Here is a 71,542-nt window from a genome sequence, read left to right on the forward strand (position 1 = left end):
GATTTGAATTAGACTTTGAACGAGATTTGGATCATCATGAGATTAGCAAAAGTAATCGTGGTGACGTGGCCTCATTAGCAAGGAATTACTGTAGCTTAATTATCCGGGCGTCACACCAATGTTCTTGGCATCCAGCTTGTGGTTGTTGGTGAACTCCGCGATCATCATCTGGTTGGCGTTGAGTCCACGCTCCACCATCCCTTGGCACTTGAAAACTTGTTGTTCCATGGCTTCGAGTTTTGTCTCCATGCTTCTGGTACGCCTTGGTCCCTCCACGTCGCGGATGTGCAGCACCCCCTCATGCATCTCAATGGTTTGAGGGTGTTGCAGCACCTCCGCAAGATAAGGGTTGATAACCTCTTGAAAAACTGGCCCTTGGGAGCACTTGGAGACGTCATGGTGCTCTAGATCTGTCAGAAAAATAGCTCGAAACAAAAACAGAAGATTTTTGCGTGATACGGTGGTCAAAACCTTTGAGAGATTATATAATGAAATTTTACCTACCAAGAGAAGTAACATGCAAGAAGACGGAGTCCGGGAGGCACACGAGGTGCCCACGAGACAGGGGGGCGCGCCCAGTAAGGGTGGGCGCGCCCTCCACCCTCGTGGAGGCCTCGTGTCCCTCCCGGATTACTTCTTGCTTTCCAAAATTCTTAAATATTCCAAAATGGAGAAAAATTGCTATTAGAATTGTTTTGGAGTCGGTTTACTTACCGTACCACATACCTATTCCTTTTCGGAGTCTGAAACGTTCTGGAAAGTGTCCCTTATGTATTCCTCCGGGGTTATGGTTTCAATAATATTAGTTTCAACATTGATAGGATTACCTGAGATATAATGTTTAATTATTTGACTGTTCACCACCCTCAGACTTGTGCCTTCGATGTTGTTCATTTTTATGGCACCGGAACGGTAGACATCCTCTATAATGTAAGGACCTTCCCATTTAGAGAGAAGTTTTCCTGCAAAAAATCTTAAACGAGAGTTGAATAGCAACACATAATCACCTACGTTAAACTCCCGCTTTTGTATTCTTTTGTCATGCCATCTTTTAACTTTTTCTTTGAACGGCTTGGCATTCTCATATGCCTAGGTTCTCCATTCATCAAGTGAGCTAATATCAAATAACCTCTTCTCACCAGTAAGTTTGAAGTCATAATTGAGCTCTTTAATAGCCCAATATGCTTTATGTTCAAGTTTGAGAGGTAAGTGACATGCTTTTCCATAAACCATCTTATACGGAGACATACCCATAGGATTTTTATATGCAGTTCTATAGGCCCATAATGCATCATCAAGTTTCTTGGACCAATTCTTCCTAGATCTGTTAAAAGTCTTTTGCAAAATTAATTGGGCTCTCTATTGCTCAATTCTACTTAACCACTAGACTGAGGGTGATAAGGAGATGCAATTCTATGATTAACATCATACTTAGCAAGCATTTTACGAAAGGCACCATGAATAAAATGTGAACCACCATCAGTCATGAGATATCTAGGGACTCCAAACCTTGGGAAAATAACTTCTTTAAGCATCTTAATAGAGGTGTTGTGATCAGCACTACTAGTTGGAATAGCTTCTACCCACTTAGTAACGTAATCAACAGCAATTAAAATATGTGTGTATCCATTAGAGGCAGGAAAAGGTCCCATATAATCAAAGCCCCAAACATCAAATGGTTCAATAACAAGAGAATAATTCATAGGCATTTCTTGACGTCTACTAATATTACCAATTCTTTGACATTCATCACAAGGCAAGACAAACTTACGAGCATCTTTGAAGAGAGTAGGCCAATAAAAATTGGATTGCAATACCTTATGTGCAGTTCTATCTCCAGCGTGGTGTCCTCCATATGGTTTGGAGTGACACTTGCATAGGATTTGTTCCTATTCATGCTCAGGTACACAACGTCTAATAACACCATCTACTCTTTCTTTATAAAGGTGTGGGTCATCCTAGAAGTAATGTCTTAAATCATAGAAGAACTTTTTCTTTTGCTGGCATGTGAAACTAGGTGGTATAAATTTAGCAACAATGTAATTAGCATAATCAGCATACCATGGAGCAGTACGAGAAGCATTAATGACCGCTAATTGTTCATCAGGAAAGCTATCACCAATAGGTAGTGGGTCATCAAGAACATTCTCTAACCTAGACAAGTTGTCTGCAACGGGGTTCTCAGCTCCCTTTCTATTAATAATATGCAAATCAAATTCTTGAAGCAGGAGAACCCATCTAATAAGTCTAGGCTTAGCATCTTTCTTTTCCATAAGATATTTAATAGTAGCATGATCAGTGTGAATAGTTACTTTAGAATCAACAATATAAGGTCTAAACTTATCACAAGCAAATACAACTGCTAAGAATTCTTTTTCAGTAGTAGCATAATTTCTCTGGGTAGTATCAAGAGTTTTACTAGCATATTGGATAACATTTAATTTCTTATCAACTCTGTGCCCTAGAACAGCACCTACAGCATAATCGCTAGCATCACACATAATTTCAAAGGGTAAATTCCAATCAGGTGGCTGAACAATAGGTGCAGTTATCAAAGCTTTCTTAAGTATTTCAAATGCTTCTACACAATCATCATCAAAGACAAAAGGAATATCTTTTTGCAATAAATTAGTCAGAGGCCTAGAGATTTTAGAAAAGTCCTTAATGAACCTCCTATAAAAACCGGCATGACCAAGGAAACTTCTTATACCTTTAATGTCCTTGGGACATGGCATCTTTTCAATAGCATCAACTTTAGCTTTATCAACTTCAATACCTCTTTCAGAAATTTTGTGCCCCAAAACAATGCCTTCATTAACCATGAAGTGGCACTTTTCCCAATTCAAGACGAGACTAGTGTCTTCACATCTCTGCAAAACTCGATCAAGGTTGCTCAAGCAATCATCAAAAGAGGATCCATAAACGGAGAAGTCATCCATGAATACCTCACAAATCTTTTCACAAAAGTCAGAGAATATAGCCATCATACATCTTTGATAGGTAGCAGGTGCATTACATAAACCAAAAGGCATACGTCTATAAGCAAAAGTACCAAAAGGGCAAGTAAAAGTAGTTTTTGATTGATCCTCCGCTGACACAGGTATTTGAGAGAAACCAGAATAACAATCTAGAAAGCAGAAATGTGTATGTTTGGATAGTCTTTCTAGTATTTGATCAATAAAAGGTAAAGGATAATGATCTTTCTTAGTAGCTTTATTTAATTTATGGAAATCAATTACCATCCTATAACCTGTAATAATTCTTTGCAGGATCAATTCATCTTTATCATCAGGAACGACAGTAATACCTCCCTTCTTAGGAACGCAATGGACAGGGCTTACCCAATCACTATTAGCAACGGGATAAATTATACCTGCCTCAAGGAGCTTTAGTATCTCCTTTCTTACCACTTCTTTCATCTTAGGATTTAACCGTCGTTGAGGATCTCTAACTGGTTTGGCATCTTTCTCCACTTTTATTTTGTGTTGGCATAGAGTGGGACTAATGCCCTTAAGATCATCTAGAGTATATCCAATAGCAGCACGGTGCTTCTTCAGAGTTTTCAATAATCTTTCCTCTTCTTGCTCTGAAAGGTTAGCACTAATAATAATAGGATATATCTTATTTTCATCAAGATAAGCATATTTAAGATTATCAGGTAAAGGTTTGAGCTCAAACACGGGATCACCCTTGGGTGGAGGAGGATCCCCTAGGATTTCAACAGGCAAGTTGTGTTTCAATAGGACCCTGTTGAAGGAATACTTCATCTATCTCCCTTCTTTCATTCATAAACATATCATTTTCATGGTCTAGCAAATATTGTTCTAACGGATCAGTAGGAGGTACGGCAATAGAAGAAAGACCAATAGTTTCATCCTTACTAGGCAATTCTTTATCACAGGGTTGTCTACAGAATTTAGCAAAATTAAACTCATGTTTCATATCCCCCAAGCCAATTGTAACAACGTCCTTTTCACAATCAATCTTAGCATTAACAGTATTCAAGAAGGGCCTACCAAATATAATGGGACAAAAGCTATCTTGTGGGGAACCTAGAACAAGAAAATCAGCAGCATATTTAGCTTTCCCACACAAGACTTCGACATCTCTAACAATCCCAAATGGCTTAATATTATCTCTATTGGCAAGCTTAATTGTAACATCAATATCTTCTAACTCAGCAGGTGCAATATCATGCATAATTTATTCATATGAGGAAAAAGGTATTGCACTAGCACTAGCACCCATATCACATAAGCCATGATAACAATGATCTCCTATTTTAACAGAAATAACAGGCATGCCTACAATAGGTCTATGTATCTTAGCATCTGGTCTGGCAATATTAGCAGTTTCACCACAGAAGTAAATAACATGCCTATCTATATTATCATCCAAGAGATCTTTAACCATAGCAATACTAGGTTCAACTTTAATTTTCTCAGGAGGTGTATATGTTCTAGTATTACTCTTACGGACCACAGTTGAAGCTTTAGTGTGATCCTTTATCCTAAGAGGAAAAGGTAGTTTCTCAACATAAGTAGTAGGAACAATAGGATCATTATAAGTGATAGTCTTTTCTTCAACTGTAATAGGTGCAACTACTTTTACTTCAGTGGGAGGATTATATTTGAACCACTTCTCCTTAGGGAGATCAACATGGGCAGCAAATGATTCACAAAAAGAAGCTACTATCTCAGAGTCAAGTCCATATTTAGTGCTAAATCCACGAAAAGCATCGGTATCCATAAAAGATTTAACACAATCAAACTTAGGTGTCATACCTGACTCCTTACCATCACCGGAACCCCAATCTTCAGAGTTGTGTTTAATTCTTTCCAACAAATCCCACTTGAATTCAGTAGTCTTCAGCATATAAGAACCAACACAGGAAGTATCAAGCATGGTGCGATCATTGAGAGAAAGCCGAGCATAAAATTTTTGAATAATCATTTCTCTCGAGAGAGATCATGATTGGGGCATGAATATAACATTGACTTAAGCCTCCCCCAAGCTTGAGCCATGCTTTCTCCTTCGCGAGGCCAGAAATTATATATGTAATTACGATCACGATGAACAAGATGCATAGGATAGAACTTTTGGTGAAATTCCAACTTCAATCGTTTATATTTCCAAGATCCCGTATTATCAAATAGCCTGTACCATGTCAATGCATCTCCCTTCAAAGATAAAGGGAAGACCTTCCTCTTAAAAACATCATCGGGAATACCTGCAAGCTTAAATAATCCACAAACTTCATTCACAAAGATAAGGTGTAAATCAGGATGCAATGTTCTATCTCCTGCAGAGGGATTAGCTAGCAGTTTCTCTATCATACCCGAAGGAATCTCAAAGTAAATATTTTCAGTAGGTTCAGTAAGTTGTGGAGCAACTCTTTGCTCTACTGGTCGGGGCGAAGATGCCCCGAACAAGCCCCTCAAAGGATTAGTTTCCATAGTAACAAGTGACAGAAAATTTCAGCACACTATATAAATGTTTCCTTACCAAGTTCCACTCACCAAAGGCGCTTCACTCGCTGGCAACAGCACCAGAAAAGAGTCTTGATGACCCACAAGTATAGGGGATCTATCGTAGTCCTTTCGATAAGTAAGAGTGTCGAACCCAACGAGGAGCAGAAGGAAATGACAAGCGGTTTTCAGTAAGGTATTATCTGCAAGCACTGAAATTGTAGGTAACAAATAGTTTTGTGATAAGATAATTTGTAACAGGTAACAAGCAATGAAAGTAAATAAGGTGCATCAAGGTGGCCCAATCCTTTTTGTAGCAAAGGACAAGCCTGGACAATTTCTTATAATGAGAAAAGCGCTCCCGATGACACATGGGAATTATCGTCAAGCTAGTTTTCATCACGCTCATATGATTTGCGTTCGGTACTTTGATAATTTGATATGTGGGTGGACCGGTGCTTGGGTACTGCCCTTTCTTGGACAAGTATCCCACTTATGATTAACCACTATTGCAAGCATCCGCAACTACAAAAGAAGCATAAGGTAAACCTAACCATAGCATGAAACTAGTGGATCCAAATCAGCCCCTTACGAAGCAACGCATAAACTAGGGTTTAAGCTTCTGTCACTCTAGCAACCCATAATCTACTTATTACTTCCCAATGCCTTCCTCTAGGCCCAAATAATGGTGAAGTGTCATGTAGTCAACGTTCACATAAACCACTAGAGGAGAGACAACATACATCTCATCAAAATATCGAACGAATACCAAATTCACATGACTACTAATAGCAAGACTTCACCCATGTCCTCAGGAACAAACGTAACTACTCACAAAGCATATTCATGTTCATGATCAGAGGAGTATTAATATGCATTAAGGATCTGAACATATGATCTTCCACCAAGTAAACCAATTAGCATCACTACAAGGAGTAATCAACACTACTAGCAACCCACAGGTACCAATTTGTGGTTTTGTATACAAGATTGGATACAAGAGATGAAATAGGGTTTTGAGAGGAGATGGTGCTGGTGAAGATGTTGATGGAGATTGACCCCCTCTCGATGAGAGGATCATTGGTGATGACGATGGTGATGAATTCCCCCTCCTGGAGGGAAGTTTCCCCGGCAGAACAGCTCCGTCGGAGCCCTAGATTGGTTCCGCCAAGGTTCCGCCTCGTGGCGGTGGAGTTTCGTCCCATAAGCTTGCTTCTGGTTTTTTAGGGTAAAAGCCTTCATATAGCAGAAGATGGGCACCGGAGGGCCACCAGGGAGCAGGAGGCAGGGGGCGCGCCTAGTAGGGGGGCGCCCCCACCCTCCTGGCCATGGTGTGGGCCCCCTCTGGTACTTTATTTGCTCATAAATTCTTATTAATTCCAAAAATGACTTCCATGGAGTTTCATGATTTTTGGATCTGTGCAGAATAGGTTTCCAATATTTGCTCCTTTTCCAGCTAGAATTCCCGCTGCCGACATTCTCCCTCTTCATGATAAACCTTGTAAAATAAGAGAGAATAGCCCTAAGTATTGTGACATAACGTGAAATAACAGCCCATAATGCAATAAATATCGATATAAAAGCATGATGCAAAATGGACGTATCACACAACACCGTCTCCACCATAGAGCACCCAAACACGAGCAGTTAGTAAGGCAACTACAGTGCCCAAGGCACGGGGACCACCACTCTAAACCCCAAGTCAATGCTTAAAACAGAAGAAGAATTGTTCTCAGGTTAGGTTCTGTATCTATGGTTCATACTCCTTTGCTCTTGCATCACTATATTTACTCATACCAACTAATTTCAAATTTGGAGGATGCAATTGAAACTCCAATGGTGCAACAGGTATGTTTTAAACCTGTTTCTTTAATGTGTTTGGTGTTGTAACTTGCTCTATGTTGATTTCAGTTTCAATTGAATAAACAGTTATGTTCTCATGCCATGCACATTACAAGTGTTGTTATTGTTGTGTAGTTTCCCACACTTATATTCCGTCTATGCTGTTTTATCTTAAATAGATATGATTTGAACTGTTTTTATCTTAATTTGGCAACATAAACTATAATGATATAGACCATACAGCGACCATACTACATAGATATATGTTTGTTTCATGTTGTTATCCTATCCACCTTACCACTGAACTGGTTTACCAAAATGAGTTTCATATACAACATGGTAAACCTGTGATGTGTCTGTTTGTTTCTCTTTTAGAATGCAGATAAAATATTGGAGAAGAGTACCCCGTTATGCAATGGTAAAGGAAGTAATGCAGATAAGGTTCAAGATAGTGAGACATCCCTATTGTTCTCCAAGAAAGCTGATAAAAACTATATTGAAGACACTGAGACAACCCCAAAGTCATGTCTTGATGTAGTGTTCAAGTTACTGGCTACTACTGCTGGCACCAGCTCCTCGAACTCGCTGACTGAATCAGTTCGTCTTCTTGAGTCTCAACTTCAAGTTGAAAGACATCGATCAGATGTTCTGCAACAGGAAGCTGAAGGACTGAGGAAGTCCCTGCAGAATTCAGATGCATTTTCTGGTGCATCAGCAAGCGCTCGAGGATTTAAGCGCCAAACAAGAGAAATTTAATAAGCTTGCTAAGCATCTTGCCAGCATTATGGGTACCCAGGATATTGTTTCTTGAGCTCTTTTGAAGTGGTTTCAGTTCTGGACTTGTTTTGCTGCGGCATTTATTTGCACTCGTCGCCAACTTTGACAACCAGTGTATGTGATATGCTGATTTGTTCCCTATATTTGCACTGGTGGCGAACTTTGATGCCTAGTGGATGTAATATGTGTAATAGTCGTGATAGCCTAGCGTAAGTTGCTTACTTATTTATTTCCTTGTTGTCTTGTTTATTTGTTTGCTTGTAGTCAGTGCACTTCTTTTTCCGCGGTTTGCTAGTGGCCGTAATAACCTATTTTTTTAAACTAGGCCACAATAACCATGGGCTACATATTTACTGTAGTGCCCCTGGGCCTCCTACGGGCCGTAGAAACAATGGGCCTTCTATGGGTCGTATCATCAATGGGCCTTCTACGGGCCGTATGATCGATTGGCCAAACATGGGCCAATAACAGACCACATTATGGGCCGTAAACGGGCTAGAGTTGGAATTGTCCGTTGATGTGTCGACCATAACGGGTCGTCGTTAATCGGTCGTATTTGACGACGCTATGAAAACAGCCCAACGAATTAACGTGCCACAAACCGGCCGACTGTAACCACCGGCTGAATTTGGCCCACAAGCAGAAAAGGACAGTAACGAGCCGTGAGTAACCGAATGCTGGAAATGAGCCCAAGAATAAATGGGCCCTGAAAAGGCCGAAAGATAACATGGGCTGGAAACGGCCCAATGGAATAATGGGTCATTAATGGGTATAAAGTGATACACTGTTCATTACGGGCCAGTTTCACCACGAGCCGTTAATGGGCCAAGAGTTACAAAGGGCCTCATATGGGCCGAAACACATCATGGGCCGGAAGTTAAAACGGGCTGGAATCAAATTGGACGTCCCAGATTATGCTACTGGGCCTAATTCGGATAGGCCGTAGCGGGCCTGGGTTAGCGGGCTATAAATGGGCTATATGCGAACATGCCATTAGCAGGCTTTCCATAGGCCGGCCCGCTACCTTTTGACCAAGTCAAACGGGTCGGCCTTTTCACAGGAATGGGCCTTTATTGGGGGTCGTGCCACGTGTCGACGTATCATAGGCGCCTTCGGTCCACTGAGTGGATGACATCTGTCCCAACGGTGAGCCGACACGTGTTTCCTCCAGCCAATGATGATTTTACACGTGGAAAATCCCCATTGGTCTGGGCTGTTAATGGGTTATCAGATCCAAACTGGAACCCGATAGCTTCACGGCGACCCGTTATGATGGATGCCACGTGTCGGTTACCCTTGACGAAAGCACTTCCATGACGCGCCATTTATCGTCATGGAAGTGGACACTTCCGTGATGATAATTTTGGTATTGTCATGGAACACTTCTACGATAGTACAGGTATGACTATCTTGATTCTGTCATAAAATCATCATGGATGTACATGCATGACAAAAAACATGACCTACTGTGACAAACAGGTATCATCACAGAAGTGTATTTTTTGTAGTGATCCAAGGCAATGATCATGTATATAGGCATCACATCTGAGACAAGTAGACTGACTTCTGTCTGCATCTACTACTGTTACTCCACACATCGACCGCTATCCAACATGCATCTCGAGTATTAAGTTCATAAAGAATGGAGTAACGCCTTAAGCAAGATGACATGATGTAGACAAAGTAAATCCAATCAATATGAATAAAACTCATCGTTTTATCCTTAATGGCAACGATACAAATATGTGTCATGTCCCCTTCTGTCATTGGGATTGAGCACCGCAAGATCGAACCCATCACAAAGCACCTCTCCCATTGCAAGATAAATCATTCTAGTTGGCCAAACCAAACGGATATATCGAAGAGAAATACAAAGCTATAACAATCATGCATAAAGGAGTTCAAAGAAGACTCAAATAATATTAATGGATAATCTGATCATAAACCCACAATTCATCGGATCCCAACAAACACACCACAAAAGAGGATTGCATAGAATAGATCTCTAAGAACATCGAGGAGAACATTGCATTGAAGATCAAAGAGAGAAGAAGGCATCTAGATACTAGCTATGGACCCATAGGTCTGTGGTAAACTACTCACACACTATCGGAGGGGCAGCAAGGTTGATGTAGAAGCCCTCCATGATCGATTCCCCCTCCAGCAGAGTACCAGAAAAGGCCTCTAGATGGGATCTTGCGAGAACAAAAGCTTGCGACAGTGGAAAAAGTGTTTTGGGTGGCTCTCTGTTGTTTTCACGATTTTAGAGAATTTATAGAGGTGCCATAAGGCACCAGGGCGCGCCTACCCCCTTGGGCGTACCCTGGTGGCTCATGGCCACCCCCTTTGTCTTCTCACTTCCTCCGAAGTTTCTAGTGTCTCTTATGTCCAAAAAAATTGTCAAAAAGTTTCGTGGCATTTGGACTTCATTTAGTACCGATTTCCTGGAAAACCAAAAACAGGCAAAAAAAACAGCAACTGACACTTGGCACTAAGTTAATAGGTTAGTACCAAAAATGATATATAATTGCATATAAAACATCCAAGATTGATACTATAATAGCATGGAACAACCAAAAATTATAGATACATTGGAGACGTATCATACGCATGACCCCATAGAAGATCATCCATCTTCGGTGCCCTCTTGTGTACGCGATGGTTCACTATTCTCAACTATGGTGAAGCCAAAGGAACTGTTAGCAGATCATCGACAGCTAGAGCCGATCGATTGTAGGAACATTGTTAAAAGCAACATGATGTCATCGATGAATTGAACTAAAGCAACGATGCATAATGGGTTGGGATCACAATCATTAGCGTCACCGAGTTGCAGTGGAAGAAGAATGTGTCGTTGTAGATCGTACTTGGAGTTCCTCGACCATCGATGCACGATCTCGCATACCACCCACGAACACTCCCTCGAACCGAAGACCGAAAAGCACGACCTCTCTACTTTGTTGCAAGCGTGCAACCTTCATGATCCGGCGGCGCTTCACCATCCAGAGCTCGTCATCGCTGGAGAATTAGAGGGAGAAGATTAGAACCACACCGGGCTTCTAATTATGAGGACTAAAGGACTAGTAAAGCTCTAGTTAGTCAACTAGGACCAACTAGGACTAGAACTAGAAGAAAACTAGAGGAGGCTTGTCGGTGTCAAAACCGGCGGATCTCGGGTAGGGGGTCTCGATCTGTGCGTCTAAGGCTAATGGTAACAGGAGGCAAGGGACACGATGTTTTACCCAGGTTTGGGCCCTCTTGATGGAGGTAAAACCCTATTTATTGCTTGATTGATCTTGATGATATGAGTATTACAAGAGTTGATCTACCACGAGATCGTAGAAGCTAAACCCTAGAAGCTAGCCTATGATGATTATGATTGTCCGTCTATGGACTAAACCTCTAGTTTATATAGACACTGGAGGGGGCTAGGGCTTACACAGAGTCGGTTACAAAGAAGGAGATCTAACATCCGGATCGCCAAGCTTGTCTTCCACGCAAAGGAGAGTCCCATCCGGACACGGGACGAAGTCTTGAGGCTTGTATCTTCACGGTCCAACAGTCCGGCTAAAGTATATAGACCGGCTATCCGAATACCCCCTAATTTAGGACTCCCTCAGTAGCCCCTGAACCAGGCTTCAATGACGACGAGTCTGGCGCGTAGATTGTCTTCGACATTGCAAGGCGGATTCCATCTCCGAATACTCCAAAATAAACCTCGAACACTCAAATCGTATCCGGCTCTGCAAGACGATTTTCTCATGCCATTGTAGAGAGAACGATTATTCCACAAATATAATCTGCTGATAACTTTAGATAATGTGCCATCACACCATGGTCGAGTCATTATTCGAACCGTTTTCCCACAACCAGCCACCGCACATATTGCGAGGTGGCTTCCTCAGCACGTCTTGTCAAAGTAGAGATCATGTCCCCTTATCACGGGATTCTCATCAATATGGGTACGGGTAACCCCACCACACCATCAATCATGGCGCTTGGGAAATAAGCAATTTTCAACAGGCAAGTGGGGAGGCGCACCATTTTCGTCGCCTCTATAAAGGGATAAGGATCCCCCATTTTTACCCATGCCTTCTTCCTCCTTTGCTTATCCATTCTCGCACCCTCGAGCTCCAGCGCCCTAGCTCACGCCTTCTCCGCATAGCCAAACATGTCCGGAGCGGGAGGCAAGTGGGTGGCCTCCACCGTCAAGGAGGAGAACATTGCGAAGCTCCGGGCAGCCGGATACTTGGTCGCAGACATTGCACACCGGCTCCCGGATGCAGGGCAGATCATTCCGACTCTAGGACCCCACGAGAGGGTCGTGTTCCTCGCCCATTTCGTTCACGGACTGGGATTTCCACTTCATCCCTTTGTCTGTGGGCTCATGTTTTACTATGGGATGGACTTCCATGATCTAGCCCCAAATTTCGTCCTCAATATCTCGGCGTTTATCGTCGTGTGCGAGGCCTTCCTCTGCATCAAGCCCCACTTCGGCTTGTGGCTACGAATCTTTTGCGTGAAGCCGAAGATCGTGAACGGTCAGTAAGCGGAGTGCGGAGGCGCCATGGTGGGTAGGATGCCCAATGTTACCTGGCCTGACGGCTCCTTCACGGAGACCGTGAAAGGGGGTGGTTCTACATCACTGAGCCGCGCGATGCCAACTGGGCGGTGGCCCCCGAATTCCGATCCGAAATTCCCATGCGGCTCACTTCCTGGGAAAAGAAGGGCCTAGCCTGGGGTGAACCTGCGGAGCTGATAGGACTTCAAAACTGCATTAAAAATATGATGGACAAGAAGATCAAACTTGTCAACATGGTCCAGGTCATGCTCTTCCGCCGAATCCTTCCGTGCCAAAGACGGGCATTCAATCTGTGGGAGTTCAATCCGGCCGAACACCAGACACTTCAAGAGCTTTACGGCATGATGCACAAGGACGCATGGAAAGTGCTATTCAAGGCCTCTGAAATACCTCCTCCCACATCCGAGGACCGCAGACTCCACGTCACGCGGCTCCCCCATCCGGTGAGTTTTCTGCTCATCACCAGATGTACCCTTCCCAGCGTATTCATGGGAGGATTTTAAGTCATCATGTGTATTTAATCAGGATTACGTGGTGACGGCGAAGCGGATTAACTGTCCGGCTCCACTATCGGAAGATCCAGCAACCGCTCTCCTGGCAGAGATGCTAGTCCCGGCGCCTTACAAGGCGCCGGAAAAGAGGGTCGAAAAGAAGGCCACAGGGACCAGGAAGGGTCTCCGGTGTAAGGTCACACCGGACGCCTCGTCCGAAGATGATGTGGCACGCTCCTCCCACGAAGGGGAGGAGGAGAAGAAAAGGGTCGCCCCATTTGGGGAGGCCGAAGGGTCTAAGAGGGCGGCCTTGGGGACCAGGAAGGGTCTCGAGCGCAAGGTCATCATAGACTCGTCGTCCGAGGACGACGAGGCAGATTCCTCCCGCGGAGGCGGGGGGAAACACGAAGAAATTCCGCCTCCCCACATCAGGGAGGAGAAGAAAAGGAAAGCCGCCCCGTAGGGGGAGGTTAGGACGCCAAAGAAGGGAAATGCATCCCTTCCGGATCACTCCACCACGGCCGCTTATAGCGAGGAGGAGAGCCTGCCCAGGGGCAAGCCCCTGGTGAGATCGTAAGTATCCGCACTCTATAGTACTTTAGTGCGACTTAGCTTTATAGTTTGTTATAACGCCGAACACGTATATGCAGTCCGGCCAGGGCCCATCCCGAGGTATCCTCTTCGGATGGGTCTTTGAGCGATTCGGCGATGAATTCGCTCTCGACGGCCACCTCCCCTCGACCTGCAGATGACACGAAGGTGTGGTCCCAAAGGGTACCAGAGCAGGGGGAGGCGGCTCTGGAGACGTCCCAAGGTGAAGTTCCAGACGTCGGGCACAAGGGGGGTAAGATCCCCGCAAATTATGCTGACGAGGGCCGCAGCAAGTCAGGCTCCCAGCCGGACACTATACCGGAACCTCCAAAGGTTCTGGATTCGGGTAGGCAACCCCTCGCTAAGGAGGGCGAGCTGGCCATACCAATGACTTCCGTTGCGCTAGAGGCGTCGGATAGTCTGCTGGAAGTGCTTCGCAGCGCTTCCATGGATGAAGAGCACCGTACTCTTATGAGTGCGGTGATTCAGAAGGTTCGGTCCGCCAGAAGTGGATTGACCGAAGCCTGCACCAGCCTCCTGACAGCCTTTGAGGTAAGCAATCAAAAGTGTGAGAAATTATCACCCAATAGACAGTAGCCCCTGATACTCTGTTTGGTGTTCGGAAAGATAAGCCAAACGGAGTGTCAACTCTAAACTGCAAGAGTCTAACAGTATGCGTCTATGTGAATAAGCAGGCGGTGCTGCTTGCTGCTGCTGCCCGCACAGTAGAGGTCACCGGACTCAACCTGGAGCAGGCCGAAGAGGAGCTTAGCCTCACGAAGAGGCAGCTCGAAGAGAACAAAGGTGAGTGATACCCTGTTCACATATCATATAGAGGAGAAAAAATTGGTGACGCTAACAAAAAGCATCATGATATTGTGATAGGGGCCACGACCGAAGTGGCGGCCCTGAAGAAAGTGCTATCCGAGGCCGAAGACAAGGCGGCCGCGGAGCGCATTAAGCGTGAAAAGCAAGATGCTAGGGTGGGTGAGGTACAGCAAGAGCTCCAGGAGCTCGGCAAGAAGTTTGAGTCCTTGGAGCGTGACTTCAAGACGAAAGAGTCTGAGCTTGCGAAGGCCCTTGTGAGCACAAAAGATGCCAAGGCCGAACCCAAAAAGGCCCAGCAGGAAATCCAGGTGGCCAAGAATATAGCAGCGGGTAAGGCATTCATTATGCAAAGCAAGCATGTGGAGGAGACATTTCTTTTACTTACCCGAATTCAGAGCTCTCCAGGGGCATTCACAGATCTGCCACGCAACATATCGGATGCCGTGGAGTTCTACCGTGCCGAAGAGGGGAGCTCAATGGAGAAGTTGTTCTGGTCCCAGTATGCTGGAGCCGAACACCCAATGCCTCTGAGTGACCAACTGAAGCAATTAGTTAAACTCCACAGGGCGGCCGAAGTGGCCATGAAGGATTTTATAGTCCGGATGTGGCCTGGTGAGCCCCTGCCAGCCAGTTACTTTGGCCTTATAAAGCGGATGGTAAATGCCTGTCCGCGACTTGAGGTTATCAAGCGATCTATTTGCATTGAGGGTGCCCATCGGGCCTTTGCCCGTGCGAAGATGCATTGGGCCAAGCTGGATGCAGAGAAGCTGGTGAAGGACGGACCGCCGGAGGGCAAGGCGCATCGCTACCCTGAAAAATATTATGATGGCATTATGAAAGGTGCTCGCCTTGTGGCCGATGGATGTACCAAGGACACAATCTTTGAGTGAATGTACTCATGTCATCTTTGTAATATTAAAACGAATTTGTTTGCGCTATATGGCGCTTTGTTGATTTAAAATATTATCTTCTATGCGGTTGTTTATAAAATTCTGAAAGTAGGCCAGTCGTTGGCTTCCGCCCCCACGTAACTAGTACCGGGGTGTTCGTGGAAAACCCAGACACTCTTTATCCAAATTTTGGTCCTTGAAGGAGGTGTTTGGTGCAGCGAACAAGGCAATCGGACTATGCCGCTTTATAACTCTCACTTAGCCATAGAAGTCTAGAATTTTAAATTTCGATGAAGCCCCTAGAATTTGGAAAGCTGAATTGGGGCGCTATACACGCCTAAATTGGACAAGGCCGATCCCTCGCCTAAAGCAGAAAAAATCTTTAAGGATTTAAAACCTCTCGAACAGCGACCAGCTCTCGCTGCATCATGACAGTCAGTTTTCGGCTTTCTCTACTAAGGTGCTCGTCCGGAAGAACCGGGACACGATCGCAGTAGTTCTCCCTGCGCTACCTTAGCCGATATAATGGAACATAAGGTACCAAAACAAGGGAGCCGGGCAAACCCAACTATTGACCCAAGACACAATTTGGAGCTGATGCATATAATGATATAAGTTCGGGATGCTGCACTGTTGAAAGTGTTCGGACTTATCTTGCCGTATTATGGGGCACCGTAAGAAGCCCCTGGCAAACTAAACGTACCAAAGTGTGCGGATTCAGTATAAAATAAACATTTTTAGGGAAAATTTGAAGATAGGTATAATAAGCTGACGTTGTATATTATTTCCCATTGATAAATAATACGTCCAAGCATATGTGTACAATTAATGCATTAAGCAGAAGCAAATAGGACTATTTGACATGTCCTATCCAAGGGCGGGTCGCATGAGGGTATGTAAAACAGGTATAACGATTATTGACAGATACCACCTGGGTATTCCCTATGTGCGCAAAGCCTTTTGCCTCCTTGGTTTTCTCTCCTATGATAAGCCCGATGATCTGGTCTGCTGAGGGGGCTGCCCGAAAGTAGGGTCCTGAAAGAGAAAGAAAGTTTATTTAAAGTATGTGGCGGTCGAACCGCACTGTGGACCGCGTCACCGTTGCGCCTCCGCCTATGCCCATGGTATTTTGAGTGCGTAATTGTGTACGCGCGGCACAAATGCTGCCTGAATGGAGCTAGGGCGGAGGCCGGGCTGCTAGTCGCGCTCTTGGCGTGCCTGGCGATCCTGTTGCAGGGTACTCCAGACTCACTTGACGATGTTCGGGGTTGTGGTCACCGGATTGGTTGTTTGCCGGAGAAGGCTGCTTTGTACTTCTGCCGCGAGGGCCGCAGTGTGCTCTTCTGTACGGAGAGAGCGGTCTGTGTTTCCATTGACTGTTATAACCCCGTGAGGTCCTGGCATCTTGAGCTTGAGGTATGCGTAGTGTGGTACCGCATTAAATCGAGCGAATGCGGTTCGTCCAAGCAGTGCATGATAGCCACTACGGAAAGGGACGATGTCAAAGATTAACTCCTCGCTTCGGAAGTTATCCGGGGATCCAAAGACCACTTCCAGTGTTATGGAGCCCGTACAACGGGCCTCTACTCCTGGAATTACACCTTTGAAGGTGGTTTGGGTGGGCTTGATCCTTGAAGGATCGATGCCCATTTTACACACTGTGTCCTGATAAAGCAGGTTCAGGCTACTGCCACCGTCCATAAGGACTCGCGTGAGGTGGAATCCATCAATGATTGGGTCTAGGACCAATGCGGCTGAACCACCGTGACGGATGCTGGTAGGGTGATCCAATGATCGAAAGTGATCGGACAGGCTGACCATGGGCTGAACTTTGGGGCGACTGGCTCCATCGCATAGACGTTCCTTAGTGCTCGCTTTCGTTCCCATTTGGGAATGTGGGTGTCATGGATCATATTGACCGTTTTCACCTGGGGAGGAAATTTCTTCTGTCCCCCCGTGTTCGGACGCCGGGGCTCCTCATCATCGTTGCTGTGCAGCCCCTTGTCCTTGTTCTCAGCATTTATTTTGTCGGACTGTTTGAACACCCAGCAATCTTTGTTAGTGTGGTTTGCTGGCTTATCAGGGGTGCCGTGAATTTGGCACGAGCGATCAAGTATGCGGTCCAGACTGGACGATCCTTGATTGTTTCTTTTGAACGGCTTTTTCCGCTGACCGGATTTTGAGCCACTGAATCCAGCGTTGACTGCCATGTCTTTGGTGTTGTCGCCATTGTTCCGACGCTTGTGTCTGTTGCGTTGTGGCTTGCCGTTACTATCACGGACGTCTGAAGTGCCGGAGGATCTAGGCGTGGTGCGACTGTGAGCCAACCAGCTGTCCTCGCCCGCGCAGAAGCGGGTCATGAGTGTCGTGAGGGCTGCCATCGACTTTGGTTTTTTACTTGGCCGAGGTGTCTGGCAAGCCACTCGTCGCGGATATTATGCTTAAAGGCCGCAAGGCTTCGGCGTCTGGACAGTCGACAATTTGGTTCTTTTTAGTTAGGAACCGAGTCCAGAATTTCCTGACTGACTCTCCGGGCTGTTGGGTAATGTGACTCAAGTCGTCAGCATCCGGTGGTCGCACGTAGGTGCCTTGGAAGTTGTCGAAGAACGCGTCCTCCAGGTTTTCCCAACTGCCAATGGAATTTGCCGGTAGGCTATTCAGCCAGTGTCGCGCCGGTCCTTTGAGTTTAAGGGGAAGATACTTGACGGCATGTAGATCGTCACCGTGGGCCATGTGAATGTGGAGAAGGAAATCTTCAATCCATACTGCGAGGTATGTTGTGTCATCGTATGATTCTATGTTTACAGGTTTAAACCCTTCCGGGAATTCGTGATCCATTACTTCGTTTGTGAAGCAGAGGGGGTGTGCGGCGCCTCTATGCCGGGCTATGTTGTTATGCAGTTCGAATAAGTCTGGTCGGCTATGTTCGACCCGGCCAGACTTGTTGATAGTGTGTCCAGCATGATGATCATCGTCACGTATTGGGGTGCGCGCCTGCGATCCGTAGATCGATCTTGGCTGTCCTGCCTTGTTTTCGGGTATGTCTTGCAGGTCATGCCTATTGCCATGGGTCGTAGTGTATTGGGGTGCGGGCTGGTATTCGGGCTGATACGATGTTTTATCCCGGCCACGAGGTGGCCGGTCAGCCTTGTCCTGTGCTGGTAGTATAGGCTCCTCCTCGAGCTAAGGTAGCAACTTGTGCTTTGGGTAACCTTTGGTGTGGCGCTTGAGTCCATATTCCTCGGCTGCCAGGACTTCTGTCCATATGTCTGTGAGCAGATCTTGATCATCTTGGAGCTGCTGCTGCTTCTTTTTCAGGCTCCTCGCAGTGGCCATAAGCCGGCGCTTGAAGCGCTCCTGCTCTGCGGGATCCTCAGGCACGCCGAATTCTTCGTCGCCAAGGCTCACCTCGTCTTCGGAGGGGGGCATGTAGTTGTCCTCCTCCGGGCATCCGTCCATTGCCTGTTCGTCTGGGCTGACCTACCCGTCTTCCTATTCGGCCTGCTCGAAGGCAGGTTGATCGGGGTTGTATTCATCTTTAGAACCATCCGGATTGTTTTCTTCTCCTGTGCCGGTATTGCTATGGCGGGGCTTGGCGTGGCGTCGATGACACCCATGCTTTGCTTTCTTCCTTGAGGGGTTATCCTCCATTGCCTCATCGCCATTGGTTTCTTTTGGAGTGTCCACCATATATATATCATACGAGGAGGTGGATGTCCAGTGCCCCGTGGGTGGTGGTTCCTGTTCTTCTCCTACATCGTCGTCCACACCGTCGATGTCTTCGGAGTCGAAGTCAAGCATGTCGGTCAAATCATTGACAGTGGCAATGAAGTGGGTGGTGGGTGGGCAGCGAATCTTCTTGTCGCCTGCTTCCCACTCGAGCCGGACATAGTTCGGCCAAGAGTCTCCTGACAAAGAGAGAGACTTTAATGAGCTCAGCATGTCGCCAAAGGGCGAGTGCTGGAAGATATCCGCAGTGGTGAACTCCATTACCGGAGCCCAGCCAGATTCCGCGGGCTCGGGAGCGCGCGGTCCGGCACCTACAGCCGAACATGAGTCCGGGGGCCCGGTAACACGGGCTTCCTTGGGGGTGGAGTCTGTGTTCGGCTCTAGCACCGATGAGTGTGCGGCCTCCGGGCGGGGCCCATCCACCCGTCCTCGGACGACGCGATTTGCCCCGGATTTAGGTCCGGAGCTCCTGCAGGAGCGATATCCCAAATATTGTCCGACAGCAGGTCTAAGCCATGCTCGTCGTGACTGTTCGGCGCTCCTGGTGTAGGACCGAATCCATCGAAGATCAAGTCTCCGCGGATATCGGTCGTGTGGTTCAAGTTTCCGAACCTGACCTGATAGCCAGGGGCGTAGCTGTCGATCTGCTCCAGATGGCCAAGTGAATTGGCCCGCAGTGCGAAGCCGCCGAACACGAAGATCTGTCCAGGGCGAAAAGTCTCACCCTGGACCGTGTTGTTGTTGATGATTGAAGGAGCCATCAAGCCTTGTAGCAACGACATAGAGGAACTCTCAATGAAAGCACCAATGTCGGTGTCAAAACCGGCGGATCTCGGGTAGGGGGTCCCGATCTGTGCGTCTAAGGCTAATGGTAACAGGAGGCAAGGTACATGATGTTTTACCCAGGTTCGGGCCCTCTCAATGGAGGTAAAACCCTACTTCCTGCTTGATTGATCTTGATGATATGAGTATTACAAGAGTTGATCTACCACGAGATCGTAGAGGCTAAACCCTAGAAGCTAGCCTATGATGATTATGATTGTTCTTCCTACGGACTAAACCCTCCGGTTTATATAGACACCGGAGGGGGCTAGGGTTTACACAAAGTCGTTACAAAGAAGGAGATCTAACATCCGGTTCGCCAAGCTTGTCTTCCACGCAAAGGAGAGTCCCATCCGGACACGGGACGAAGTCTTGAGTCTTGTATCTTCACGGTCCAACAGTCCGGCCAAAGTATATAGTCCGGCTGTCCGGATACCCCCTAATCCAGGACTCCCTCAAGGCTCCAAAACTTGTATGTCCAAAAGAGAAAAATCCATATGTATATGTAGGTTGGATGGGTAGGAGAGGGCAGCCCACAAGGGGGGAGTTTCCCCATGGGGCGCCATCCTAGGAGGGGGAGGAGGATTCCTCCCCCTTGTCCAATTCGACCTCCTTCCTTCTGGAAGGAGGCACTTTTCCTACTTGGGCCTTTTTGTCCCAAGTTGCCTTCCACCTCTTGGCCTTTTTAGGACCATTGATATTTAAATTAAATATAAATATTCTAAACATCTTTGGAAACCTTTCCTGCTTGTAGATAATTTATCAGTAATACTCGGTATTACCCGATACTCACCGAAACCCTTCCGGTGACTCCGAAACGCTTCTGAATCCTCTCAGAACTATTCCGAATATTCATGAAATAACTGCACAAATGTATTCTCATGACTCCTTAAGCTTGTGACCCTATAGGTTCGATAACTCACAGACATGAACGAAACCGTTCGTTCAATGACCGACAGTGGGACCGTGGACATCCATATTGGTCCCTGTGAGTACACGAATGATATTAGAGTGAACCTTTGGTTATTATGTGATGTTTTCTTTGCTTCGCAATACTTCACAAAACTCGGGATGCATAGTATCCTCCTTATTCATCACCATGCTCACTATACCGAAATCCTTGTTACCGATTTTGTTCTTCTTTCTCGTTATTGTGTTCTGGTATCCCCGTGACAAAGTCACTTGTGTCTGGCCAGACAATGATTGATGCCTTCACACCAAGGGCCCTAAGAATATCTCTCCATCATCGGAGGAGCAAATCCCCACTCTTGAGCTATCTGACCACTTGTCAAACTTTTTGGTGAACCTATAATTTGTCACTATGATCACAGTGTTACAGGTGACGTCTGAGCAACCCCAAATCCCACCATACAGAAAGAAGTGACCAGGATACTCTCATGGTCTAAGGAGAAAAATCACACATTAATACTCCATGTTATTACAATTGATTACAAACGATGTTATTTCAATTCATAACAAACAAACAAGTTTGGGTCTATTCAATATGATCATTCTTCCAACGTCATTATCTCAATGTTGTTTTAGGACTATCGTTACACTTAACAATATCATAAGATCTGAAAAACGTGATCACCAACAACACCTGAGCTAGTCTTAGAGGCGAGACTAGGAACATTTATTTTATCCGTTTTATCATTTCACACGTGCATATGAGTTTTTCACTAAATCACATATTTTAGGATCATAGCAGTTATAACATGAAATATAAACACTTAATTGTGAATATGGAAATATAATAATACAATATTATTGCCTCTAGGGCATATTTCTGCGTTATAATGATTGGATTTGGGGACCCTATAAAAGAGGTGGTTCTTCCATCTCTCCACTTACCTCTAGGGCTGCAAATGAGTCGAGTTTGAGCGAGTTGAAGTTGGCTCAGCTCAACTCATATTAAAATTCGAGCGAGCTAAAACTGAGTGAAGCTCAAGGTCGAGTTGTAGAACATGACTTGTGCTCAGCTTGTAATGATCTCGAGTCGATCTCGAGCAAGTTTCGAGCTAAATGAGATGGTAAAAAATCTAAGGTGATTATTCCAACTTGATAAGGCACAACGTGACATAAGAAAGCACTGCAACTCGAATGTAGAAAAGGAACAACCAACATATTGAGTGACCATTCATTTATTTATATACTATAGTACCAACTAGGTGATGTGAAAATGTAAAAGGGCTGACTTCAATCAAAGGTATGACCATCTCGTCATGCTCGGGAGAGCTCATCTTGCTCTCTTGGGGGAACTAGCAATAGATGGTGGTCTTCGTGGACCGAAAACAAGAAAATGAAGGTGCATATGCTGGGAACTTTTGCCGAAAACAATAGGATATTTAACACATAGCCAACCATGTACAATAATTAGGCCTAAATCTTCTATGCACTTAAATTAAACTTCCATCTTTGCTCGTAAATAAAATGGAGAAAAATCATGGACAATATATATAGTAACATATTATCTTATGATTCCATTCAATATATGCTATCATAACTTAACGTAATGATATTATGACCGAGCCTTCGAGCTAAAATCGAGCGAGCTAATATTGACTCAAGATCGGCTTGTTTCTTGGTCGAGCTACATAAATTGTTCAAACTCGACTTATTTCTTTTCGAGTTGATCTCGAGTCGAGCCAAAATACATGTCAATCTTGAGCGGCTCATGAGCCTTGAGCTTTTCTTGCCCGATCTCCCCCTCTAGCCAACCAAACTTGTTGATTTGCTAGGGACTTAGGGAGGAGATCTAGATCTACACTTCCACCAAATAAAATATGATTCCCCATACATTCACTTGTGGATCTTGTTACTTTTGGGTGTTCGGGCACCCTAGACGGAAAGGCCACCTGGAGCCACATTCCATTGTGGTGAAACTTCAGGGTGGTGTTGGGAGCCTCCAATTAAGTTGTGGAGAGAGCCCCAACCTTGTTTGTAAAGGTTTCGGTCACCTTCAAGGGCACCGCTAGTTGAATCACGACATCTTGCATTGTGCAATGGCGTGAGGAGAATAAGGTGGTCCTAGTGACTTCTTGGGGAGCATTATGCCTCCACACCTCTCCAGCAGAGACGTACCTCCCCCAAAGGGGGGAACTTCAACAACACATCCTTGTCTTCATTGACTCCACTTGCGGTTACTTCGTGCCTTTACTTTGTGCAAGTTTTCATTGTGCTTACTTTGTGCTGCACTCGTTTTGTGTTGCTTGTCATATAGGCTGTCTACCTAGTTTCATATCCAGATAACCTGTCTTCTTGTTGAACCTAAATTTTGATAAACAGGATTAAAATAGTCGCCTACTCACCCCCTCTAGTCGACCATACCGATCCTTTCACCTTAGCATGATGATCCAAGGAGAACTCGGTCAGAATGGTAGCATGTGTTTGTAGAGACAGAGGGAGAGAGATGTAGGATGGTGTAGGATCTTGAAGTATGTTTAGAGGGGGGGTGATTAGACTACTTGACCAATTAAAGACTTAACCTTTTCCCAATTTTAGTCTTTGGCAGATTTTAGCTATCTTAGCACAAGTCAAGCAATCTTCACACAATTCAAGCAAGCATGCAAAGAGTATATGAGCAGCGAAAAGTAAAGCATGCAACTTGCAAGAATGTAAAGGGGAAGGGTTTGGAGGATTCAAACGCAATTGGAGACACAGATGTTTTTGTCGTGGTTCCGATAGGTGGTGCTATCGTACATCCACGTTAATGGAGACTTCAACCCATGAAGGGTAACGGTTGCGTGAGTCCATGGAGGGCTCCACCCACGAAGGGTCCACGAAGAAGCAACCTTGTCTATCCCACCATGGCCGTCGCCCACGAAGGACTTTCCTCACTAGCGGTAGATCTTCACGAAGTAGGCGATCTCCTTGCCCTTACAAACTCCTTGGTTCAACTCCACAATCTTGTCGGAGGCTCCCAAGTGACACCTAGCCAATCTAGGAGACACCACTCTCCAAGAAGTAACAAATGGTGTGTTGATGATGAACTCCTTGCTCTTGTGCTTCAAATGATAGTCTCCCCAACACTCAACTCTCTCTCACAGGATTTGGATTTGGTGGAAAGAAGATTTGAGTGGAAAGCAAATTGGGAAGGCTAGAGATCAAGATTCATATGGTAGGAATGGAATATCTTGGCCTCAACACATGAGTAGGTAGTTCTCTCTCAGAAATGGTAAGTTGGAAGTGTAGGTTTGTTCTGATGGCTCTCTCCATGAATTAAGAGGAGGTGGAGGGGTATATATAGCCTCCACACAAAATCTAATCGTTACACACAATTTACCAATCTCGGTGGGACCGAATCAACAAACTCGGTCAGACCGATTTAGTAAACCTAGTGACCGTTAGGGTTTTCGGTGGGACCGACATGCAACTCAGTAGGACCGATATGGTTAGGGTTAGGGCATAACGTAATCTCGGTGAGACCAATTACACAAACTCGGTGAGACCAATTTTGGTAATAAGCAAACCAGAGAGTTGGTCAGGTAAACTCGGTGGGACCGGTTCGCTCATTTCGGTGGGACCGAAATGTTACGAAAAGGAAATAGAGAGTTTACATTGCAATCTCGGTGGGACCGATCACTCACTTAGGTTAGACTGAAACGTTACGAAGGGATACAGAGAAATTACAATCCCATCTCGGTGAAACTAAGATCCCTATCGGTCAGACCGATTTGCCTAGGGTTTGTGGCAGTGGCTATGACATCTGAACTCGGTGGCGCCGGATAGAAAGAATCGGTGGGGCTGAGTTTGACTTTTGGTTTGGGTCATATGTGGATATGAGAAAGTAGTTGAGGGTTTTTGGAGCATATCACTAAGCACCATGGATCAAGAAACTCATTAAGCAACACCTCATCCCTCCTTGATAGTATTGGCTTTTCCTATAGACTCAATGTGATCTTGGATCACTAAAATATAAAATGTAGAGTCTTGAGCTTTTGAGCTTGAGCCAATCCTTTTATCCTTAGTATTTTGAGGGATCCACTTTCCTCATCCATGTCATGCCATTCATTGAGCTTTCCTGAAATATTTGTCTTGGAATAGTATTAGCCCAATGAGCTATATGTTGTTAGGAATTACCAAAACCACCTAGGGATAGTTGCACTTTCAATCTCCCCCTTTTTGGTAATTGATGACAACATATAGATCAAAGCTTCGTCAAATGATAATAAGATTGAAAAACATCGTCGTTTTGAGAAGTATGTGATAAGCAAGAGCTCCCCCTAAATTTGTGCATAGTTTTAAGATTTGCTTTGGACTGCAAATGCACAAGGAGTTAAGCTCATGGGTTACTCTTCCATGTCACATACATCTTGGTGGAGTGCTCAAAATAATAAAGATTGAATACATGCACTCATCACCAAAACAAAGTGAATGATCATCTAGAGATAAATGGGATAATGTCATCCAACAAGCATAAATGTAGCATAAGATCAAACACATGATCATCATTGTATCACACAGACAATAAAGTAGTATATCAAGCAAGCAAAAGCAAATAAAGTTCAACCACCAAAGCAAGAGAGAACAAAAGCAAACTCTCTCTCTCGAAGCCTATGATCTATACATTTTTCTCCCCCTTTGGCAACAAGTTACCAAAAAGTTCATAGAAAATGCATAGTGCTAGATCGACTCTCAGGCTTGATCTTCAGGTGGTGGTGTAGAGATGGCTCCTTGGACTAATAGTTCAGTTGATGTAGATGGAGCTGGAGGAGTAGGTGCTAGAGCTGGTTACACTGGAGCTGTAGCTGGTGCAGATGAAGTGGCTCTGATGTCTGTCACTGGCACTGCAGCTGATCTTTGAGCTCTAGGCACTCTGGCAAATGCATCTATGGTTGTCTTGCCCTTCCTCTCCTGCATATCATCCTGAAGCTGCTCAACAACAGACTGGATCTCAGTTACCTTCACATCCAAGTCATAGAACTTCTGCTCCATGATCCTCTCCAGGCTCTCCTGGTTTCGAGTCAAGGTGGCCAGCCCTTTCTCAATCCTCAGAGTTGATGCAATCAAGTAGCCTAGTTGATCTTGTTTGCTCTTCAAAAAGTACTGAGATGCCTCTTCCATTGTTGGCATCTTGGTAGCCTTCTTTGTCCTTGCCTTCTCCTTCTTCTTGCCTTCTCCTTCTTCTCTTGTGCTTGCACTGAAGATGGTTCATCTTCATTCATCACCACTTGGTTGTCCTCAAAGTCTGGATAGATAGCAAAATGTTCCTTATCCAACAAGTATGTGCATGTGCCCATCTTGAGGTTAATCAGCTCCTGGATTTGTGGGGCATACCCACAGCTTCTCTTCTAGTCTGCTACTGTCCTCTTGATAGTCTCAACTATGAGGCTCATGACCTTGAACTTCTGAGGCACATCAAATATGTGTAGCAAGTTTATTGCATGGCCTCTGATCATGTTGTGGTCACCTGGCTTGGGCAAGAGAGTGTGCCTTAGGATCCAGTTGATGGTTGGCAGTCCTGACATAAGGAAATGTACAGATCCAAACTTATGAGTTTCAAGAGCTTTATCTGGGATCTCCTTGTACATGTGTGCCATAGAATTGTGATCCTTCTTCTTCTTGGCATAGACATCCAAGTCATCTTCACTCTCCTTTGGTGCATTGATCAGATTTGCCCATTCCTCAATAGTTGATTGGTACCTTCTACCTTCAGACATCCATACTATCCTGCCATCAAGATAAATGTGCGTTGTGGAGTAGAATTGCATTATGAGCTCATCATTCCACTTTGTGAACTTCTGTCCAACAAAGTCTGCAACTTCACAAGCACTGAAACTTTCAAACACACCTGGATATTGTTCCTCATTCTCCTTTATGTATTTCCAGTCCACCCACCTCATGTCACAAACTATAGGCTTCTTGTCCAACAACACAGTCTCATAGAAATCATGTTGTTCCTTAGTGTGGAACCTGTAGTCAACAGCAGTCCTTCTCCTGATTGCATAAGGATCAGACAATCTCCACTGTCTGAGCCCTGCATCCTTCCTCAGCTTCATGTTCTCAGCCATAGGATGAGCATCATTGTGGTCTGGAATCTTAGGTTTCAGCTTTCTCAGAACTTGTCCTTCATCTTCTTCTTCCTCAGCAACTTCAAGCACTGGGGCCTTGTTCTTCTCAGCAGCTGGTATGCTCCTGGTATTCCTTTTAGGTGCAGTCTTGAGCTTGGAGGCAACTTTGGGTGCTTCTTTGGGCTTTGATGATGCAGCCCCTAACCTAATAGCATCACCCATAAGCTTTTGAGCCTTGGGTGCTGGAGCAGCAGCTTCTTCTTCATCTTCATCTTCCATCATGGAAGGCTGTCCAACAACCCTGGCCATGGTCTTCTTGACCCTTTTCTTCCTCTTCTTCCCTTCTGCAGCAGCCTCTTTGGGATCAGATGTCTCTGGTACATGAGTAGAGGCTCTGGTTTTAGACATGGGAGTTCTCTTTGTAGGCACTTTGATCTTCATAGCAGGCTTAGTGGTTGCAGCTGTGCCATATTCCTTTTTGAGCACTTTCTTCTTGGAAGTGGCCATCCTCTTCTGCCACATAGTCTTCATCCTTAGAGTCTGAGGTTTTCTTCTTTCTGGCACTGGTGGCAGCTTTGGGCAAGTTGCTTGGGGTGCTCCTGCTGCCATCATCTGAGGTGCTAGAGGGACTAGTGCCCTCACTCATGTGAATCTGCTCTTCTGACTGGTTCTGGCTGTCACTTTGGTCTGACATACTGCAAACACTAACTGCTGACCCTGTGAATAGTTATAGAAGAGATAGAATGGATGAGCATCACAAAATACAGAGGTTTTTGCAAAAGAATGATTCAAAAACTTAGGTTTAGTTTTCCACAGAAAGCATTTCGGATCAACCGATTTGCAAACTCGGTGATACCGAAGCAGATTTTGGAACCTAAACTAGTGAACTCGGTCACACCGAGTCACAGTTCGGTGGCACCGAGACTGCTAGGGTTTCACAGAGTCCTGAACTCGGTCACATCGATTTGCAATTCTCGGTCAGACCGAGAATCACTTGTGCAATGGCCTTAGCCGAATCGGTGGAACCGAGTTTTACAACTCGGTGGGTCCAAGATGGTTTCAGCAGAAACCTAACCCTAAATTTCCAAATCACTTCTAATCTAAGGATTGTTTTGAGTGGATAGAATCGTTTCAATCGTGGCAAGAATCATGATGAACACAATGTGCTAGGAATCGGACGGGGATAGCACTGTGATCGAGTCCATACCCTAGCTTGGCGATGAACTCGCTACGGCAGCAACGACGGGGTTGAATTTCGTTGACGGCGGTGGAGACCAGCGACAGGAGGCGGCTGGCGACGAAGTCGACGATCCGGAGACCTTGGAGGCAGACAGAGCTATGCGCGGGCGAAGGGGTTTGGAGAAAGTTTTCCAAATTTTTGACCATGAGTATATATAGCCCGACCCCGTTGGTGTGACCGAGTGGAACAACTCGGTGGCACCGAGATGCATAACTGTTGATAGTTACAGCAACTCGGTGAGACCGAAAAGTTCAAATCGGTTGCACCGAGATTGAAAACCTAGATCGACTTAGTGATCTCGGTATGACCGAAATGCACAAAGAAGTTTTGGAAGTTTAAGTCTATGACGAATCGGGGACTCCGAGTGCTCCTCACATAGAGTGGTTCGAATCTCACTTGATCAAATTTTGTGATGTAGCATGAATAGAGTTTGAGACAAGAAAAGCATAGATAGCTAGAGAAGGTTCTTAGGCATTCTTGTTCATCCACTTGGCAAAAGAAAAAGAAGTCAATCAATCAAAGCAACAAGTGGATGTCCTCAAATGAGTTAAACATGCAACCAACATGCTCAAACAATAAAATGGCAAATGAAATATGTGGCAAAGCATGCACAAGCAATTCTAGCATCTATCAAACAATTGGCGATGACTAGGTCATCTATATATGAGTATATTGACTTAGGAGTCAAATGAGAACATTTGATCATAGGTCATACTCATCATTTAAGCTCAATTGGGGTTACCACTTTTACATACTGCATTGATGTGTTCACACCATTAGAGTTGCTTTGACTCAATTCTTAGAGTTAAGCTCCCCCTAGATGTGAGATCCCCCCTTAGAGGGATGAACTAACCTTGGGTTTTGTCGATGATGACTTCATGTAGGTGTTGAAGATGTGGATGCTCAATGTTGATGAAGATCATTTGAAGCAATCCTTTGGAGTGAGTTGCACTTTCAATACCTACACGGGTTAGTCCCACAAGGAACAAACAAGTATATCCATAGACATAGAGTGATGCACACACAAGATGATGTCCATGAAAGCATTAGGTTACCTTGTCCCTTGTCTTACCAACAAGAGGGTTTGTGACTCCTTGAACTTGTGCAAGATGTGGAAGTTGATTGCACTTGTCCTTGCCATAATGATATGAGTGAAGAATGTTGGCGGAGTCACCCTCAAGAACTCTCTAGTTCTTCTTCTTCGGGATCCACATCATCTTGATGGGAATCCTTGGAGTTGTAGTCGTACTTGATGAAGTAGAACTTGACGTAGTCTTGGGAACCCACTTGACCAAGGCCTTAGGAGCTTCTTCAAATGCATCAATCTCCTCTTGAAGCTTGTCCTTGCCTTTTTGCTTGTGGTCTTGTGGTGGAAGATCATCTCGAGCTTGTGTTCCCTTGAAGGAAGTAGGATCGTACTTCTCTTGTTGAGGAACAAACTTCGTCTTGGGATATTGATCTTCTTCCCACTCAACTCCATTGGCATTGAACTTTCGTTCAAAACCAACACCTTGGTTCTTCCGGTGCCTTTCTTGCTTGCGTACAATTTCCTCGAATTGCTTACTCCCAGCAAGGCTCTTGTAAACACCTTTCTCTATAATTCCCTTCAATAAGCTATTTTCTTGCTCAAGTGTAACTTGGCTAAGAGAATCATTAGTGGAATCAAGAGAACTACTAGAAGTAACAATATTGGATTTAACATGATGATTGTTACTACTATAGGAAGAATCCTTCTTGTTTTTGTTACTAGACGTGACTTGAGGCATGTAAGTAGATAGGAGTAAATGCTTGGCAATGTAAGAAGAACTTTTCTTGCGAAGATCATCATTGATTGCCTTTAAGAACTCATGCTCTTGCTCAAGGTTGAGCTTTTCAAAGCGTAACTTCTCATGAGCCCTTAAAAGTTCTCGATGATCTTCTAAGATAGTTTCATGAGCTAACTTAAGAGTGTTTAGTTCTTTAGTTAGAAGCTCAATCTTCTCCTTATCATTGTCATTCGTTTTATCTTGATTAGCATGATTAATTGACGTTTCATCACTAGAGTTGTCAACAAGTAAATCATCATCACCTAACAAGTCATCTTCATCACTATTGAAATCAATGTACTCGGGGTGTGTTACCTTAGGGCCTTTAGCCATGAAGCATCTTCCAAGTCCTTCATTTGGTGAATGAAATATGTCGTAGGAGTTGGTTGACACAAGTGCTAGACCGGCAACACCTTCATCTTGAGTATGTTCGGAGTCGGGGTGATAGCTTCTCTCGAAGTGATGTTCAGAGTCGGAACCGGATACCCATTCACCAACATGAGCTTGATGTCTTTGTTTTGTGTAGATCCTTGATGACTTGTCCTTCCTTTCCGAATCCTTTCTTCTCCGCGATGTTCTTTGTTCATAACGATCATCTCTACTCCTTCTCTCTCTTAGCGGTGATTCTTCTCTTCTACTTCTTCTCTTGGGAGAATCTTCTCTTCTTTTGTAGGGTGCCGTACACTCATTGGAATAGTGTCCGGGTCTCCCACAATTGTAGCAATTGCGCTCTCGACTGGAAGATCTTTTGTCATTGTAGGACATTGACTCAGAGCTTCTCTCTTTGCTTCTACTCTTGTAGAATTTGTTGAAGTTCTTCACCATCAAGCTCAATTCTTCATTGAAGGTTTGTTTCTCACTTGATGATGTAGGAGCTTCACATGAGGCTTTGTAAGCACCGCTTGACTTGTTGTGAAGTTCCTCCTTATCCTTGAGTGACATCTCATGAGCAACAATTCTTCCAATGACTTCCGTTGGCTTGAGATTCTTGTAATTTGGCATCATTTGGATCAATGTGCACACGGTATCATATTTTCCATCCAATGCTCTTAGGATCTTCTTGATGATGAATCTGTCGGTCATCTCTTCACTTCCTAAGCCCGTAATCTCATTTGTGATAAGAGCAAGCCTAGAGTACATTTCAGCGGCACCTTCACCATCCTTCATTTTGAACTTGTCAAGTTGACTTTGGAGCACATCCAATTTGTATTCCTTGATGGAGTCGGTACCTTCGCGCATATCAATCAAAGTATCCCAAATTTCCTTTGCATTCTCAAGACGGCTGATTTTGTTGAATTCTTCGGGGCACAATCCATTGAAGAGGATATCACAAGCTTGAGCGTTGTATTGCAGCATCTTCAACTCATCCGCGCTAGCTTCACGGTTTGGTTCTCTCCCATCAAAGAATTCACCTTGCAAGCCAATACACACAATAGCCCAAACGGCGGGGTTATGTCCGAGAATATGCATTTTCATCTTATGCTTCCAACTAGCAAAATTAGTATCATCAAAGTAAGGACATCTACGGTGATAATTTCCCTCGCTAGACGCCATACTCTCCTAGGTTGTGAAACCAAGGCTATGACCACCAAAAGCTATGGAAATCAAAGCAAATGGAGACCAAAGCTCTGATACCACTTGTAGGATCTTGAAGTATGTCTAGAGGGGGGTTATTAGACTACTTGACCAATTAAAAACTTAACCTTTTCCCAATTTTAGTCTTTGGCAGATTTTAGCTATCTTAGCACAAGTCAAGCAATCTTCACACAATTCAAGCAAGCATGCAAAGAGTATATGAGCAGCGGAAAGTAAAGCATGCAACTTGCAAGAATGTAAAGGGGAAGGGTTTGTAGGATTCAAACGCAATTGGAGACACGGATGTTTTTGTTGTGGTTCCGATAGGTGGTGCTATCGTACATCCACGTTGATGGAGACTTCAACCCATGAAGGGTAATGGTTGCGTGAATCCACGAAGGGCTCCACCCACGAAGGGTCCACGAAGAAGCAACCTTGTCTATCCCACCATGGCCGTCGCCCACGAAGGACTTACCTCACTAGCGATAGATCTTCACCAAGTAGGCGATCTCCTTGCCCTTACAAACTCCTTGGTTCAACTCCACAATCTTGTCGGAGGCTTCCAAGTGACACCTAGCCAATCTAGGAGGCACCACTCTCCAAGAAGTAACAAATGGTGTGTTGATGATGAACTCCTTGCTCTTGTGCTTCAAATGATAGTCTCCCCAACACTCAACTCTCTCTCACAAGATTTGAATTTGGTGGAAAGAAGATTTGAGTGGGAAGCAACTTGGGAAGGCTAGAGATCAAGATTCATATGGTAGGAATGGAATATCTTGGCCTCAACACATGAGTAGGTAGTTCTCTCTCAGAAATGGTAAGTTGGAAGTATAGGTTTGTTCTCATGGCTCTCTCCACGAATGAAGAGGAGGTGGAGGGGTATATATAGCCTCCACACAAAATCTAACCGTCACACACAATTTACCAATCTCGGTGGGACCGGATCAACAAACTCAGTCAGACCGATTTAGTAAACCTAGTGACCGTTAGGGTTTTTGGTGGGACCGACATGCAACTCGGTAGGACCGATATGGTTAGGGTTAGGGCATAACGTAATCTCGATGAGACCGATTACACAAACTCAGTGAGGCCGATTTTGGTAATAAGCTAACCAGAAAGTTGGTCAGGTAAACTCGGTGGGACCGGTTCGCTCATTTCGGTGGGACCGAAATGTTACGAAAAGGAAAGAGAGAGTTTACATTGCAATCTCGGTGGGACTGATCGCTCACTTCGGTTAGACCAAAACATTACGAAGGGAAACAGAGAGATTACAATTCCATCTCGGTGAGACCGAGATCCCTATCGGTGAGACCGATTTACCTAGGGTTTGTGGCAGTGGTTATGACATCTGAACTCGGTGGCGCCAGATAGAAAGAATCGGTGGGGCCGAGTTTGACTTTTAGTTTGGGTCATATGTGGATATGAGAAAGTAGTTGAGGGTTTTTGGAGCATATCACTAAGCACCATGGAGTAAGAAACTCATTAAGCAACACCTCATCCCTCCTTGATAGTATTGGCTTTTTCTATAGACTCAATGTGATCTTGGATCACTAAAATATAAAATGTAGAGTCTTGAGCTTTTGAGCTTGAGGCAATCCTTTTATCCTTAGTATTTTGAGGGATCCACTTTCCTCATCCATGCCATGCCATTCATTGAGCTTTCGTGAAATATTCGTCTTGGAGTAGTATTAGCCCAATGAGCTATATGTTGTTAGGAATTACCAAAACCACCTAGGGATAATTGCCCTTTCAGATGGAGGGAGACCCACAAGCACATAAATAGAGCCACACGCGCGTGCGCATGGTGCGCGCACACACATAGTTTGCACGTACGTGTACACAAATGGAAATCAACTAATACATCATCGTAAATTATGCACATATGTGCATGTCGAGAAGCTTGTGGCAGTTTGGCTGGCAGAAACTGTAGAGGCTCGAAAGGACAAACTCATGTGTGTATGAGGGGGGGCGAGATAGTGGATATTTTTGGCAGGTATGGAGATATGAACATGTTCCTTTGCCGAGCAATACAACAAAGTGGAGAATCGGTAGAATAATACAAGATATATTCGTGACATTATCGGGAATCAAGACTTTCACGCGCATGTTTGATTGTGTAAGACGGAGGCCACCTACAAATTAGCAGCACGAGTGCACATAATGAGTCTAAACAAATTGAGCTTGTTTTGCAACCATCTCCTTAAGGATTGATCCCATAAAAAATTACACGGGCCCATTCATTTTTCACTTTAGAAAATCTGAGAGGTTCATGCAATTACACTTCAAGAGAATTGTCCTCATACTGAACATCACCCTAATATATTCTATCTAGTCATACAATATGTTTGAAAGGAGTGGAAAGCTAGGGTTTCAATAATAAACCCGATTGACCACCAATCCTTTTTTGCAAAGATCCCGAAGTTAAACACTCAATGTAAATCATGACTTAATGTAAACCATGCCTTCGGTTTTGACCCTCGCGTTTAAATCTTTTCATATACTTTGAGTCATGATAAATGGGTAGACTATAAGGTAGAGACTCAGAGCGAGCAATGTTAATAATAGAGCCAACAATTGACTATAACTTATTGCCATGTCATCTATAGCCAACTTATAGCCTAATAGTTAGCTATAAACATGTACCACTTGTCCCACGTCACAATCTCACGGGGTTTCTTCGAGGTCATGCTACATGTAGCTCTTAATCGATGATCAGCTTCTCTTCTCTCTCATTTTCTCTCTAATCTAACTCAACATAGATATAGTATTTAAAATCTTATAGCATGCATACGTCGCCTTATATAGTTGCTCTAACAAGCACAACCATTCGACGTCTTCGTAATGAACTTCCCCTTCATCCACTCAATGTTCGCCTATGATTTATCTCAACTGATATTCACATAGGAACAAGTTTCCCATGGTTCCCATCATTGAGGGCCTCCAATATGTAGCCCACAATGATGATAGCCATCACATGACAAAGTATGGATTATACCCCCCGGGTTAATATAATACAAGGAAAACTCAATCGGAATGGCCAAACACGTCGACAAACTTGGAAATCAACAACCGAAATGGCTAAGAGGTTGCTGCATATGCGGATTTCATGTGGAAGCAAAGGGCACCGCAACAGTGTAGTTTCTTCTAGTGTCTTGTAGTGAGGAACCGTTGATGGACTTCCGACTGACTCGCGGGAGAGGCCTACCGCACCAATATTTATGCCCACTATGCAATGAACATGATGAGACTATCGATCACCCGTTGTTGAGTTGTGCCTTTGTGAGACAGTTGTGGTTCTGGATTTGGAGTGCTTTGGGCTGCTCGAATCAAATACCGACCGTTGATGATACTCTTGTGGAATGGTGCGGCACGAGGACCTCTCATAGTTGTCAATTGCTTTGGCAAATCTGCCCCCTTTAAGTGACATGAGGCACATCTATCCCCTAGGGAAAAACTAATTTGGAATCTAGCCCCTGGGGTCAGTGACACATAGCATGGCGCCGAAGTTGTACATGTGGGCGCCACACTAAACGACGCCGAGATGTATATGTGGGCGCCACACTAAACGACACCGAGATGTACATGTGGGCGCCACACTAAACGACACCGAGATGTACATGTTCGGTGCCATGCTATATGGAGCCAAGCAAATCTGGCTCCTAGGGTTTCCATGGGCCCATCTGGTGTCGGCGCCACATAGCATGGCGGTGAACATGGGGCTAGATTCCAAATTAGTTTTACGCATGGGTCAGATGTGCTTGAAGTCGCTCAGAAGGGCCAGATTTGTCAAAAAATACTCCATTGCGAGAGCTCATGACGATCATCACGCTCACCATGTGAGAGATTTGAAAACACCGAAATACGGTGGTTTTTGATGGGGCCACTCCTTCAGTTGAAAATGCCATCTCAAATGTGACCAAGAAAGGTAGAACTTGGAATTTGGATGACCCATTTAAAGGAGATCTATCTCTCTTTTTTGAAGTGCTTGATATGTGAGGTAGGGGTGAGTAGTTGTGTACGGCTCTAGGGCATACGGTGTTTTTTGCGTTTCGGGCACGTAAAATTCATTGTTGTAACGCTATGATGGTGGGCTCGCCCCCCCTTTCTTCTATTAATTTATGACACACCTTTATGTGTATTTTAGAAAAGAAATACTCCCTCCGGCCCATAATGTAAGACATTTTTTGACACTAACGTCTTACATTATGGGACTGAGGGAGTATCATAGAAGACGAAGAAGAAGCAACACTTTGAATTCGAAGCAGTTCATGCGCCCAAGGCAACTAGAGCTCAGCATAGTCAACTATACTGACTCGATTAAGGTCTTATTGACCAACCAATTGTGTGAAAACTGCACCTCCAACGACGACGAGCTATAAGAAAATGACTCGAACATGTATATGCTGCCACTTAGAGTCGCGAGTAAATTAAGGGTTAGCCTTTTCAAACGAGCTTCGTTTTCTCTTGTATATGGCTGCCGATGACTGGGACAGAAATAGATAGGTTCGTGAAACACGCAGTGCAATTCCGATGTACCCAACCCAAGCCAAAGAAAATCAAATCGGAGGCCAACACGAAGTTCCATCCGGAGCACGTCACCCCGTACTACAGATGAACGAACCCCAATAATGGACGCAACCGGTCCGGACGTCAAAAAAACTAGTGCCCGACGGCGAATATCTGGCAACACGGACGGACGGACGGCTGCGGGCGGGGCAGAGAACGTTGACCGCCGGTGTGAACCGTCCGATTGTTAGATGTCGGCATCACGGCGTCCCCATTTTGCTTACAGCCCAAGAAAAATCGTTCCGGCCACGCAACTTGGCATCCAAGTTTAGCGCACCCCGCCCCACCGCCAGGCGGGCCCGACCCGCGCCGGGACCCCGCGTGTCGGCCGCGGAGGCGGTGGGTGGAGCACAATAAGGTCGCAAGTGGGCACGACAAAGGCGTGGACCCGCGTTATTTCTCCGCCCAATAATATTTCCCCCACCGCCGCACGGCTCCTCTACCCCGACCTTCCTCTCGCCTTCGCCCCCGCCCCCGCCCCTCTGCCGCCGCCGCAGCGATTCTCCGAGCCGAGTCCTTGCTTTGACCAGCCACGTCTCGCCGCCGGCCGAGGGGAGCATCTTCGGCGGGGTAGCTCCGGCAATCGTAGCCGGGGGATAAAGTGGGCTCCGTAGGGGAGTCCTAGGGGGGGTGACAGGGGGTTAGATCGGGCAAGATGAACCGCTCAATATCCTCCGCCGTGACCCCTGCTGATGCTGCCGCTAACCCTAGGTAAGCGTCGGTCGGTGAATCGATCGATTCGGCTCGCCCCTTGTATGGATCTACGCGACCCGCCCGATTGTTAGGCCGTGTGTGATAATTTTATATCTCTATGTTCGATCTGGTGAATTTTCTCTTGTGAGAATCAGATAGGTTTTCTTGTTCGGTTTCGATCATCTGTGGCACCGGGAAGCTTCTTGTTGACTGCTAAAGTTGTAGATTTAGGATTTACCAAGTGGATTCCGTATACCCTTGACTCACTAAATATTAAAAATTTGATCTTTGTTGTCAGTTCTGCGTTAGCTTATCTCTGTCTTGTTTGTGTGGGGAGTACCTAGTTATTTTCATCATAACTTTGCTAGATTCAACTTGAGTCATCCTTTGCCTTTTGCTTCATGTGATTTCCTGATTAGGCTAGCTGTTTCAAATAATGTTTGGCTTAAGAAGCATATTTTCGCGCGCAGGCGAATAGATGATAGTTCTGCGTCATAATCGTAATTTCTGAGCCCAGTTAACGCACTAGGTTTTTTTCAAACCATATATCATGTGATTTTCTCATTAGGCCAGCTGTTCAAATATTTGGTCGACGAAGCATTTTTCGCGCGCAGATGAATATATGTTTGTTTGGGGTGATAATTATAAATTTTGAGCCCAATTAATGCAGTAGGTTTTTTAAAGCCCTGTATCACGTGTTCTTCTGATTAGGCAAGCTGCTTCAAATATTGGGTTTACGAAGCTTAATTTTCGCGCGCAAAATGAATACATGATAGTTCCGGGTGATAATTGTAATTTCTGAGCCCAATTAATGCAATAGCTGTCTCAAGCGCGCTAAATATGACTGAACTCAAGCGCGCTAAATGGTGGTTTCTGCATATGAGGACTTTATGGGTGCAAATCAATGGATAATCCCATATTGAAGTATTTTGCTTTTTATTTTATTTTATCTAGTTCATCGTTCGTCGTGCTAATGTAACATGATAGTTTTGGGGAATTTACTCGTAGGTTTAGCTGCCGACAGAGTACTGAGATCTTTGATTTGCATATATTCTGTTTGCTTGCTTTAAGATATTCTAGTTTTTTTTTGTCCTTTTTCTGTTCGTCGCTTATAAGACCGGTTAACTTCCCTTTTCAGGTTTCCTACTCTTTTGCCCTTATCTCACCCGACCGATATTCTTTTTCTGCTCGTCGATATTGAAGTAGTCTATGCTCAGAGGTTCCTCCATTAGCTTAGTGTAAATATTAGACTTGTTGGGGTTCAGTTTGCTAGAAGGAATTAGTCTCTGCTTGGTGTTCATTTCTGCTTGCTACAATGGCTGCGATGAACGAAAAGGTGTTGGCTAAATGTGGACAGAATATAGTTAGCCTCAAGAGGAAGCGGGACAGCCCCGCTGCATATCATGCTGATGCCTGCCACACCTCTCAATCGCATCAGCATCCTACTGGAAACTCTGATATCAGGCTGTATGTTGGTGAAGATCGCAAGGCGAACATCGCGTGCCACTTTAACAGGCAGATTTTACAGAGCTATCAGAACTACATGACCAGTGCATCACCTAAGCGTATTCTGCTCCGCCAAAGTGGCAACTGGAAAGAATTTCCAGAAAAAATTGTCAAGCTGGCTCAAGTTGATTTCCGGACAAAGAAGACCATCACAGAAGTAGGATACCAGAACCAGCTATTTTTGCTGGACTTTGTCCACATGACATTCATTGACTCAAAGTCAGGTCTTCAGAGGCCAATCGCCTGGATTGATGACAATGGAAGGCGTTACTTCCCAGAAGTTCTTATTGAAGATCAGATAGTATATAGGAGGAAAGATCTCGGCAATGGAGATCATGTCTATGTTAGAGCTGAGCCTAATGGGGCACGTGAAATAAATGACCAGTATGGAGCATCAGAGAGTTCCGCAGAAAGCTCAAACTTTGAGTCCAGTACTGAAGAGGTTTCCAGTGATAAGAGAGTTAGAGCCGAGAAGGGTATCATCAGGAAAATAAATTGTGATCATAGAGAAACTGTGGGAGAGAATGAACCACACACTTCGCTGCCTGCAGTCTTTAGTTGTCAACCACAGCAAGATAAGCTGGGCGGGCAATCACGTGCTCAAGGAACTACCTCTGTTGTGCAGAAGATGTTGCTGCAGGGAATGGGTACTGCTATTGGTTCCAAGGATATTATTGGAATCCACCGAACGCCATTCTTGAATAATTATAGAGAAGACCGCTATAATCTCTTCCAAAAGCAGGCAGAGATTACTAAATCTCAGCATGGTAATGCAAATGTGCGTTATGCTTGGCTTCCTTGCTCGAAAGCTGCTGTGGATGAAATGATGCTGAATGGCACCTTGCAAATTAAAAAGCCCACTAGGTGTCCACCCTATGGAACTGGCGTACTCCTTGCACCAGCTAACTGCTCCATTAACTGGTATGTGCTCCTGTCTCGTATCATTTGCTGGCAAAAAACTTACTCTGAATGTTCTGAGCATCTACTCCCCTCCATCATCTTTGTGAAGTATATATTCACATCTGTCTTATCTTGCCATATGTGTTCCCTTATTTGTAGATAAATAGTTTCTGGCACTATTTATTTACTTCCACTTGCATGTTCGCATGTTTTTAGTTGTCAACTTACCACTGCACTTTTTGTCTATTTGTTTCTATTCCTTGACATATTTCTTCCCTAACCATTGCAAAAATTCAACATTTTGTACTACTTTCTGCAGTGTGAATTACTCTGATGTTGATGAAAATGGCATCATCTATATGATGCTGTGCCGGGTTGTAATGGGGAACGTAGAAATAGTTCACCATGGATCTAAGCAGCACCAGCCTAGTAACGAGTATTTTGATAGCGGTGTAGATGAACTTAAAAACCCGCAGCATTACATCGTATGGGATATGAATCTGAATAGTCACATCTATTCTGAATTTGTAGTCACCATCAAATTGCCATCTAAAGCCAAAGGTAATTAATCGCAACTGCTGTGCCATCATTTTAGAATTTTAATTTAATTTAGCTTTGTTCCGTTCATAACAAATGTCAATCTAAATTTTCTTACAAGTCAGCTTTCTCACTTTGTTTCAGATTCCCTCTTCACACAAGAAGATTGTCAGGATTCATCTGATGCCTCACTGGTCTTGAGTCCAAGTTCGGCCGACAGTGTATCACAGGTGAGGTTCTTTACATTGGGAGTTGATAAAGATGGTACTGTCATACTAGAGTCAACTTCTGTTCTCATACAGACAAGTTCCACTGTTGGAGCAGCAGGAGCATGCAGTTATTCAGATTGCGTGTCTGACTCAACAATTGACCTGTGCTTCCATTATGAGATTATAACTTCGAGCTGATTGTAGTCTTAATGTTTGATAGAAATCTCCAAATATGATAAGTTTCCTGTTATTAACCATGTCATGTCAGTTATGTTGGGTGAGTCACAAAACACCAGTTGACACCGCTCTTTTGTGTGGAAACAGGACATGAATCTTGAGGCATCTCCAGCATTGGGTGGTCAGTATGAAGCCCCCATGTTAGGAGGATCAATGGCAAAAGCTCCAAGTACACCTTGGATGCCTTTTTCCATGTTATTTGCAGCTATTTCAACCAAACTTCCTCGCGAGAAAATGGACATGATCAATAACTGTTATGAAGAATTCAAGGTCTGCCATTCATCAGTTCTTGGTTGTTGTGTTCTTGATTGAAAACTGGCCTTCCCCTTCTTGTTGGAGCCTGAGTTGACTTGTGTTTGTGTTCATACCAGGCCAAGAAAATAAGCAGAATTGACCTAGTGAAGAGGCTGCGGCTCATAGTTGGTGACAGAATGCTGGTATCCACAATAATTCGGCTCCAAGATAAGGTGTGGACCTTCTTTCTTCTGAGGCGCTGTTAGCTCCTGATTCATTGTCTGCCCGTTTAACACACAAGATTGTGCTCCTGTGGCACTATAGGATAGCAACATTTAGTTAATCTAAGTATAAGCTTGTGTTTTACTTTTAACAGTTGCCTCCGATGGTGAAGCGAGAAGCAGCAGATGCTCCAGCCAAGGCATGAGGTCAGTGACCATGGTGGATTGGAGGAAGGAACTGGTCGACTTGTTATCATGAGTTGGAAAGGAATGTAGTCTTCTGAGTTTATTTGCGTCTGTATGAATCTGCCGCTCTGTCTGTCTGTTTTAGTAGTTGCAAAGAGGAAACTGTTATACTTGTGAACCTAAGATGGTTTCAAGGGAGAAGAATCCTTGTTTACCCTCCTAGTTTGGTTTTTGTCCAATCAACATTGAGTTTTAGTTATAAATAATCATCATTTTCTGTCAATTTTCTTAATTCTGTGTTTATTCTCGCGTGCGTCCGTTGGTGGATCGGTTGTCATTTCATACTCTTGGTCCTGAATAAGAGTATGGCTGTCTGAGGCTTGAATGTTTTGCACGGGCATGTGTACATCCATAAGCAACGAATAATGTCTCGAAAAAGGAAAAAAAAAGGCTCTTGAAGCTGGACTAGATGTTGGTGATGTTGGTGGGCGGGGCATCTGATTGAGGATCCCAGCCGGGTGGCTCGATGTTTGGCCAGTCCCCTCGACAGCCTAGCCTGATGTAAAGGCTCTTCTTCCCTGCCATTCCAACACTGATGTCAATTTTCTTGCAGATATGCACCTAATGAAAGGGAATCTAAGGCGCTGTTCGCTCCACAACTCCGCAAGCGGAGTTGGCGGAGCTGCAGTTCAAAACGGTGGAGTTGCAGTTTCCCCGCTCCGCAGACTCCGGGAGTGCGGTGATTACCAAACAGGGCCCAAATGTAGCATGAGGCGGCTGGTGTTTTACCTGCTAGCTTCTTGTCTGCCAAGGTGAGCTGCTTCAAGGCAACAAGGCAGCCCTGTGCCACAGCCCGCGTGTACTCCGGGTCCCATCCACCCAGCTTCACCACCACATCCGCCTTTGCATAAGCCACGCTCCCAGTGCTAACGCTTCTCCGGGCTTCCTCTTTGGCAGAGGCTTCATCTGCACGCATAGCAGCAGGTCAGCACGGAAGAACCAAACAATCATCAACCAAGCGAAAGGCTTCCTTCCTCACCACCGGCCTCCGACACCGACAACCACACTGTGAACCCGGAGTGAAGATACTGCCATTTGTCGAACCTGCTCGCTGCTCCTTGCTTGCCACCCAGAGTCGCTACCACGGTACGGACATGGCTGCAACACACACATTTTTAGCATGGCAAGTGATCAACCAAAGCAAGCCAAGAAGCTCCCAAAAATAGAGAAAACTCGACCTGCTAAGGCTTTCTAGGACAACACACTCCGCTTCAGCTACAGAGTCCACTCCTTCCGAGGCCGCCCCTACAGGTAATACATGTAGTTAACTCACTGCAGCGGCAATGATCTACTCCCTCCGCCCATAATGTAAGACGTTTTTTTACACTAATATAGTGTTAAAAAACGTCTTATATTATGAGACGGAGTAGTATGTTCTATTTTAGCACCGAAATGAATACGTATTTTAGCACCAAAATGACGTACAGGTATCAACAGACTTTTGAGTGGCACTCTCTAGCAGCTCACTTGTGCAAACTGGAAGATACCTGCAAACACGCAGCTAAACACATTTCAGGGGCCTCATCTGCTGTAGAACCAACAATTGTGGTAGTATCTGTGGCAGCGAATCTAAGAGTAGGACATATATCTATATATTGGTAAAAAAAAGGCGCAGCAGAAACAAGGATGCAATTGGTCAAGTAGTTTCTGTAATAGCACAGCGATGCACGCACCCGATGCCCTCAGCGATCTCTTTGGCGACCGCCTCATTGATATCCGTGGAGTCGCCAACTATGTGAACGCTAATACCTGCCAATAACTGTGTGATCCCAGCAGTGAGAGATTTCCAGGATTCATCAATGTCGGGCCATTTCAGCTCTTGCTCGACTTTCTTCAGATTCACCACCAACTGATCCTCATCGATGAACCTGTAACAGTGTAACGAGTCAACAGATGAATCCTCACAGGCAAGAGCCCGCTACTGAGCTAGCAGTACATACCATATCGTCTCAGAAGACTTAACCCTGTCGAATAGCGTGCCGACATTCATCAAAGTCCTCAGTGTTCCATCAGACTTGGCTCTGATGAGCAGGGACATGTCATCGACGTCAACAAAAACATCTCTTGAACTCTCGATGCCAAGCTTTCCAATGTCCAGTCTCAGCTCCACCTCTCCGTTTGTATCGGTGAACTATAGGGACACAGATAACCTCAGCTGATTATTTTCAACGACATGACAAGCTCCAGATTTTCCAACATTATGTCGTGTCTAAAAGATGGAGTGGATTCACAAAGGGGGAGTTTGCAGTACATTAATGAACAAATATCCAACTCCGATATGCTCATAGGAGCTTTCAGAGACTAGTTAGACATGTGGTTCAGGGCTATTTAATTTAACTAGTGAACTACGCTATATGAAGCGTGAAAGACATCCCATAGAATCATAGCATGTCATCTCCCGAACAAGAAACATGCGGTACCATACTCCCGCAATGGAAGTATTATATGGTGGGTGTTTTGTTCATGATTAACATCTCAGCACAGACAGAGAATGCAAAAAATGTGTCGCCTGTTTATTTTGATTTGCTTTGTGTAGACGCGTTTCATGGGGTATGCAGGACTGTATAATGGGGGAGCCAGCAAACTGGAAGATGGTACAATCGCAGATCGAAGAAGAGATTAAGCATATGCTTTGGGTTCTCTGAATAATCCCCTCGTGTTCTTCTTTTATACCGGAGTATAACAATAATAGGGTTGATTATAAAATCATGTGCTGCACACTAAGTGCTCCTTTGTACGCTCTTATTTTTCTTTACAGAGTAGTAAGTTATCGCCAAGGTAGTAATTTCAAGATCTCTATCATGTGTCAGTAATGGCACCGTGAGGTGACAGAATTGGGAAAAGAGATAGGTGGCTCCAGCAGCAGGAGTGCCCGCGCAGAAGCAGATAAGGTACACAGCTGCTAAGCAAAAGAAAACACTTGCAGAATGGAGAGGCCCAGTTCCGTCACAGGCAATACAGGCATCAAAGAGCAGCCAGCAAGCGGTGACTCAGAGGAAGCCTCTAAACAACGTGATGAACAATCGTCTTGTCTTCTAATAACCGTGTGCCTACCTAGGCCGGCCTCAAATTGGAGGCCCTGCTGCACAAAGAATGGATTAACCAAGCAATCAGCCCTATCCTCCTCTCCTTTCTAAACACAGTCAGTCAGCATCTGTGCTAACCAAAATGCAAGAGAATTGAGTCCTATCTGTCGAGGTTGTTAGCACCTGAGAGTCGGCTACCCTAAATCGTATGCCAAAACCCAGGTGGCTTGTCATCCACTGCAAATCTCTGGCCTGAACTGCCCTGCTGCTGCTGCTGCTGCTGCTCGACCAGCCTGTTGGCGCTACGAGGCAACCGGATCTTCACCCGCTTTGGCCGGACCTCTGAGGAGGCTGCGTCTTTAGTTGCCTCCGCGAACTGCTGCTGGGAACAGCTGCTGGCAGATGGATACACCTTCGACTGCTGCTGGGAACAGCTGCTGGTAGATGGATACACCTTGGACTGCTGCGCGGCATAACTGGCGTCGCCTTGTTGAGCTTCCAGCTGCCGCAGCTTCATCCTCCAGGCAATGGGAACCATGTCCTCTCTATCTTCCTCAGAAGAGGCAGAATTTGACTTATTGTGCCTCATACTAACTGAGGGAACTGAAGTACGCGCAGAGTATTCTTCAGGTCGCTTATTGTCATGTTGTGTTTCTGGGGATGCCTTCTTCAGCCGCTTCAGAACCTGAGTAAACAGTATTTATATATATCAGAAACAAAATATGCAGTGTAACAAACCTACACAAAATCCATGGATTCTCAGTTGCTTCTCAATTACCAATCACGCGTTCAGTAACCTATAATATGATACACGCCTAAGCCTAACAATTTATCAGCACATGAGGTAGGCAAGGAAGCAGCAGTTCACCAGGCTGGCAGTGACAAAAATAATCAAAATTGTGGCTACAGGGTCAGATGCGCGAGTAAAAATAGATTGGCTTCCTCTCTTTGAGAATCTGTTCCAAATTTCGTGGATCAAACTGGAGCATACCTTCTGTTCAGAGAAGTTTGTTGTCTCTGTGTCAGGAGCAGGTCTTCCTAATATGCTGGATCTGCGCTTGACTCGGAAGATTTCAGAATCAGAATCAGAATTGCCACTATATTCCATGGGTGAAGCATTGCAGGAACTAATTTCATTGCAAACATCAGCCATGCAGGATGAATTGCCACCATTTCCATCCACTGACGATGTTTTTACGGACAGCTTAGTAATTGACCAAATTTGGTCGGTTCGAGCTGCATGGACCTGAAAAACAACAGTATCGTTACCTCAAACTGAAAGACAACAGTTGGAAACAAGATTTGATACGAGTGCGGTAAACTGACCTTTGGTTCTGCAGGCAGAGACCCATCACGATGTGCAAAAGATGTCAACGTTGAAGTTGCAGGAGAGCTCTTTCCACCGTCAGCAGCATTTGCTTCTAGCAAGTTTGCTTCACTGTTGCTTATGTCCTGGTTAGTCCCAACTGATGGACCATGATAGACACCAATATCAGAAATCGCAGCTTGCTTATACGAGACATTAGCACTTGTTTCCTTATCCAGGCGAATATCCTGCTCGAATTTTCTATATAGAGCCTCTAACTCCAGTATGTCCTCTCTGACGTAGACAATCCGGTCAGATTTACAAGAGCAGCTCCGCAGTTCTTGTTCTGTACTCCAACAAACAAACAGTCAGATAAAATACAAACTTCAGGGGAAGGCTAGAGAAACAGCAATGTCAGGATTTCCTACCATGATGAAGGCAGATAGGATCAAAGGTGCATCCGCATGACACATGTGTAACATAGCAATCACGCCGGCACATGCTACAGGATAGGTTCGAATACATTTTTGGCTTGTAGTATATCTGAGAACCCATTTTAGCGAGTAAGCTGCGTGTGCGCCGCTGCAGTCGCATCAACCTCACAAAGGAAGACTTCACACAATATTGAGTGTATGGATGTTCAGAATTAATTGTTTCTGGATCACTCAGTTTGTGAGACAGAAGCATTGCAGAACGACAAAGTAGCTCCTCGTGTGCAAGAAAGGGTGTTCTGTTCAGAAGTGCATAGCGTTTGCTAGCCAGAGAGCCCAGAGGAAACCAGTCGCCAATAGCAAAATTGACAGCCTCTCCACAATTGAAACCTGGGTTATTCAAACATTGCTTAGAAATATAGTCTGCATGCGGAAACTATCAAGGAGAAGATAGAAGAAACTATACATACCGTGGCTGAAACCTGAATGGTATGAACGAGGGAATGTTATAACAAACTCTCCAGGCTTCTGCACAGCTTTATAAACAGGAACATTGTGGTCTAACAAGATATTTGGGGGGAACATTGTTGTCTTCCCTAACAGAACATCAAAAGCCGCATCCTCTCCATCACCAGTCAAAATATCCTTGTTGTACACATACTGGCTTGCCACCTTTTCAAAACCAGGAGCAGCATCGCCTGGTATCCCATACCATGTCTTAAATGCCCCACAATGATGATAATTTATGCTGGTTATGTGATAAATTTTTTAGAAAATTGTCCATAAAAAAGGAACGAGGAATAGCCATGATCAATAATAAGAATGAGGATGAGTACCTGTACAAATAGTGATCTTCGACATGCCATGCAAACATGCTAAAGAGCATACCGATATACAGCATTGGATCTGTCACTCCCTGTTTTGGATCAGAGTAATTACAATCACAACGAATCCATATTAAGAATGTATTAAAACATAAATAAGCAAGGAATAGGTTACATACTGGAATTGGCGTCTGCAGAAGTCTCAGCACAGAACTGGGGAGCCGTGAAAAATTCTACAAGCACAGAGGAGAACATCAATAAGACTGTCACGTAGCTAACATCACACACAGGGAGAAAGGGAGAGAGAGAGAGAGAGAGCACGAGCTTTTACCTTGAGGTTCCAGTTGCTTTTCCCAAGCTGATCGTGAGGAGAAGAAGAGAAGGCACTCCCATCAACATCACAAGCATATTCAACAAAATCCATCTTTCCAGAAGAGATTTCACGCCAGAATTCCTCCTCCACGTACCTAGCAGGGAGACAACTAGCACTGGAATACTTCTTAGAGAACACTTTGTTGGCCATTCTCTCGTAGTCTCTGAAAGTGTACTTTCTGCAGAATCGTGAAAAATGTGATGAGACTTGGAAGGCAAACTAAATAGGTACTGAAATAGACAGAGAGTAGCGCACCGTCCACTCATAAAAAAAGTGACCGTGTCGTCTTCAGCCCATTCAGCAAGACGAAGCGGCTGAACTCTAGTCATGAACTTAAAACCAGGTTGTTCCTTCATCAGCACGACACCAGCAGGCACAGAAGCGCTTACAGGAGCCACAATTTTGCAAATGCCTGGAGAAAAAGATGGCATGGTCATTATTTATTCATCCATTCGGTAATACACTGGCAGAAAAATGGGTTTGAGTTAAACGGAAGGTGTACCATATTTTGAAGCCACTGGGGAAATTTTCTGTATATACGCAATGGGATCCTCGAATTCCTCCTTGGTGGGACAATACACAGGGCACTCTGGTATGTTGTCTATCCACTCTAGGTTAGACATATTGAACTTGTCCACCTTGCGCTTTGCGAATGGATTATTGTTCTGGGCACTGCTAGTGCTAGGTAAACCCGCAGCAACGTTGTTGGCATGCAATCTCACCCCACAGTTTGCAGGAGTCCGCAGTGAATCCCCGCCGCTCCTCGCAGCCATGGCAGGATTGTCACCGGCGTCTATCTGAGCACTCAAACGCATCCTCTCAAGTCTCCTCTTCTTCAGAGTCTCGAGCCCATTCCTGACCTCTGCAGGGAGACAGTTCCGTCCCTCCACCTAAGACATAGCTAGATACATCAGAGAGTGAAGAAGCACATGCAGCATTGCAATTTATAACTTGCAAGCCGGCATTGACCAACAAAGACAGCAGGGTCAATATTAGCACCAATAGTTTGGATGCCACGAATTGGTCATAGGTGGAACCGAAAGAGCGGCAACTCCCAGCCAAGTCAAGAAAGCAATAGTCATGGAATCAAACACGGCACATTGATATCCTCCACGCGGGTGCTTCCCTGGCACGACCAACCGTCGCAATCAGTCTGCCACTGAATTTATCCAGAGCCGTTCTATATTCGAGGTATAAAAAGTCCTACTGTATCTCGTAGCAGCAATTCATAGAAATGCTCGTTGCTTTAAGAATAACGGTCTCTTTAATAAGAACAAATCCATAAATTTCGAATCCACGGCCATTAAATCGCAAGCACAACGATTGAGTGAGGTTCTACATACTGTAGAAAAATCGGCGGGAAGAAAGGAAGAGGAAAAAGGGTACTAATTTGTAGACTTGGTCAAAGGTATAATTACGCACATGCGGTACGACCATTGGAGTAGAAACTTGTGGAAAAGGGGAGGAAGATGCCACTGCCTGCTTGGCGCTTGCCGAACAATGGAATGCAACCCCACACGGCAAGGAATAGGACAGCCTAAACTTAACTTGGAGTACTACTACAGTAGTGATTTAGCACGAGCATCTTACTTAGCCCAAAGGAGAGGGGAAAAGGAAGAAATATACTGGTAGAAGCCCAGCTGGTGTGTTTGACTTCTAATCCTAACGAGGCGAGGGCGCGAGGCCAAATTAATACAGCTCATACGGTGATGATGATACCTATGAACAAATCCAAAAACAAAGAGATGGCATAAAAAAATAGTTCCTCCTGGTTTTCCAACATTGACGCCCTTGGAATTCACGGAGACGCAGAAACAGCAGGCATGCGAGTAATTCAACGGACGCGGATTCCTGCGTAACTCTGAATAATTCTCCCAATTGGCGTGGCTCGTGGCGGAATCCATGAATTGTTCGGCAAGGGGGGACGAAATTTACCGGGAAAACGACGCGGTGATTCGAATTCTAGCCTACGAGAGAGGAATCGAACAGTAACCGACCACGAACACGCATTAATTAAGGCAGCGGCGGAAGAGGAAGAGGAAGGAGAAAAGGCGCGAAGGAAGATGGAACGAGCGACGGAAGCGGAAATTACAGAGGGAGGCAGATCTCGCGACTCACCATGACTCCGGCGGGGCGCGGCGCGGTTGCGGAGGCCCGTCTAGAGAATTCCCCGGCGGCACGGGTCCCGCATTCCCCTCCGGACGAGCGGGCGGCGGCGGGGGTCCCTCCCGGCCCAACCGAAGCCGGCAGGCGCGGCGCGGCCCTCTTTCCTTCCTCCCGTCGGTTATTTTCCCGCGCGAGGTACGCGGGAGCGGGGGCTGGAGGTGGAGGCGGGGGTACTGGCGCAATTGAGGGCCAGCAATGGGGGGCCCACCGCGGGGGTTGCCGGCGAGGGAGGGGGTCGCCGGAAGAGGAAGGGAACGGGACGGGACGGGACGGAACGGGTCTCTGGTCTCTGGCTGTGGGGGAGAGGCGGGGAGGGTGATATGGGGAAACCGCAGAGAAGGGAGACGAGAGAGCCCCACTTGTACCCGTCGCCCACGCTTTTCTCTATCCCTCTCCCTTTATTTTCGCTTTCCTTTTTTTGCGTCGGGTTGGAGGAGGAGAGGGAGAGGGAGAGGGAGGCGACGAGGTCATGGGAGCGGCGTTGGCGTTGGCGTTGGCGTTGGAGTTGGTTCCACCAGAACTGACGCTAACGGAACCGCGTCCCCCGCGCGCTCTCTCTCCCCGTCCTGCCCCTCGGCCTCTCCACTCCTCGCCCATTGTCTTTCTTTGTTTCTGGTGGGACTTTTCCTTCTCCTCTCGCCTGTGTGACACGAGGGAGGGTGGAGGTGGGGTTAGTTGCTCACCTCACCTCACCTGCATGTGACATTTACTATCCTACCACCTGGGACGGACGGACAGTTGGCCCAAAAGGTGCTTGCGAAAACACACAAGTAAATTCCAGCTCCCCCTTTTTCTTGATTGAATGAACTACTCCTAGGTTAGCTCGCCACGTGTCGCGCCTGCATGAGATGACAGAGACCGCTGTGTCACCCGAGACCAATGTTGGCTTGACTCGGATTTAGTTACTTGTGCGAGTATATTCGCCTCTAGATGGATAGATAGAGTGGACAGGTGGCATTTTTCCACCATTCTAACCAGTACTACTAACCTGTTGGTGGTTTTGATTTGACTGAAAAGTGAAGTGATTTAACTAACCCTGGATTAGGGATACTAGGTGTAGGAGCGGTGGATGGTTTCCATGGTAGGTGGCTGGTCCCGAACCAACTCCCTCCCTCCCTCCCTCCATGGCCAAGGAGAGCCAACCCCCAGGAAAGGACGGGCGCGAGCATATATGATGGGTATCCTATTCCCATAGGGGCTGTGCTGTGGTGTGCTGTTGGGCTCACGGCACCACCTGGAACAGTGCAACCACCACACCACCCACATCCATTACTCCATCCGGAGAGGAGAGGAGAGGGGCAGTCCCGTCATCCCGCCCCTGTGTGCGACGTCGCCGTCGTCGCCGCTCCGTTGGGTTCTGTTGCGTCGTAATTAATGCCACGGAACGGAAGCCACTTGGCCAGCCTAGCAGCCCAACCTCCCCGGGCCACAGGATGCCGAAACGTGTCCTCGACGGACGGCAGCGATCGGGCTGCGGCTGATGCATGGCCGGTTGCGCGGTTGGAGATTAGGCGCCATCCGATCCCTCGTGTTGTTCCTTTCTTTGTTGCCGCGTCAACGCCCAAGGCCTCAACCGCCTGCCGGCTTCGCTCGTGGGTTCCTCCCCCTCTTTCGGCCGCGTGCTAGTAGTATTTTGTGCCCGTTTAAATCGCATCAAATGAGAAGGCCGCAGTAGCATCTCCAGTTCCCCACTCTCCAGCAGGAGAGGTATGGCTAACTAGTCTAGGCGTCACCAGATTCTCACCGACCAAAACCAGACTTAATAACCGAGACAAAACAGAATCCACCTGCCGGCGATGCACGGCAAAATTACTCCGCTCGGTCTCAGTGGCATCGCAGCAGCAGCAGCCTGGGTGTGAAGCTCGTGAGCCGAAAGCGGAAAGGGAAAAAGGCGAGGCAAAGCAAAGCAAAGCTGGGATGTGCTGTGCTGGGTGGCTCAGCCTCGTCCATGTGACGACCTTTTTAGGCTTTTTACTGCTGATGCCATGCTGCTGTCGTGACCTCTAAACTAATCCCCTCCCGTCAGTCAGATCTGTACTAGTACCGTCATCACGACACCAGTCACTAGCTGCTAACTCCTCGCTTCACTTCCGTCCACGCCAGCTCCTGCCTACGCGTGTCCCCTCTCCTTCCACGTTCCAGCCCGCCTCGTGCACATCACTTGTCATTTCCTTCCGACTCATTTGCACCGCTTGGCCAAATTTGGTAAAATTTCGTATTTTCACCCAGTTCTGTAGGATCTGACTCTGGTTCGATTTTTTTCAGATCTAACTCTTATCCTACCGCCGGAACCTATGACAGTAGGGTATAACAGGATATCGCCATGCCCCCTGGTGGTAGGTTAACGCCCGCCCCGTCAACCAGCTGTTTGCGGGTTGACGTGTCCTAGCTGCTCTATCGTCGGGGTAGACGGCGGTAGGGTACCTAAATCTACCGCCACACACTTCATGGTAGGATCTGTGCTGGCGCCAGCTTTCTGTGACAGAAAACGGGCCTCTTTTTGCGGTAGTTATCACATCCTACCGCCATCCCCCGCAGCGGTAGGGTGTGGCAGGCGCGACACAGTTTTGTAAGCGAAACTGGGGGCTTTTTTGCAGTAGGTTTTCACAACCTAGCGTCATGGGACATGGCGGTAAGTTGTGAGATCCTACCGCCATGGTTCCTAGCTGTAGCTTCTCTCCCTAAATTTTCTACAAGAACTTGACCATTTGAATTACATATATAACTTTGCACAGTGCCATAGATAAACACACAACAACAGCATATGAAAATATGATGACCTCACACATTATAGATAGCAAATGGTCATATCCAATAAGTTGAACATATGAAATATGATTCAACATAGCAAAAAAAGGTAGCAATAAGACAACACCGAGTAGTTCAACATGGCACAACTACTTTAACTAAGTGAGTTCAACACGAACTAGTCCCCCCCCCCATCCCTCTCTTGGCGGCACGCTCCTCGTTTTTCTTCGAGCAGCCTTCGTCCGGCTTGTTCGGGCGACAACGAGGGCGTTCTTTCTGGAACGGTGATGGACTCAAAACATCCTCGTGTGGATGAGAAACCCTCTTCTCCAGGGTTGCCTGAGTCGGTGGAGGTTCGTCATCGTCGTCGTACTCCTCCTCATCACCTCCTTCATCGTCACCTCCTTCTTCTTCTCCCTCTTCCACCTTGTCCTCTTCTCTTTGATCATCTTCTTCCTCGGTCTCGTCAACAATGCGAGACGACGAGGCGGCATGGCTAGAGGAACCTCCGCCGGCGTGGCTCGATGAAGCCAGGGCACGTGTCGACCCACGAGGAGCAGGAGCATGCATGTCAACCGAGGCAGCGCACCCAAGCATGCCCGCTAGCCTGCGGCAACGGTTCATGATCTTCTGCAAAAAAAGAAGAGAATGGCTTGGATTAGGTTTAGGGTTGCAAATAAGTAAGAACGTGACATGGATCAAATTTGTGGTTGCTCGAACAGAATGCTATGAGCTTAAAGTTACCTTCATCGCTTCCCTCATTTTGTTGTCACCCTCCACGATTCTGGGGTCATAACTTAGCGCATTCGAGACGTCAAAAACATTTCTATTCAACTCTGCGGTTGATGACCCACAAGTATAGGGGATCAGTCGTAGTCCTTTCGATAAGTAAGAGTGTCGAACCCAACAAGGAGCGGAAGGAAATGACAAGTGGTTTTCAGCAAGGTATTTTCTGCAAGCACTGAAATAGTCGGTAACAGGTAGTTTGATAGCAAGATAATTTGTAACGGACAAGTAACGGTAACGGTATCAAAAGTGCAGCAAGGTAGCCCAATCCTTTTGAGGCAAAGGACAGGCCAAAACGGTCTCTTATAATAAGAAAAACGTTCTTGAGGGTACAAGGGAATTTCACCATGTCACATTCATCATGTTAGCTTGATCCGTGTTCGCTACTTTGATATTTTAATATGTGGATGGATCGGTGCTTAGGTGTTGTTCTTACTTGAACAAACCTCCTACTTATGATTAACCCTCTCACAAGCATCCGCAACTATGAGAAAATAAGATAAAATCTAACCATAGCATTAAACTTTTGGATCCAAATCGGTCGCTTACGAAGTAGCCCATAAACTAGGGTTTAAGCTTCTGTCACTCTAGCAACCCATCATCTAATAACTACTCCACAATGCATTCCCTTAGGCCCTAATAAGGTGAAGTTCCATGTAGTCGACGTTCACATGACACCACTAAGGGGATCACAACATACATATCATCAAAATATCGAACACATATCAAGTTCACATGATTACTTGCAACATGACTTCTCTCGTGACCTGAATAACAGAAGTAACTACTCACAAATGATAATCATGCTCAAGATCATAGGGGTATTAAATAGTATAATGGATCTGAACATATAATCTTCCACCAAATAAACCATATAGTAATCAACTACAAGATTTAATCACACTACTAGTCACCCACAAGTACCAATCTAAGGTTCCGGTACAAAGATTGAACACAAGAGATGAACTAGGGTTTGAGAGGAGATGGTGTTGTTGAAGATGTTGATGGAGATTGCCCTCCCAAAGATGAGAGAGTTGTTGGTGATGACGATGGTGATGATTTCCTCCTCCGGGAGGGAAGTTCCCCCAACGAAATCGCTCCGCCGGAGGGCAAAAGTGCTCCTGCCCAAGTTTCGCCTCGAGACGACGGCACTTCGTCCCGAAAGTCCTCCCCTGATTTTTTCTAGGTCAATATGACCTTTATACCAGAAGATGGGCATGGTAGGTGGGCCCAGGACCAGGGCGCGCCTGGGCTGCCTGGCGCGCCCAGGTGGGTTGTACCCACCTGGTGGCCCCCCTCTGGTAGTTATTTGCTCCAATATTCTTCACATATTCCAAAACAATTTTTCATCATTTTTTAGCTCATTTGGAGATGTGCATAATAGGTGACTCTGACGTAGCTTCTTTAGGTCCAGAATTACTCTAAAAAGCATATTATGAGAACCTTGCATATTATGAGAACCTTGCATATTATGAGAGAAAATGCATTAGAATTACTCCAAAAAGCATTATTATGCATAAAAGCATTATAAATAATAGTAGGAAAACATGATGCAAAATGGACGTATCAACTCCGCCAAGCTTAGACCTCACTTGTCCTCAAGCGAAAACTGAAAACGAAAAACATGTCCACGTGCTTAGAGAGAGGTGTCGATAAAAACAAAATACGGACATAGAAGCATCATGCATATTATTATGACAATAACAAACTTTAACATAAAACTTTATCACATAACTTTCATCATATAGCTTCTCATGAACAAGTAACAATTCATCATGACATCAAAGTAAAAAAGCATAAACCCTATCGGAAACCAACAAACTATGTTCTAAGTCAACTTTGCAACTACAATTCATCATCTTTTCAGGAAGGGTCCCGTATCGGAGCCTTTTGGCAAGTCAACATACTCAACCATCATATAGTCTTCTATGATTGCTAACACTCAACGCATACACATGAGTAAAAAGTTTCAACCGGACACATAGAAATATAGGGGCTTATAGTTTTCGCCTCCCAACGTATTCACCTCAAAGGTGATGTCAACAATAATAACTCATGCATGCCCACCCATATCCAACTGGATATATGTGCCTAGACCTTTCCTCACCACATGATGCTTGCAAAAAGAGAAAATAAAAAGGAATGGGGAAGAATAAACCTGGGCATGGGCAGCCCGGCCCGAGCCCGGCCCGAAAACCCGGGCCGGGCCAGGCCGGGCTTGACACTCAGGCCAGGCTCGGGCTTTGTTTTGCAGCCCTAAAGGTAGTTCGGGATGGGCTCGGGCTTCTCTTTTTATATTTTTTGGGCCGGGCTTTCAGGCTTCAGGTCGGGCTTGCACGTACACATACTAAAAAACAGCGTTCAGGCCGGGCTTTCGGACTTCGGGCCGGGCTCGGGCTTGAGAAATGAAGGTCGGGCTTTTAAAAGCCCGGCCTGATGTTTGCCCATGGTTAGGGAAGAATACTTTGACTCTTACATAAAAGTAAAAGATAGACCCTTCGCAGAGGGAAGCAGAGGTTGTCATGCGCTTATTTGTTTGTATGTGAAATTCCTTAATGCAAAAGAACGTCACGCTATATTACCCCTTATGATGGCAACCTTTATTATGCAGTCTGTCGCTTTTATTGTTTTGCCATCACAAGTTCATACAACGCTCAATTTTATCTTACACTAAATGATCCAACACATTTAGAAGCAATTTTTATTGCCTTATTGCACCAATGACAACTTACTTGAAGGATCTTACTCAATCCATAGGTAGGTATGGTGGACTCTCAAGGCATGAATTTGGGTTTAAGGTTTTTGGATGCACAAGTAGTATCTCTACTTAGTGCGGAATTTTTGGCTAGCAAAGATGGGGAGCAAGCACCACATGTTAAAGGATCTATGACAATATAACTTTTATGTGAATATGAACAAGCATAAATCATTACGTTGTCTTCCTTGTCCAACGTCAACAATTTGGCATATAATATTTTGATTGGGGCTCACAATCATAAAAGATGTCCAAGATAGTGTATTTGCATGTGAATCTTCTCTTCCCTTATTAATTTTTTCATGAATTGCATTGTAAGTGCATCTAGTGCCACCCCTAGTTGGTTTTGGAGTATTGACGACAAAGTTGGTTGAGGGACTAATGCGTTTGTGAGAATTGCAGGATAACGCAGGTAGTGTCCCTCATTGATTCGGTTTACCTACCGGAGATGACCCCTAAAAATGTATGAAGACATTGAAGACATTGGTGGTGTGTGAAGATATTCACACTGAAGTCTATGACATGAGAAGACATTGAGTGAAGACTGTGGAGCGCGAAGACTGAGTTGTTTCCTTGTTTCCTTTTCTTCTGTGTTGAGTCATAGGAACTACCGTACTGTTAAGTGGGGTCCAAGTGAACTAAGTCAGAGTGACTAAAGTGATGCTCAACCCAAATCATATGTCTTCGAGCGAAGACAATGAGAGCAAATCTTATCCAGAGCTGGATGAGTCAGCTTTGCTTGTAGCCCAAGTAAAGTTGCCGTGTGTGTTTGAAATCTGATCGTTGGAACCCGTGTCAGTTCCTTAGTGACCCAGGGTCATTTCGGACAAATCAGGTCGGGTTGCCTTGTGGCTATAAATAGCCCACCCCCTACACCATAAATTGGTGGCTGCTCAGAGTTAGTTTACGGCTTTTGTCGTTTTGAGAGCAACCCACCTCGAAGCCTTTGAGAGAGAAATCCTTGCGAGGACAAAGCCCAAACACCCAGAGCCAAAGAGTGTTAGGCATCACTGAAGTCTTTCTGTCTGTGTGACCTGAAGACTTATTACACTTGAGGACTGTGTATCCTCCAGCCGGTTAGGCGTCGCGTTCTGAGCATCCAAGAGTCATTGTGGATTGCCGGGTGAACGAAGTCTGTGAAGGTTTGGAAGTCTACCTTGAAGACTTACCAGAGTGATTGGGCGAGGACTAAGTGTCCTTAGCTCAAGGGGAATAAGGTGAAGACACGGTCTTCTGAGTTGAATCTCAGCCTCCCTAACCAGACGTACAGTTGTCACCACAACTGGAACTGGTCCAACAAATCCTGTGTCTTCGACAAGTGACTAGTTCTATCTCTTCCCTCCTTTACTTTGAGTTTGTCTTCGTGAAGTCATTGCTTATCTGTTTTATCTGATTGACTTCATTGCTTGACTACTATTGTTGATTGGCTTCATACTATCTTCCATCCTGATCCTACTACCTAGCTGCTATTAGTCTTCGTACGTTAACACTATTGCATACTTGACTATGGCTTGCTTGTTGTAGTTTATCTTCCGCTGCATATCAATTAGGTCATTTCTATTGTTTGTCTTTGAAACTACCATGTTTTGAAGACTTTGATAAAAATCGCCTATTCACCCCCCCTCTAGTCGATAACTAGCACTTTCAATTGGTATCAGAGCAAGGTACTCCCTTGTTCTGTGTGATTCGGTTTAACCACCTGGAGTTTAGCTATGTCGACTGCAGGGATAATCAAAGTCTCCGCTGCCTGCCCCGTGTTCGATGGAACTGAATATCCCTACTGGAAGAAGAAGATGCGCATGCATCTTGAAGCCATTGATGTCGACCTCTGGTATGTCGTCAAGAATGGCGTACCCAAAACTGGTGAAGGTGTCACCCCTACTGATGTCAAGAAGTTCATTCAACTGGACTCGACTGCAGAGAACATCATCTATGGTCATTTGACCAAAGGACAGTATGGTCATGTGAGTGCTCTGGAAACGTCAAAGCTAGTCTGGGACTGGCTATCCAAGGTCAATGAAGGCGTCTCTACACAGAGAGACCAGAGGATCAGTGTTCTTCGCAATCTCTTCAACCGCTTCAAGAGAAACGACAATGAAAATGTCCAGCTCACGTTTGATCGCCTCACCGACATCACAAATGAGCTTCAGGCTCTCGGCGCCACTGAGATCACCAAGCATGAAATCGTCAAGATGCTGCTGAGATCCCTTGACAGCTCCTTTGACACCCTTGCCCTCATGATACAAGAACCTCCTGACTTCAATACTCTCGATCCGTCTGATATACTTGAGAGGCTCAACACACATGAGTTCCAGCTTTCTGAGAAAAGAGATATCTATGGCCCCAACTATGGCCGAACTCGTGCTTTGAAGGCAAAAGTTGTTTCCTCATCTGAAGAAGAAGAATCTGACTGCGGTTCTGATGATCCTGAAGACATTGGAAGGGATCTTGCTATGCTTGTGAAGAAGTTCCAGAAATTCACCAAGAAGAAGGGCTTCAGAAAGTCTTCATGATCCAGTTCAAGAAATGATGAAGCTTCCACTCAAGACAACAAGAAGAGAACATGTCACAAGTGTAAGAAGCCTGGGCACTACATCTCTGAGTGTCCTTAGTGGGACAACGAGAAGAAGAAGAAGAAGAGCAAGGATTATGACTCTGATGACAAGAAGAAAAAGAAATCTTCAAAGTCTTCTTCCAAGTCCACATCAAAGTCTTCATCTCATAAGAAGAGCTCATCTGGCAAGGCCCGTGCTTTTGTTGGCAAGGAAATGGATTCAGAGGAGGAGTCTGCTTCTGAGGAGGCAGAGGTGGAATCTGAAGCTGAATCCGACTCTGGTGTTGCAAGTCTGGCTCTAGCCACTGCCTACGTTGCCAAGTCCATCTTCAACACTGAAGACAATGACTCCCACACCAATGCTGATGATGACAAGGACGATCCTGCTCCCACCTACTGCTTCATGGCACGAGATGCCAAGGTAAAATCACGCGATGCTTACTTTCAAACATCAAGTGAAGATGACTCTGATTGTGAATCTAAACCCAGCTACAAAACACTTGCTAAAATTGCTACTGAACAACAAAGGGCTATGGAACATACTCAAAAACTGTTAGACAAAAGCGATGACCTGTTGGACGCAGAAATGACACGTTCACAGTCCTTAGTTGAAGACATAAAAAATCTTCATGCTAAGTATCAAGAACTTGAAAGTCTTCATGAGACGCTCTCAACCACTTATGAAAAGCTCTCCTATGATTATCTTCAAAGGAAGCAAGAGCTTGAGAAATTGAGAGCGACTCATGAAGATCTTCAAAAAGAGAATGAGTCATTTCGCGCTCAACAGATCAGTCCCGCTCAGGATGAATTTGAACCACCATGTTTAAAATGCATTGAGCGTGATAACGCTGCCTCTGTTGCTGAATGTTCCACTGCTGCTACTGTTGCTCTGTCTTCAACTACTGATGTGGTAACTAACCCCTCTTCTGAGGATACCACTGCTATTGTTGATGAAAATGCTAGGTTGAAGACATTGCTTGAAACAGGGATGTATAAAAGTCTGAAAGGGCATCAGACACTTTGTGATGTCCTCAAAAAGCAGATTCTAAACCGAAACCCTAGGAAAGAGGGTGTTGGGTTCGAGAGGAAAATGAATGCCGATGGTTCCTACTGGAAGCCTGAGCAGTATCCCAAAACCACATGGGTTGCTGCAAAGGAACCTTCAGTGGATTCATCCACTTTATCTGGCTTTACCTGTGCTAATCCTATTATCATTGATGAATCCTTTGATGCAAACTATAAACTGTTCAAAAATCAGAATGGTGAAGTGTTTGCCAGGTACATTGGTACTAACTGCAGGAATGGACCGCCAATGAAGAAGATCTGGGTTCCCAAAAGCTGTCTTGAGAATCTTCTCGTGAATGTTGTCATGACACCACCAGGGAAGAAGACAAAACCCAGACCAAAGGCGTCACATGGTCCAACGGCTTCATACGGAAACATGACTCACCAGAGTCACCCTAACGCCAATGTTTTGCAGGGAAATTGTACTCCAACTTATGAATATGAGCGCGTGTCTTCAAACCGCTATGTTCATAGTACTAAGAACTTTTTTGCTTATTCATATGAGTATCATTCATCTCCTGCAAGGCTATTTGCTAGGGCTCCAAAGCCAAAATTCTCAGATGCTGCACTTAGACTCATTGCTTCTAAGCCACCCCTAAAGATGTGGGTGGTGAAGAAGAACTAACTCTCTTTTGCAGAACATGGTCTCCAGCCAGCAATCAAAGGCGTCCGATATAATTGCTGGGGACCTAAAACACAAAGGGACGCATGATAAAATGACTTACTATGTATTCCACATATGAATCGCTTACCTGTCATACTGTGTGCTAACTTTCATCTATGCTGTGATAATCCAAGTGTGCATCAACTGCTTATGCTTCACAACATACCTTGTGAAGCCTATCCTCCTAACTGCACTGTAGGGTATGACACCTTGTGCTTCAGAATGGATTATGGACAGCGGATGCACTAATCATATGACTGGTGATTGAAGTCTTCTCATGGACTCAACCTTACGTCCATCCGACAAGAGTCAAATTACATTTGCTGACACTGGTAAAGGCAAGGTATTGGGTCTAGGTAGAGTTGCAATCTCAAAGGATCAACACATGGATAAAGTGATGCTTGTGAATCCCTTGGATTCAACTTAATGTCTGTCTCAATGCTTTGTGACTTAAACATGATTGTGATATTTGGAAAATATCGTTGCCTTGTACTAATGGAATCTGACAAGTCTCTAGTCTTTGAAGGGTATAGGAAAGGTGATCTATACATGGTAGATTTCTCAGCAGGTCCACAACTTGCCGTATGTCTTCTTGCAAAAGCTTCAGAATGCTGGCTCTGGCATCGAAGGCTGGGGCATGCTGGCATGAGGAACTTACACACTCTCGTCAAGAAGAAGCATGTCATAGGCATCGAAGGTGTCAAGTTCAAGAAAGATCATTTGTGTGGTGCTTGCGAAGCTGGGAAGATGACGAGGGCCAAGCACCCCTCGAAGACAATCATGACGACATCTCAACCCTTTGAGCTATTGCACATGGACTTATTTGGTCCTACTCACTACTCCACCCTCACAACAACGGCGTGTCTCTATGGCTTCGTCATTGTTGATGACTACTCAAGATATACATGGGTGCACATAATTCTCTACAAGACTGAAGTACAAGATGTCTTCAGACGATTCGCCTATCGAGCAATGAAAAATTATGGCGTCAAGATCAAGAATATCAGAAGTGATAACGGCACTGAATTCAAGAACACCGGCCTTGATCTTTATCTGGATACAATGGGAATCACTCATGAATTTTCTGCTCCATACACACCTCAGCAAAATGGCATTGTTGAGCGCAAGAACATAACCATCATTGAGATGGCTCGAACAATGCTCGACGAGTACAAGACACCAAGAAAGTTCTGGCCTGAAGCTATTGATACTGCATGTCACATCATTAACCGTGTTTACATCCACAAGCTTCTGGGCAAAACATCCTATGAGCTCCTTACCGGCAAGAAGCCAAATGTCAGCTACTTCAGAGTCTTTGGTGCTAGGTGCTGGATCAAGGATCCCCATCACAAGTCAAAATTTGAACCCAAAGCTCACGAAGGCTTCATGCTCAGCTATGGAAAGGATTCGCACTCTTACAGAGTCTTCAACCTCTTCCACTACAAAATCGTTGAAACAGTGGATGTGCGATTTGATGAAACCAATGGTTCACAACAAGAGCTCCTGCCAAGCACACTAGATGAAGCTCCTTCCAGTGAATCTATCAAGCTGATGGGAACTGGTGCAATCATGCCCTCTGAAGCACAACCTGAAGAGGAACTTATCATTTCTGCACCAAACCAACCTGAAGACAATGCTCAGACCGAAGACAATCCTTCCAATGATGACAATGATCAGCATGAGCAAGGTCTTCGCCCAGTTCATCCTCGTGTTGCAAATGAAGTACAAATTGAGAAGATAATTGATAGCATCAACGCACCTGGTCTGCTTACTCGATCAAGAGCAACACAGTTAGCAAATTTCTGTGGGCATTTTTCATTTGCATCAATATCTGAACCCAAGAAAGTTGCTGAAGCCTTTATGGAACCTGAATGGATTCAAGCCATGCAAGAAGAACTTCAACAGTTCAAGCTGAATAATGTTTGGGAACTTGTCAAGCGCCCTGACCCTCGCAAGCATAACATTATTAGCACAAAATGGATATATCGGAACAAACAAGATGAGCATGGTCAAGTCATCAGAAACAAAGCACGTCTAGTGGCACAAGGATATACTCAAGTTGAAGGAATTGACTTTGATGAAACATTTGCTCCTGTGGCTAGGCTTGAAGCTACTCGCATACTGCTAGCCTATGCAAATCACCACAACATCCTGCTATATCAAATGGATGTGAAAAGTGCTTTCCTCAATGGCAAGATTGAAGAAGAAGTGTATGTTGCTCAACCACCTGGTTTTGAAGATCCAAAACATCCTGATATGGTGTACAAACTCAACAAAGCACTGTATGGCCTCAAACAAGCTCCTCACGCTTGGTATGATACAATCAAAGACTTCCTGAAGAGCAAAGGCTTCAAACCAGGATCCCTAGATCCCACACTCTTCATGAAGACATATGATGGCGAACTGTTTGTGTGCCAAATATATGTGGATGACATAATCTTCGGTTGCACCAACCAGAAGTATAGTGATGAGTTTGGATACATGATGCAAGAGCAATATCAGATGTCCATGATGGGTGAGCTGACGTTCTTCCTTGGTCTTCAAATTCGTCAACAAAGAAATGGCATCTTCATATCTCAAGAAAAATATCTCAAAGACTGCCTGAAGAAGTTCGGAATGCAAGATTGCAAAGGTTACATGACGCCAATGCCAGCCAAACATCATCTTGGTCCCGACGACAATGGTAAAGAGTTCGATCAAAAGGTATACCACTCCATGATTGGTTCTTTACTTTACCTATGTGCATCTAGGCCAGATATTATGCTTAGTGTTTGCATGTGTGCTCGATTCCAAGCGGCACCAAAGGAATCGCATCACTTAGCTGTGAAGCGAATTCTTAGATATTTGGCTTACACCCCAACACTTGGATTATGGTATCCAAAGGGCTCAAGGTTTGATCTGGTTGGATTCTCAGATGCTGATTATGCTGGTGACAAGGTGGATCGCAAGTCAATATCAGGAACATGTCACTTTCTGGGATGATCACTTGTCTGTTGGTCTTCAAAGAAGCAGAACTGTGTATCACTCTCAACTGCTGAATCTGAATACATTGCTGCTGGATCTTGTTGTGCTCAGCTTCTATGGATGAAGCAAACTCTCAAGGACTATGGCATCGATCTAAAGCAAGTCCCTCTCTTCTGCGACAATGAAAGCGCCATCAAGATTGCTAGCAATCCAGTTCAGCACTCGAAGACAAAGCACATTGAAATTCGTCATCATTTTCTCAGAGATCATGTCATGAAGAAGGATATTGACATCATTCACGTCAACACTGAAAAGCAACTGACAGATATCTTCACAAAGCCCTTGGATGAGAAAAGGTTTTGCAAGTTACAGTGTGAGCTAAATATCTTGGAATCCTCAAATGTCCTGTGATCAGGCACACATCCTAACACTTATGCATGTTGATGAATTAGATGTGCAACACACGAAGTAAAGTATATCTTCAATCAATGAAGACTTACATTCTAAGTGTGAATACATTAACATGGAATTTGACTTCGGAGTGCCACGATAATTGTGCGCCGTGTCTGGGTCTAATACTTCCTATACGGTGGGTAACGCCACCACCAAATTTCTTGGTTTGAAATGTTTCACTCATGGCGTTATTGTTGAATATCTTCGCATATTGATTTGTCTTCAACTTTCAACTTATCTTCATGATTTACTTCACTATGTTGAGTTGATTGCCTTCTCATATATATATATACTAGTATTTAGTCCTCTACAGCATTCACTTATAGCTATGTCTTCACTGTTGAATCTTTTGAACTAAGTGAATGTGATCGGACCCTAATCTCTCTATGCTTACTATCTCAAACTCTATCTATCCAAATCATATGCATTCTATTGAAACTGTCGAATGTCTTCTCTGCATCCTTGTCAGCAGAAGACACAGAGACAAACATCAAGTCCTATTTAAATGATTCATCTTTATTGTCGATATCCGGAGAAGCCGGAACAACCATCCGACAAACTTGGCGGGCATGGGAACGTGGGACAACTCTAAATATGTTGCATGCTTGCCACATGTCCCACGGATGTGAACAGATAGGGGCACCAGCGTAATTGCGCTGTGCTGCACACCTACTTATAAATACGTGTCCCCTGCGGTCAAGAAAACCTTCTTCCGCCTCTCCACCTTGTCAAAACCCTAGCGCCACCGCTAGCTCTCGACGACGCCGATGACGAAGCGCTTAGCTGCCGCGACTTCTCCGACGCCGTCCTCACGCCAGCCGCGGGCATCGTCCTCTCCGCCGCCGCCGTAGGTGTCCTCCGTCGCCAAGTTAGGGCACGGTGGACGGAACTGCTCGGTCTCCAAATTCTTCCCATCTAGTAGTTCTTCATGTGGTAAATATAACTCTATTTTTACCAGCCTTTTGATCCTCAATGATTCATCCAATTTATCAAAATTGGTTTCTGTCTATACAAAGTTAGATCTACTCTGTCTGCATCTCATACTGCCTAGTATATTCACTTAAGCTTCACATCTAGTTAGATTCCTCACTTGTACTTATTCACGGATTCGTACAAATCATGAACCAACTCTCAACATATAAGTGAATGTCTTTGCAACATGAGGTCAATGTCTTCAAACTGATTTATCTTCAAAATCTTCTGAGAATGCATATGACCTCTTCCCCTTCCCTCGCATCTCTAATGCTGTCACAAGTACATGTCCGTGGGAGAATCCCTAGGTTCACATAGTCTGCATTCGTTTGCAGAATTCTTACAGCAACACATTGATTCTCCTGAAGCCAGTTCCTGTCTGACCAGCAAGAGAAAGCCTTTGAAGCCTTTGAACATATTGAAGCCATTTCGTTTGAAGTTCATGGCTGCAGAGAAATCAGTAAGGAAGGGTGGCAGACAGCGTCGTGGGGGAACTTCAAAGGATCTGCCTGATGATCTTGCAGAAGTCTACAAAACAGATCCTGAAGAGGATTACAATCAGCGCAAGACTCGAATCCAATGGATTCGACGCTATTGGGCTGAACAGTGGTTCAAGTACAAGTTCGTGACCCAGGAGTACGCAGAGAAAAATGCTATCAAGAGCCCTTGGGGTGATATTCTCTATCGAGGCCTTCCCCCAAGAACAAAGCTGAAGCCATTGCGCAAGAATTCTATCCTTACATGGTCCATGGACCACAGCCTGAAGAAGCCGATCCATCATCATTGCTCTGGTGTCGTGACGACAATCTCTTCAAGCGCAATTTTCAGTATGCTAAGGCTTCGGCAAAGGAAAACAAGAAGTCATGGGGATTAGATTTCAATCCTGGCCCCTCTGCTCCCCGTGATGATGGCACATGTGAAGCTGAAGAAAATAGAATTGGCCCCTTTGCAAACCTTGAAGGCCTCATCTCCTACATCTTGGTACAAGGTGCCAAAGTGGATCATTCTGACAATGATGCTGATTCTGATGAAGCCCCAGCTCCTCCTCCAAGGCCGCAGAAGCCAAAGAAGATTAAGGCTTCATCATCAGCTGCTCCTCCAAAGGCTTCTCGCGTGAAGCCACTGGCCACTGCACCTCCTGAAGTCAGTGTGCAGTCTGAAGATCTTTCCCGCATCTCCAAGAAGACGGAGAAGAAAAAGAAAATCGTCAAGAGTACTGATCAGGCTTTGACTCCTGCTGCTATTCTGCGTGAAGAGCCCATTGATCTGTCCAGCGATGACGATCTTGCAGATGATGCTCTTGAGCAACTGATCAAGAGCAAGGAAGAAGCAGAGATCTTCAACAACTTGCCTCTCTTTGACATGGAAATCATTCATAACTTCATTGATGAATGGTTTGACACACCAAACCTCAGCTTCGATGATCTGCAACTTCTAATTGGCCTCAGCGTTGCCTTCAACGGCGCCATTGCTTCTGAGCTAGCTATTGCTCAGTGCATCATCGAACTGAAGCACAAGATTGACTATGAAAAGGCTCAGTTCAAGAAGCATGTGGCCATGCTCAACGTGCAAGATGTCAGGAACTTCAAGATCATGTTGCACGAACTCAAAGTAGCCTTTCACAAGAAGCGTGAAGAAGCTCGAGGCTCCAGAGAGCGCATGAAGAGTCTGGCTGACAAGTGTGTGCTTGACTACAATGAGGCTGAGAAGCGCAAGGCTCTTGGACGTCCTGGCATCGACCCCAGGATGGCTGTAAAGAAGAAGAAATCGACTGTCCAATCTGCACCTTCAAGGCCAGATGAACCTCGCATTATCTTCCCAAGCAGCATGACTGGCTCGAAGCCAAGAGTCACGTCAACTACTTCAGAACAGAAGAAGACGAGGGCTGCAGAGGCTGAAGCCAGAAAACGGAAAACCTTAGAAGCCTCTGAAGCTGCTCCCTCCAAGAAGAAGCGCAAGATCAAGAAGAGTCGGGCTGCTCCCACAGAGCCCCTTGTTGTTGAACCCATCTCAGTGGTTCGTCCTGCATCTGCATCCCAAGAACTTCGCATGACTGTTCTTGAGCCTGCTTCCACAGAGGCTCCTGAAGCTGAAGAAGTTCAGCAGCTGAACCCACCGCTGCTGAAGACATTGGTCAAGATGACAATGTTGAAGATGATGAAGTTCTTCCTCAAATTGAATATAATGTGGTATCATCGCCTGTTCGTACGAACAGTGAAATCATCAGCATTGGTCGTCCTCTAACGCCAATTGCTCAGGATGCTTCATGGGCTGATTGCCCGCAAGAACAAGACTCCCCCAGCACTCCCCAACAACAACAAACCACACCATCCGTGCAAGTTGAAGAGGATGAGGACCTGCCCACTCCATCTCCAAAGGTGTCGCCTGTACTACAAAGGCTTCACAAAGGACCAAGGCCTCAAGTCCCTCTTCCGAGCGTTCCAGAAGGAGAAGTGCACCATCAACCTGTTGCACGTCAAGTGTTTTCAGAAGCCACTCCTGCTGTGAATGTCTCTGAGTCTGAAGCACCAGCTGCTGAAGACAATCCGGCTGCATCAGCCGATGAAGAACATCAAGAAGAACGTGTCCATACTCCCCCCATTCCTGAAGAAACTGTTCATGAAGTGAACGTGTCTGTGCCTGACCCTCCAGCTCAGCAAGTGGAGGTTGAAAATCCTGAAGCTGCCACTACCAACGCAAGTGAAGCTCATGACGTTGTCATGACTGAAGCTAATGTGGAGCTTGAACAAAACAGTGTGCCTGAAACCAATGAGGCAACTGCTCCTGAAGCACCTGTTGTGCAGCCTGAAGTCTCAGCTGCTGCCACTGCTCCTGTTCCGCCACCAAGGCCCTATACAATCGAGCAAGCATACAGCCATGGCGAGCTAATCATAGTAAGATGGCCTGTTCTGGTCCCTCCGCCTACTGTGTCTGGTCCTCAATTTGACTATCACATTGAGCATAGGCCTCAGGTCCAGAAGCCAAAGCCAAGACTGCCAAGGTTTCCTGGTACTACCACATCTGTCGGGTCTTTCAATGCAAATGGCTTCAAAAGCCACAACACATTCTTTGACAGCTCAAAGAACCCCTACACAAAGCCAAGAATATCATCAGACCGGTTCTGGAGTCATCAGCAGCGAAGCTATTACTCCCGTGTTCTGTATGATCAAGGGCGCATTTTCCCTCATATGCGCCTCGACACTGAAGCCATTGCTGGACTGCCGTGCTTAGAAGAAGCACTTGATTTTTTTCGTGATGCTGGTCTGCTCAGCTTTGTCACAGACAAAGAACATTGGAATGAAGAGCTATTGCTTCAATTCTATGCTACCCTCCACATTCGCGGTCATAACAGAGATACGAAGACATGGGTTCTCGAGTGAATGACAGGAAATGTTCATCATGAAGCCAGATCTCTTGACATCATTGAGCTTACAGGCCTATCCACTCCCGGAGAGCTATATGAACCTGGTTGTCAAAACCACCGCAATGCACTGGCGAGCATCTTCCATAAGCCTGAACCCAATATGAGCCAGATGTTAAGCATGATGAAGCCTTTGCCACGTGATGCTGAATATCCAAAGGAGTTCTTTGTTGATGACCTTGAGTATCTGCCGTGCACCATATATCATATCATCAGGCGGACTCTATGGCCTATCAAAGGACATTCATCAGCTGCAAAACTCAAAGGAGCCATGAAGACATTGGTCTTTTACACCCTCAATGGCATCAGCTTCAATGCGCACGATTTCTTCACCAGGCAACTGGCTGCATCTGGATTTGACCTCTTTGGACTGAAATTCTATGCTCCATGGGTCATGCGCCTCATCAAGCAACACTCTGCTGTCAACTATCAACCATCTGCTCGCAATCATGTGATCTTCCTACCAGAGGTTGATATGTCAGTTGAAGCCATATACCCTGAACCTACCAAGAAGCCTCTTTGTCTTCAGAATGCTGAACATCAAAGCTTCACTCAGCCTATGGAAGGAGTCCAAGCTGTCACGCGTGTCTATCCGATGGCTGGAATACTCGTCTGCCTCATCGTGCACCAACTGAAGCTACTGAGAGTACCATTGCTCAAAGGCCTCGTAAGCGCTCTCGGGTCCTAAATGACCGAGAACTTCTTGTGGCCCTACATCAGAAGCAAGATAAGCATCATTTTTGGCTGAAGCATCAGATGCAAAGCCTCTTGGTGGACGTAAATCACATTCGAAACCTTGCCACCAAGAATGCATTTGTCACTCACGAAACTTGTCGGCGTTCATGGAAGAGTTTGACCCTACTCAGTGCTGAAGCTGATCTTCAAGACGATGGCTTCACGGAAAGATTCAAGTTTGACTCCACTCCTCCACAGAATGTTGTCCCATGAAGAACTCCATCTCTTGAAGACTCTGATTACTCTTCCTCCGCGGCAACTGTCAATGCCAATGTCATCGATGATGAAGACGATGCTACTTCACCGCCCCCTACTTCTGCACGCATCGACACTGCACCAAGTTTGTCTGCACCGCCAAACGACAACGACAACCCTGCTGCTTCAACTACTCCTCATGAGGACGAGTAGATGCTCTATGTATTCAAACCTTTTTGGTCATTACTAACAAAAGGGGGGAGAAGCGTATGAGTTTGATAGTCTTCAAGCGGGTTCATAAGGGCGGTTGCTTTATATTTTTGCCTAGTGCTTACAACTCTTGCTTTTTGATACACTTCGTTCTTTGAGTTGTAACACTTAAACTTGATGGTCGTCTGCTACTTATTTGCGTTTCCACGTGCGATGATAACTTCTGCACTTAGATCATTCTGCAGACGTCCATTTTTCATTATGCATGTCATTCTCTTAGCTATATCATTTCATGCATGATGAATTATCTTCATAAGTTGAAGAGGGTCTCTACTAGTACAACCTGCCATGTGCATTTGCATTCTAAAAGCAAATTATTTATATGCACATCTTCAGGGGGAGCCCTTGCCACTTATGAAGACAATACGCTATCCTTTACAATTTCACATACTTCTTTCCCGTTGAAAACTTCAAACAGTTTGTCATCAATCACCAAAAAGGGGGAGATTGTAAGTGCATCTAGTGCCACCCCTAGTTGGTTTTGGAGTATTGACGACAAAGTTGGTTGAGGGACTAATGAGTTTGTGAGAATTGCAGGATAACGCAGGTAGTGTCCCTCATTGATTCTATTTACCTACCGGAGATGACCCCTAAAAATGTATGAAGACATTGGTGGTGTGTGAAGATATTCACACTGAAGTCTATGACATGAGAAGACATTGAGTGAAGACTATGGAGCGCGAAGACTGAGTTGTTTCGTTGTTTCCTTTTCTTCTGTGTTGAGTCATAAGAACCACCGTACTGTTAAGTGGGGTCCAAGTGAACTAAGTCAGAGTGACTGAAGTGATGCTCAACCCAAATCCTATGTCTTCGAGCGAAGACAATGAGAGCAAATCTTATCCAGAGCTGGATGAGTCAGCTTTGCTTGTAGCCCAAGTAAAGTTGCCGTGTGTGTTTGAAATCTGACCGTTGGAACCCGTGTCAGTTCCTTAGTGACCCAGGGTCATTTCGGACAAATCAGGTCGGGTTGTCTTGTGGCTATAAATAGCCCATCCCCTACACCATAAATTGGTGGCTGCTCAGAGTTAGTTTATGGCTTTTGTCGTTTTGAGAGCAACCCACCTAGAAGCCTTTGAGAGAGAAATCCTTGCGAGGACAAAGCCCAAACACCCAGAGCCAAAGAGTGTTAGGCATCACTGAAGTCTTTCTGTCTGTGTGACCTGAAGACTTATTACACTTGAGGACTGTGTATCCTCTAGCCGGTTAGGTGTCGCGTTCTGAGCATCCAAGAGTCATTGTGGATTGCCGGGTGAACGAAGTCTGTGAAGGTTCGGAAGTCTACCTTGAAGACTTACCAGAGTGATTGGGCGAGGACTAAGTGTCCTTAGCTCAAGGGGAATAAGGTGAAGACACGGTCTTCTGAGTTGAATCTCAGCCTCCCTAACCAGACGTACAGTTGTCACAACAACTGGAACTGGTCCAACAAATCCTGTGTCTTCGACAAGTGATTGGTTCTATCTCTTCCCTCCTTTACTTTGAGTTTGTCTTCGTGAAGTCATTGCTTATCTGTTTTATCTGATTGACTTCATTGCTTGACTACTATTGTTGATTGGCTTCATACTATCTTCCATCCTGATCCTACTACCTAGCTGCTATTAGTCTTCGTACGTTAACACTATTGCATACTTGACTATGGCTTGCTTGTTGTAGTTTATCTTCCGCTGCATATCAATTAGGTCATTTCTATTGTTTGTCTTCGAAACTACCATGTTTTGAAGACTTTGATAAAAATCGCCTATTCACCCCCCTCTAGTCGATAACTAGCACTTTCATGCATCATTGACTAATGTTATGTTTGTCAATCTCCAATAAATTTTACCACTTATACTTTTCCTTATGTGATGTCATTACTTACCATAAGATTAACATATGATATTTTTCATTTATTTCCATTTCTCTTTATTGAAACAAAAAGGGTAGAGAAACAAAACTCAAACTACTCTTTATTATATATCTTGCACACGATTACATAGATAGAAAGATCACTAAGCAAGCACTCAAAAAGAAAGGATCGAACAAAACTTTTATTCAACTAAATCATAGGATAATTAAAGATCAAACTAAAATAGATGAAGGCAAAGATAGTGGTGGTGATACGATATCGAGGAATCTCCCCCAAGCTTGGCACAAGCCAACGTGAAAGAACATGCAGTGCCCCCATGTTTGGTTTTGGTAATTGATGACAATCTCTATGGACTAATGGTTGTCTTGAGTTATATATGAAGGATTTGTCCATAGCTTTTCTTGAAGTCCATGTGTTGGTTTCAAGGAGTTTATGATTTGACCAAGGTTCTATTAAGGAATTATCCAAAGATTGTTCATGTGAGTGTTGAGCTTATTGCAAGCATGTCTTGAAGAAGAAGATTGTGTGATCATTCATGTTTACCTTCAAGATATCATCCAAATGAAGAGAGTTGGAAAGATTCAACGTTGATCAAGACTTAGTCAAGAGTGAATCAAGTTGATCAACATACAAAGCGTACAAGATGTACTGAGGGATCAAGTGATCCCATAGTATGGTAAGCATTGTCCATTACGCTTTGTGTACTAACCCATGGTCTTCGTGAGAGTTCTTTGTGGGGTTAGGTTGTGGTGTGCATGTTCAAGTGATGTATCACAAAGAGATCAAGTGCTTGAAGATTGCCATCCATTGTGGTGACAATGGACTTGTGAAACTGTGCCAAAGAGTGGATCACCCATAGTGGAGTATGGGGGAGCAATCAAGTAGTCTTCCTCGAGTGAACGCAATCAAGAAAGGTGGTCCAACTTGAGGGTGTCAAGATCGTCATCATCTAGCTCAAGTGGACTTCATGCAAGGCAAAGGTTTGCCCT

General features: G+C 45.2%; 3 protein-coding genes across 5 annotated transcripts; 1 reads left to right on the forward strand and 2 right to left on the reverse strand.

Moving 5' to 3' along the window:
• The first annotated feature begins 36,624 nt into the window (after positions 1-36,624).
• On the forward strand, positions 36,625-41,225 carry LOC123126302 (inactive poly [ADP-ribose] polymerase RCD1). Of its 2 annotated transcripts, XM_044546670.1 has the most exons (7): positions 36,625-36,930; positions 38,051-39,339; positions 39,638-39,879; positions 40,000-40,085; positions 40,389-40,571; positions 40,673-40,768; positions 40,912-41,225. In XM_044546670.1, exons 2-7 carry the CDS (start codon positions 38,228-38,230, stop codon positions 40,960-40,962), a joined length of 1,770 nt encoding a protein of 589 aa, XP_044402605.1. In that variant the 5' UTR covers positions 36,625-36,930; positions 38,051-38,227; the 3' UTR covers positions 40,963-41,225. The 2 variants fall into 2 exon arrangements, with proteins under 2 accessions (XP_044402605.1, XP_044402612.1); XM_044546677.1 differs by lacking the exons at positions 40,673-40,768; positions 40,912-41,225 and having other exon boundaries at positions 40,158-40,572.
• Positions 41,226-41,296: 71 nt separating this feature from the next.
• LOC123126320 (probable inactive shikimate kinase like 2, chloroplastic) lies at positions 41,297-43,154 on the reverse strand. The gene is made up of 7 exons (XM_044546685.1): positions 42,943-43,154; positions 42,676-42,870; positions 42,428-42,489; positions 42,181-42,247; positions 41,982-42,100; positions 41,732-41,908; positions 41,297-41,520 (listed from the first exon to the last, which is right to left on the reverse strand). The coding sequence occupies exons 1-7, from the start codon at positions 43,038-43,040 to the stop codon at positions 41,408-41,410; spliced, it is 831 nt and encodes a 276-aa protein (XP_044402620.1). The 5' UTR covers positions 43,041-43,154; the 3' UTR covers positions 41,297-41,407.
• A 751-nt stretch (positions 43,155-43,905) lies between these two features.
• LOC123126286 (lysine-specific demethylase JMJ706) lies at positions 43,906-49,572 on the reverse strand. 2 transcript variants are annotated; one of them, XM_044546661.1, is made up of 11 exons: positions 49,081-49,478; positions 47,465-47,852; positions 47,218-47,374; positions 46,921-47,140; positions 46,769-46,822; positions 46,602-46,681; positions 46,236-46,513; positions 45,763-46,155; positions 45,355-45,680; positions 45,020-45,274; positions 43,906-44,713 (listed from the first exon to the last, which is right to left on the reverse strand). In XM_044546661.1, the coding sequence occupies exons 1-11, from the start codon at positions 49,081-49,083 to the stop codon at positions 44,228-44,230; spliced, it is 2,640 nt and encodes an 879-aa protein (XP_044402596.1). In that variant the 5' UTR covers positions 49,084-49,478; the 3' UTR covers positions 43,906-44,227. The 2 variants fall into 2 exon arrangements, with proteins under 2 accessions (XP_044402596.1, XP_044402586.1); XM_044546651.1 differs by having other exon boundaries at positions 46,602-46,822; positions 49,081-49,572.
• Positions 49,573-71,542: the final 21,970 nt, after the last annotated feature.

Source organism: Triticum aestivum, chromosome 1B (assembly GCF_018294505.1).
Source record: "Triticum aestivum cultivar Chinese Spring chromosome 1B, IWGSC CS RefSeq v2.1, whole genome shotgun sequence".
Taxonomy (NCBI): Eukaryota; Viridiplantae; Streptophyta; class Magnoliopsida; order Poales; family Poaceae; genus Triticum; species Triticum aestivum.

Coding starts and splice junctions, on each gene's coding strand:
- LOC123126302 (XM_044546670.1), top strand. CDS start 38,228: ATGGCTGCGATGAACGAAAAGGTGTTGGCTAAATGTGGACAGAATATA. Junction 40,572..40,672: donor ACTGTTATGAAGAATTCAAG/GTCTGCCATTCA, acceptor TGTTCATACCAG/GCCAAGAAAATAAGCAGAAT. Junction 40,769..40,911: donor TAATTCGGCTCCAAGATAAG/GTGTGGACCTTC, acceptor TACTTTTAACAG/TTGCCTCCGATGGTGAAGCG.
- LOC123126320 (XM_044546685.1), bottom strand. CDS start 43,040: ATGTCCCTGCTCATCAGAGCCAAGTCTGATGGAACACTGAGGACTTTG. Junction 41,909..41,981: donor GTCGGTGTCGGAGGCCGGTG/GTGAGGAAGGAA, acceptor CTATGCGTGCAG/ATGAAGCCTCTGCCAAAGAG. Junction 41,521..41,731: donor GGCAGACAAGAAGCTAGCAG/GTAAAACACCAG, acceptor TTGGAATGGCAG/GGAAGAAGAGCCTTTACATC.
- LOC123126286 (XM_044546651.1), bottom strand. Junction 46,156..46,235: donor CCATTCAGGTTTCAGCCACG/GTATGTATAGTT, acceptor TGAATAACCCAG/GTTTCAATTGTGGAGAGGCT. Junction 44,714..45,019: donor CAAACTTCTCTGAACAGAAG/GTATGCTCCAGT, acceptor CTGTTTACTCAG/GTTCTGAAGCGGCTGAAGAA.